The following is a 72,089-nucleotide window of genomic DNA, read 5'->3' as shown; positions in this document are numbered from 1 at the left end:
CCCCACCGTGCCATGGGACAGCTGGAAATGCTGTTCATGGCAAGTTAACATGCAAGCCAGGCCTACAGCAGGTCCCCGGCTCTACTTACTAACTTGGAGATGAAAGAAACAATTCTTCTGGGAAAAGCTGTGTACTTCATCCTGCATTACGCTTACTTCAGCCCCTGTTAGTGTATTTAAAGCACTGCTGGTTGCTTAGCATAATGATTCAACTGAGGCCATTCATTATAAGGCTGTCTTGGAAGACAGAAAGATCTGTTCTCCTATACAGGGTATTTTGGCTCTATAAAGTATATGATGGCTGCAGAGAAAGATATGCCTAAAGTATAGCATACAAGAATAATAACCTTAAATGTTAAAAGCATATTAATATTTCATCAGGGGAACCAGAGGAGGCTGGAAAGCACTAGGAGCCCTATCACATGATAATCATTTGATAGGACACTACATCCAGCCACAGGGATAATTCACAGGGATTACAACTGCTCTATTTTCATTGGCAGGCCTGGCAGGCAGCACTGGACACACTGACAGCAGGAATTCATTTGTATGACCAACTCCTGAGTAATTAATCAGGGTCAGGGCAGGATCTGGTTTCAGAGAAGTCAAGTTTGTTACTGGTACTGCTCTCCAAGCTTTGTACCAGCCCCAGTTGTCCCATTTCTTCTGTTAATGTAAGTGAAAGGATTGCTACCTGCTACAGAACGCAGTGGATTGAAATCATTTATTCTCCATTAGGCTGGGACAGTCAGGTTTCAGTGTCTAGCCCACCTATAGGTGAATTGTCAAATGCTAAAAATGTCCTGAGATGTAGAATCACCTACATGGCCACCAGGTCATTCAGGAGATTGAGTTAAAGCTTCAAGTATGAGACTTGTACAGTAGCTTGGGGGAAAAAAGGGAACAACCCAGTGGTATCTCTACAAGAAAACAGTTCCTCAAAAGAGGCTGGACTATGACCTGTTATCCAGAGATCCATTCATCTCCTGGTAACAATGTTAAACAGTGCCCCAAAAGCCTCAGAAAGTGATGGTAGAACAGACATGATAACAGGGAAGATACCACAAAAGTGTAATAGTGAACAAAATTGTGAAAAAGCCTGAAGTTTCTGTCCTTGTTCCACCTTCTGACCCACAAGCAAAGAGACAGATTATAACGTTAAAAGTGAGGAAATTGAAAACTGAAAAATTCAAACCTGAGAGAGAACAACCTTCTCTGAGCAACTTAGAACTGTAATAAAATCTTATTTTCACAGAATGTTGAAAGGGCCAAGAACGTGGCAAGACTGAAAGTAGGGTTGGACATTTACATGATTAAAGAGAACTTTCTCTGCTACATCTGTAGATACCACTTGCTAACTTACCTTTTGGCAGTGAGAGACAATACAGAATGCTTCAGGGTTAGCCCAATCTGTAAGTATTTAACACCTGGTCTTCAAATCCATTCTAGATGCTTACACCACGCATGCTACACCGTATTTAAATGTTTCAATAACAGTATTTTTCTGAGCTTCTGGAGGCCCACAGCCGAGACTTGGGTTGATCCAAAACTGAAGTTAAGACAGGCTGATCTCATTTTGTTTCAAATCTCTCACCATACTGATCATGGCATTAAACCTGTCCTTTCCCTTTATGTGCAGAGCAGCAAAGCGAAGCTCTGATGCCACTTCACCTTTATGGTTTGTAATCTCTGAAGGAGAAATGACTGTTCACAAGGGTTTTTTGATGGTAGTATTTCCCTACATATTCAACTTTAAAATTAAATAAACTGTCAAACAAGCAATCTGGAGGTTTTTCTTTGTTTCTCACATGTATTCCTTGCACAGATCGAAACACACCTAAAGGCACAGAAGCATATGTGCTCTCTTTTGTTTCCACCGAAACATTACCTTTCCTTGAAATACAGGCTGAGCAGTCTTGTTTGTTCATTTTTTTGTTGGGGTTTTTTGTTATATATATGCAAATAAAAATAAAACTACCTGTGAAGAGCCTTCAGGCATCAAAATGTCTGTGGCCAAGTGTCATCAAACTTGCATCACTAAAGAAGAGCATTTTGCCTCCTCTCTTCCCCACACCACCAAAACACATTCATTAAAATTGTGTTTGTTCCCTTCTCGACCCAGTGTGAGCTCATCCCCTCGTGACACGCTCTGACCTTCAGAAAGTGGGCTTTTCTCTGCCCTCGTAGCCCGCATTATAAAGCCCAGATCTCCATAAAACTGTTTCCTAATTGCTCATCAATGATCACATTTATCTCCCAGGCAAGCCAGCCTGCAGTTAATAGTATAAATGGCATCTAGAGCAACAAGGACAGGGAAGTTCTGTTTATTTCACAGCTACCGAGATGGAACTCTACATTAACACCAGTAACCTGAAGACATTTTTCACACAAGTTTTTAAGCCTGTTAACAGAATTTATTAGAACTTTGGAGTAACAACCCATAGAAACAAAGCAATAAAGAGAATAACCATTGCTGCCAAAGGGAACTTTACATACTGTTAAAGCAACTGATGTGATCAAGTGGGAGAAGGTTAACATAAGGCAAGAGTTGAAAAATAATTAAGGCTTGAAGTTAATTCAATTACAGCAAAATGTATTCTTAAAAAAAAAATAAAACTTCACATTTTCCAGTAATTCTGAATCAGTTAAATTTTTACAGTATATAAATAATTCTAATTATGCTCTCTTAAGGTTAGCCTTCCTGCATGTAGGCATTTAGAAAAACATTAAATTAAATTATCTACATGCACTGGAAACATAGCACAAAGAATGATCTAAAAAGCCAGGAGCAGCAGGCCAACATGAGCAAACCTCTTATGTAATGTCTGACAAAGCCCAGTATGAGTGCAGAAATAGAGCTCACATTTTCCTGGGAACCATTCTTTTGCAAATTAAACATTTAATTATGAATCCAAATCCATAAATAGACTCTTCATGTTGGAAGAGGGAAAGGAGGACTTGATGCAGATGCACCACTGTATTAAGAGAAGATCCTAAAAAAAATCTATCAATGTCACAGGTAATTAATTATAACTCCCCATTTACAGATGGGAATGGCTGTGTTTATCAGACAGGATTCCCAGAATAGCAGGGGGTTGACAAAGAGCCTCTTCTCTGTCTGTTCATCTACCTGTTTGTGACTTATGTTACAAACATGTGGCTTAAAATTATTCCCACTGGGTCAAAGAAAGTAATTTTTGTCAATTATTGTGTTTATTATCATAAAACTCATGGTATCTGCTGTTATTTTGTAAATCTCCAGTTTTGGAGGTCATGTGATTACACTTAAAGTGAAGGAAGACTCATTAACTTCTAATCTTCACTATTTCAGAGAAAAGTATGGGGAAGATTAACCAAAATGTAGATGTAGTGTTTGTAAACATCCACTTAAAGCTTTTTAAATTTGGGGGTTATAATAAGTGTGCAATACCTTTATATTAATCTTACTAAATATACAACAGTGTTTGCAGACCAATGGTAGCTTTACATGTACAAATTTAGAAAAGATACTACTCATACATGCAGGACATCAAATACCAAATTACATGCACAGATCTGGTCCCTAAAAATCTTAGTTAGGAAAATCTACATGCTTTTAAGGTGTATTTAAAAAAAAATACACAACAGGAGAGGACTACATTGTTCTTGATGTGAACAGACTGGTTTTTTTAGCATATAAAACATTGGTGTCTGCTCCTGGGAACCAGGAGGGTAGCATTTGGCATTTTACCTCATGTGATATGGAATTGCTTCCACTCCTCTAAATGCTCAGCTCTGTGCAAAAAAACTTCAGTAAGAAAGAAGTGTCCTGAACTCAACATGGGCACCCACTTGAGTTAAGCAAAAGGACACACTTTGGTAAGGTCAAGGCCCCAGTAACCTGATTGCCACTAGAAAGTCTCAAGAATAACTTGAAATATAATACATCAAGTGGAAGAATAATGACAACTGGAGTGCTACCCTGGTCATTCAAGGCTCAATTTAATTAGCAGATATGGTCATTCACTGACAGTGCTTTATATCTGAAGCTGATTAGAAGAAAAGAAAAAAGAATACTCTGCTTAAGAGCTTCATGTTAGCAGAGTCCTATATCTTTCTAAGAGAGGAAATAACAATACACTTTAATTTCAGGTGCCAGTAACCTCCAAAAATGTTTAGGCATTTAACTAATGCATCAAAAATGCAATCAGCATGAGACAGGTGCCTAAGAGCAAAAGAAGCTCAACTAATTCTAGTGCGTCACAATGATAAGCATTCAAATGGAAAGACTTCAGGAACAAGATTTTGTAACTGTTGAGAAATGAGTAGTATCTTTACACTCAAACACTCCTATTTGTTATGACTTTGGATGTTAGAAGTGATCCAACATCCAAAGAACTCCTATGATCTGATAACTGACGCCCAGCGCTTACTGATAAGCAGTTTGAAGCTCTTCCCCAATTTCAAGCTCACCTGCCCATGCTGCTGATGAAATGGGGTCCCTTGGCAGACTAGAGGAAGGAGGTGATGGGGGCATCCAAGGAGCTTCAAGGAGCTTCAACAAATTTGCAGATCTAAGCCCAGGACACCTGGGACAATTGGCACAGCAGGAACTGCTCCAGAAGGGAAGGACAGAGGCCAGTCTCTCATCTATCAGGTTTACCAGTGGAATAACATCAAACTAGCCCCACCTGAGGAATCAAGTGTCTGCTTGGGATGGCTTGAGTCTGACCTCGAGGCCAGGATAAAAGACACTTCTGCACAGCATTATAAAGACAACTGCTAACACCAAAAGTATACAATATGGAATGAGACACAAAGGAAAATTCAGCACAAGCTATGTAGGATCCTCATTTTTCAGGCACACAAAGAGGCAAGAAGTGTTGCCATAACCTGCTGAACCTCACGTTGACTCTCAGTCACAGATGAGTGTCAGGGAACCATAAATCAGACATGGCTTACCTTCTTCATATTACAGAAATGCAGGATGGCTGGGGCTGATCCATTCTGTTCACCCAAAAAAAGACCACAGAAAACACACAAGGATCTGTCTGTGCCCAATAACTCACTGGATGAATAGCACCTTGACAGCTGAATCCCTCCAAGGTGGTTTTGAAGCTGTGGGGGTGACCCCAGCACCCCGCAGGGCCCCCTGTCTATACTCCGACCACCCTGAACCAATAGGTTCTCAAACACTTCCCCATCAAAACAGGAAACATCAAAGAGCCCAGACTTTAATGTGAATGAACATTGAAGGAGCAAATGTGACAGCAAAAAAGCATTTCCCTACTCACCAGTTTTTTTACATAAATAAGCAAGGGGACACTTGGGAGTGACATCAGAGTCAATTCCTGTGCCCAAAAGAACTGCCAGTATTAGTCTGCCCTGCTTCCTCCTCCATCTCCCTCCTACCTCAAGGTACCACTGGAAATGACCACAAGTGTTGTAACTGTACAAGTACAACCCTGCCTTTAACTAACAAGAGAGTATTAGAGAACTGTATGTCCCTCAGCTTCACTCATTAATTTGGATATTATTGTATAGAGAGGTCAACTTCAGGCAAGTATTAGATTATTTATAACTTCAAATAACTTACTTTGCAAGCTCATTTGCCAGACTTCCATGTGAGGCAGCATTTGATAGAAATATGGAAAATGGCCTGAACTTTAAATGACAAACAGATGAGAAGGTCCAATGAAAATCAAACACTTGAAGGCCATGTGTTTTCATAGGGAATATAAATGGGATTTTTAATTGATGTTGACTTCAGCTCATGGTAACATTTTGGGTGATCTCAATTAGTGGGGTTACAAAAAACAGTAAAGAAAGGAATTTGATTATGGCTGGCCCTGGAAAAAGAGATCTGGCAGAAGTATTCCCTGCATTTCTTAATTCAGGGAGTAATCTCTTCTATAATGTAACTATCCACAGTCAACATATTCTTGCAGCCACCAGGCACAGTAACAGCTTCTTAATGCCGAAGATGCTGAGTACCATCCTATTATCTTTTAATCAGTTTTGGGGTTTGATCTCTAGTGATTTGGACAGGTCTGAGTGCAGAGGTAGCTCAGGGCTCTGAAGAAACAGGTTGAACTGGCAGTTCCCATAATTCAACTTTTCTGAAACTTAACCCCCCCATTGCACAATTGAGAATATATCCTCTCAGAGGGGTGAAGTGAGGACAAATATATTGAAGGACAGAAGGTACTCATGCCATATGTTAGTTGAGGCACCAAGAGTACCTAGAAGTTATTTATTTCCCAACTGGCATCTGCCCATGTTGGAGCAACTAAGGTTCACTACTTCTCATCTAGAGCTTCACTTAGGTCACCAAACTGTTTTTAAGCTGGAGTTTTAAAGCATTTCAACCAACAAAATTTAAATGTGATTTTCTGGCTCAAGATGGATGGGCAACGTTGTTTTATTGCACTGTTACAAAATCCTTTGTGCAGAAACAGTTTCTAAATCAAAAACATCTTACTCAAGCAACAGCTTGCATACAAATGTACCTTGGGTATCAGATTTAACATATTTACCAGATCTGCATTAAGAAGTACTTTTTCTTGGTTCACAATGGACAAGCAAATCGTATCTTATCTGTCAGTTTTTGCATCCCATTTTTCTAAGAAAGCCGTAGTACCCACACTGAGAGAGTCTGATATTCCACAGGTTTATAGAAAAAAACAAGCTCAAGTCTGAGCTGCTTCTATGTGTTGTTCATGAATGTGTGAATATTTATCATCTCCAGGTGGGCCCTGATATAAAGGCGTTGAACTCAATGGAATCTACAACAGAGTAAAACTAGATTAGCTTGTTAAAAACAAATTAAAAAACAACAACAACAAATAGCAAAAAGAAGCATTGGTTTCAGGGAAGGAAAGCTCTTACAGTCAGTTTCAACATGAGTAATTTTTCTCAGTGGTGTTTAACTGCCCCCTTCCCAATAGAGGCATCATTTAATCCTTCATCTTGGGGATGCAGTGAGATGGAGCACCTCCACCCTGACCAGGTGTCTTGTCTTTTCAGCTGATGCCACAGGAAGACTCAGATCACTGCAGTCTTCTAGACCTACTCTCTCTCTTCCCAGGCAACAGCTGTAGCCCTGATAGAACACATTTAACCCTGATGTTTTACTTTTTATGTTCTTCCCTTGATGCTTTTATGGCCATACCTTTACACTTGAGGCCTCTTCCCAGGCTCTTTTGCTCTTTGTTTACTTAAGAAGCCTTTTGCTCATTTGCAGCCATTAGATGGCAGCCACCTATCCTTTGGGCACTCAGGTGGCACAAGTGCAAATGTAAAAGTGCCATCCTCACTTCCAGACAGGCCCTGACAGCCACAGGTTATTTTTTGGTCTGGGGCAAACTCATGTCTGTCATCAGTTTGCACGGCTGTGGAGCCCCAAAGACCCTTCTTTGAGACTGGAGACTTAGGGGTGGGAGCAAATGGCAGTTTTGCAAGTCACACACAGCTTGTTCCCTTCTTCTGCCCAAGTCATTTCCCCATCATAGCTGTATCCGAGTTCTAAAGAATCTGGGGTACATTCACCATTAAGCAAATCCAGCGTTTATTTATGACTCAAAAGCAATTGTTCCTTGCTCTCCCCACTTCACCCAAAGTGATAGCAGTCAAAAAGCTTTTGAGAACCTTGAAAGAAAACAAACCAAAAAAAAAATAAAGCCCCCACACCAGAAAAGCCCCCCTCTTGGAAACAGAGTGGAATATTTACCACCTACAGAAAGTGTCCAAAGAACCGATGAGAAATCCAGAGGCAATGGAAGTACTCTTGTCGAATATAGTCTCACTTAGGAATATAAGATTCAGACTTGCTGTTCACGCAGTTAATGCTTCATCACAGCGGATCCTTTCCTTTTTCTGTTTGATTTTGAAAGCTGGGAGATAGAATATCAGAACACCAAAGAGTGGTGTTCTGAACTTATTTTTCTCATTAGGTTGTGTGCTCCAGGACATAGTTAGATCCCCTAGAGATTTATCGTCTTTTGTACGACAATCAGAGGCCTTGAAAGGTGTATAAGTATTAGTTTTGAAAACACATATGGCTTAGAACAAAGAGAAACAGACTGATCAAACAGCGGGGGCAATGTACGGGAGTTAATAATACAAAATAATTCTGAGCAGCGGCCAGTTTTCACAAAGCAAGCATCTCAATGTGGATGCCATATTGTCAATTAGACCCAGTCATTTTCAGATGTAATGGGAAGTGGAATACAATATCTACATCTGATGTATGAACACAACTGTAAAGAATCAATACCATCTGGCTGCAAAGCATTTGGTCGTTTAGTCAGCAAAACCAGGCCATTCACACAATAAAGAACAGTCCAAACAATACGGGAACCTCAGATTTTTCAGCATATCATTTGCAGGGCAATTTTTAAAAGAGGAGACAAGGTTTCAGCAGTGCTTTACCAATAAATCTGAATGTGGGGAATAACCTCAGTGAGGGCCAGGGGTTGAGGCAGAATCTGCGTTCCTTCAGGAAAGGTTTATGCCTTCACATATGTTACATTACAGTTCAAATTCAGAGCTGTGTACGTGGGTCCAGCGCCAGGTCTGGGTTTGGCCTCGCATTTTCTCATTATGCTTGTCACAAGACATCAGAAGTAATCATACCCCACAGCACCGTGAATGCTAATAAAATAAACCAGTGATTGATGAAGAACTTTATCCTGAAACATCAGCTATCTTTACTTGTGTTTCATGGGTACAGTGGCATTAATCGTTTCCATACTGACTTAACTCTGTTTTGTCAGAAATTAGCACCCTTGCCATTTACTGAAATTGTATTTTTATGTCAATGTTTTTCTTTTCCTTTCTTTTTTTCCTGCTGAAGTCCTAGCCCCATTATTTACCTTCGTTTTGAAAAGCTGGATAAAAGAAAGTCTGCATGTCACACTGCCTTCCCCAAGCCTTCCCACTTGCAAATAAGGCCATGCTCTGTATGCTTTGAGAGCTAACAAGCTCTTGAAAACCTGGGAGCAGGTTCGGGTTTCTTAATGATGTGTAAATCTAGGGGATGAAGGAATTGTGTCATCAAGCAGGAGAATTTTCTATAGTGAGGAAGGAGCAGCCAGAACTCCATTTGTCCAGTTGGGAGTTTAATGCTGCCCTAAGCTCTGACATGCAGCTGACTTCCCAAGAATACACCTAGACCTTGGCTCTCAGACAAAGCAGTCTTTAGTGACAAAGGGCAAAAATAACTGCAATGGGTAAAATGCCAGTTGGCTGAATTTAGGAAAGAATGCCTAAGTAATGCAGGACATGTTAATTTAAAGCCAAGTACTGACTTACAGTTCCTGGCTTAGCTCTAGGAAAGCTTGTTCAAAAAGGCCAATTACATAAGCTGTGGATCTGACCAGTATAATTTTCTAGGCAGGTTTTTTTGTTGTTATATGGAGGAAATAATCTAGAAATTGACTCATTATGTCATATTCCACTCACACAAGGTCTTAAAGCCACTCTGGCTTCTCAGAAAAATACCAAACTTAGTATTTATGTAGTAAATATATTTGTGATATTTACATCGAGAAAGATTGCACAGCCAGCTCTGTAGGATGACCACTTAATGAGTGGAGTTCTGCACAGTGCTGTCCTGTCCCACAGTCAATACCATCCCTGAGGATGTTCACAATGTAGTAAAAAAGAAGAAAACCTCAGATATGCAGCAGTACCTCTGAGATAAAGGATGAACTCAAGTCTCCTGACCTTATCATGGCTTGGGTTTTTTTATTTTGTTTGCTTACAGTTACAAGAGCTGAATGGCCTTTTCTACTCTTGTGGCTGCAGGTGTTTTGCCTTTACTTGCTACTGTGCCAGCATCACAAAATATTGAAGATTACTCCTTGCAACAAAGCTTACATATTTTCGTACCTCCTGATGTAAACCAGTACACACTCAGCTTCTCTTTAACTTTCTAACTTCACATATTATATTGTCATATAGAGAGACTGAGAGTGGGCAGGAGTCAGACCACCTGCCTCCATGGAAAGCCAAGGGGAAAAAAATGGAGTCTGCCTGACTGCCTACCCCAACTTCAAACAGCCTGAATACAAGTTAAACACAGTCCCTTCTACTTGATTTTCATCATACACAGGCTGAGCACTGCCAGGTTTCACAGTGCAGTGGAGCCAATTGATGACTAAAAGAAAATTCAGGGAGAAAAAAACCTCCGAGACAATTTAGTTTTGGAGGTGAGATAAGGAAAGGGTTTTAATTTGTGCCTAGGCATAAAGTTACAAGACCCGAGCTGTGCTCCTCTGTTACAGATGTTACAATTTATAATACTGCCTGTCCAATCTGAGATTCTCCCACACTCTGGCTTTTGCTCTGTTCCACCTTCAGTCACGCCCCTTGGGAACTGGGGCTGGGGTCTCTGAGACCTCTTCTTCATCATTCTTCATCTTCTTCAGGGTACAGGGGGCACATAATCACCCAGTCCTTGACTGTACTCTGTGGTTTAGGCCAAAGTACAAGTGTTCTCTAAACAGAATAGGCCTGCCTTGACAAGAGACTAAATATTTTCTAATGGAATTCAGGGATATTGATATGGGGAATCGGAGTAAGAGGGTTGTAGTTACTATGCTAAGGATAAGGGAATAAGTGCTGCTGCTTCTAAATCTACTTCTGCTATATAATTACTTATAAAACTTACAAAAGTTAGAAAAATCAAAAAACCAGATGGACCTCAAGGCATGGACCTCACAATGGACAGACAAACCCTGGGCTGTTTCCCACCCCATTGACTCCAATAGGCCTCCCCAGTCTGTCCCCTGAAACGTGTCTGGCTGCAATTCCTATTTTTAGTTATGCCTGACAAATCCTGAACTGCTGATATCAGAATTTAAAGAAATACATGAAAAACACTATTTTCCTTTTTAAAAAACTGTTCTCCTGGGTCTCCTAGAGATAATAATTACTGCCCTGCTCAGCTAGTGCTGTCATTATATCGTTCAATAAAATGGATCATTTTTAACTCTCAGGAGCACGGGAAGTGCCGCTGCTTCCTCGTGTGAAAGTAAGAATGTGTCAGTTTTGTTTAGCAAATATAATATTTAATGTCTTTGCTCTTGGCATCCGGGATCAGCGCTGCGCCAACAGCAAGGAGGCAAAGTACATCCTGAACAGTCAGACTTTTAAAAGAAATTAAGCGTGTAAAAATACTCCCCCAGCTAAAAAGCAAACCTAAAAGGAAAGATTTCCCCAGGAACACGGAAAATACAAAAGTTATAGCCAAAACCACTTTATACATTCTGATTGTATGTTATGCTATCAGTAATTGTGCCTCACCACTGAATCAGTGGCTCACATAATTCCTATCACAGTTGCCAGAAGATATTGCTGGATCTGACTGTTTCTATCTTAGTTGTCAGAGTAATAGTCCACACTCCACTGGCAAGTGAGGGCAGTAAAACAGCCTCAGCACCCCCAACTTCCAGTAGTATTCATTATTTACTCCCCAGCTTTAGTGACTATACTGTATTACATGCAAAAAAACTCCCTAATGGCTCAGACTTGAAAAGTATCAATGGTCTCCCAAGACTAGCCATAGCTCTGCAGGTGTGATTCTGTGTCAGGATTATCACAGTCTTTACCTAATGCACAGTAACATTGGAAATACCATCCTGATTCTCATATAGTTTTTTCAATCTAAATCCTTAAGGTCTCCAGTCCTCTCAGGGAATATACTATCCCTTAGCCAAAGAACTCAGCAGACAACTCACCTCTCCAGCTGTCAAAAGAAGTCACAGTGGTTACTCTGTTCAGAGCTGGAGGCCCATTTACCATCATACTATATTACTCACTGACTTTCACCCAGGAGTATGTCTTAGAGTACAGATGAGCCTCAGCCTCCTTGATGCTGGAGGCTGAACTGGCTTTCTATGTTCTAAAAACTCTTTGTGTACAGAATCTTATCTCCTGAATTGATATATTGGCTTGGTTGCTGCTTTAAACTACATAATTTGTAGTGCATGTCCTGGCAGAAAGAATCTGAATGGGGGAAAAAAAAATAATAAATTTTCCTGAACATGAAAAAAAAAAAAAACCTAGAAGGAATGAAATGCAGGACCAAGCCCCCAGTATTACGTTTGTGAATTCCTGCACATTTCTGTACAAAGGAGGAAGGTTTCCTTCTTTCTGAAAAAAAGGCTCATAACTCTCCAGATTCCCTGGATCTTCATTAATCTTCAGTAAGCATAAGCAGAAATCTTGTGTCCCTACAACATTCCTTCTCATATTTTGCTCTCCTTTCAGTCCCCACCAACACATCCTAGGATAGCTCCATCCTCAGTAGAGACCCAGGCCAAGTACTTGGTTTGCCCAGAAGAGGTAAGGTAAGGAGCTTTGAGTCTTGTCACCACAGTCCCACTCCCACTCTGCTAGGGCTACAGAGGGAGTCCTCCTTAGAAAAAAAAGGAATAAAAGTATTGGAAGAAGATAAAAACCCTCTCTTCCTCTTCTCATACTCAGAGCATACAATTTAGCCTCTCAACAAAACAAAAACAAACATAGAAAAAAAAAACAAACACGAAGAAAACACAGGAGAGGGTTGAATACCAGGTGCTTTACAGATCTTTCCCCATGTGCCCCCATATTTATTCAAAACTGGTGTGCAACACCTGAATGCAATTCTTCAGCCTGAGGATGATATAAGCAGTGCATTTTCATGCCATCAGTAACCTGATGCTACCCAGCTGGGCTGGCTCCCTGACAGCAGAAGCATTTCATCTTCCTGCATAACCCTACTACATCTGCAAAGAGAAAGGAGCTGCCATAAAGGGGTTCCCAACCACAGCAGAGAGAGAGCTGGGGCTTGGAGAAGGGGGGAGAAAAAGAGAGAGCATATCTGCTGCACTCACACTTATGAATACACATGCACACACCAAAAAACTCATCAAGAAGATGAAGAGCTTCTCAGATAGGGAAACTTGCTGCTAACATCACACAGCCTGATCTGCTACCTGACTTAATGGGAGCCTGGCAACAGAGCTCAGAGGGACTGAACCCAAGCTGCCAGCAGGAGCACGGATCTGGCTAGCCAGCTCGGGCTCTGTGTCATGAAGCTGCATTTTCAAGATTAGTGGGGCCAAAAATAGGCTTGGAATCACTCTGCAGTTCATGGAAGGGTTTTACCCAACTGCAGAGCAGAAAGGGTCATACAAGCAGGCAATAGTTTTTGAGTCCTAAGAATGAGTGGGAAAAGGGGTTCTGACACTTTTTGTTTATCCATTTTATTGCCAGGAATAAAAAAACTTTTTCACTCTTGTGTCTTTTTTGCAGCATTGAAAGCAAAGGATATCCCATTTATTGTGCCTGGGCACTTACCACAAAACTTGAGGCTTGGTTTTGGCAGTTTGGAAACTTCTGTCTTATTTTCAAAATTGATTTAACACGTGGCAAATAATAATTAGTGATCACTCTTGAGAATTTTGTCATTGCTCAGATTTTTTTTTTTATTTTGTTTAAACAAAATAAAAATAAATGATTACTGTTGTCCCACCTTGCTTATTTTAGACTGAGAGCCCCATTTCCAGAGGTCATCTAGAAGGGTCCTGGGAACCTGCAGGGGTACAAATGAGTGACCTGAGAGATTAGAAAAGGTAACTACCCCAATGTTCAGAAATGAACAGACATTCTCGAGCATCCAAGTCTCCCACTGACTTCAGGAGGGAAAAAGACAGCAGATGAAAGGTTTCATTAGCACTGACTTTCTGAATCTTCATGTACCAGGGTCTCTGGAGTTCACTGAAGTTAATGAGATCACTGGGTGTGCAAAAAAGGCAAGGCACAATCCCCCTGCAGCCGGGGGGGAGGCTGTGGCCCACTCACTGCAGAGTTTCCTGTGTTCATTTGTTTATAGAGTAGACTTGAGGTTAGTTCAGAGGAGAGTTCCTCATTTCCTCCTCCTCCTGCCCCTCTCCCTAACCAGATGTGACAATGTTACAATATTATTATCCTGTCAGCACCACAGGGGGAAATACAAATAAAACTCAGGGTGAAAGGAGAGCCAAAAGAAAAACAGATCCAAGGCAGCACCTTTCAAATTCGCTAGCCCATCTCAGGAAAAAGGAAACCTTTACAGCTGGACTGTGGTTTCATTTAAGATGTTTGTGGGTAAAAGATTAACAACAACTTTTTGAGGTCCTGTTTTGTGCTATGGGTAATTCCTACTGAAAGCCATAGGAGCTACCTGCAGTCAAAAGATAGGTTGTAAACCTCTGGGGCTGACAGGGTAAATCACATCCTAGACTGGAAGGAAGAGCCCAGGTAGGTTTCACTGCGACAGTTCCCTTCAGTTTTTCAATGCCACTAGGGAAAAAAATACCCAAACTGGAGTTGCACTGTACAAATCACTGGCTTACAGGTTTTCCTGGCCAGTCTCCCTACAAAGACAAGCAGGCTGAGCTTTCATCCAGGCATGGAGACCAAGAAAGGATGCACAAAATGGAATTCATCAAGCAAAAGAAACAGAGGAAGGAGACTGTTTAAATGAAACACCACTAAACATTCAAAATATGTAAAAGATTTCTTTTCACTGAAAGGCTTTTGCTTCAGCTTAACATACTGGACAAGGCAGAGAGACAGCAGTTTTAGGGCAAAATTCAGAAGTAGGGCATCCCTCCCTTCCCTGCAGCCTGCAGTGGAGTTATAGCTGCAAAATAAACAACCCCTTTCTCTGCCCACTACATGCTGTGGCCAAAAGAATGGTGTAGACATTATTAATCTCCTTCAATGCTATAAAGGCAGTCTACAGTTTTTCCTCCAACTGGTAAAGTGAAAGATGTGTGGTTATTGAAGGAAAGATTATTATCTATCTGTAGATCATTTTTCTTTGGGATTTTTTTTTTCTCTTCCATTCAAGGACTGGTAATAGGAAACTGTGCCTAAGCAAAGGTTTGACCCCCAAGAGGCTGCTTTCTGAAAAATAGAGAACTCAAAAACATCCATCCTGCTTTACCCTTTGTCCTTTCACCCTGAAAATTCCCCAGGGATTGTTTCTACCCTACTGATTGTTTCTTCCATCAGCCCATGCGGGACTAGGATCTACCCCCAAGTCTTGAGAAAGTATGAGAAGAGCTTTCAAAAATATTGTGTGACATGCTGGTGAGAACTACAGGTTCTTCATGCAGTAAACAACAACCTTTGAAGTTTTCCAGCCAAGCATGCAGGCTTTGGAGGACAGATGTGTGTCTTTCCCCGCGAGGGCAGCGTTATGTTCTCACTCAGCAATGGTCTCTCCTGGCATGCAAATGGACCTCTTCTGGGGCTGAAGAGGAAGTAATTGAATTCTGAGTTCATGTACACTCAGCTCTCTGGGACTGAACTACAGAAACAGTTTCGAGCCCGAAGGTGGTTCACGTGGCACCGCGGTCCTTTCATGTGTCAGCCCTGCTAAGCCGCCGATTGAGGATCTTGACAGACCCATTAATCCTCGGAGTGTCTCACGCAGGAAATCATCCTGTTTCCTCTCTGTAAAATAAACCATTCCCATTCTAGGGGGATGCACCTCTGCAGCTAAACATGATGTAATCAGCAGAATGTATGGACTGACTTTGACAGAGAGTGGTTGGAAACCAGAAAGAGACCCAGGACAGCCAGTGGGGCTACTGGTTAAGAGGAGTGAGACGATGGGGTCAGCTGACCTCCTGAAAACAAGGACTTTGGTTTGGCATTGTAAAAGAGATCTTTCGAGCAGTTCTTACTCAGGCTAAGAACTACACTGGCATCAGTGGTCCTAGACTTGACAACTGGAGTCAAGTTTAGGAAGACTAAAATTGCCAAGATCTAAACCAAAAATGCAGTGTCTACACACCGGTAACAAAATAACTGGAAAACACAGGTCAGGTACTTGCAGAATGCTCAACTGTTTCTCATTGTGTTCAACTGCATTGTAACTGCTTTGAACATAAGCCCCTCAAAATTAGCAGGAGTCTTTCTCAATTGCTCTGAAAAAGCATGAGGACTGATTCCAGGGTAAGAGCAAGCACTTGGAGATTCTCTGCCCAAAAGCAAATTTCTGCCAGATGCAGCATTTCTTCTCTTTCTTTTGCCTCAAGACACAGGCAGTGCAGAGGTACCTCACCCTTTGTAAGGGACACAGGAAAATTGCTGTGCTTTACAGTACTGCCAAGCTGCAATTTGATTGCCTGTCTTTTGTAATTCTCTTTAGCTGATCCTACAATCCATGAAGGAAGCCGGTTGGTGAGGAAGCTGACAGAGGCACAGCTACCAACAGTGCTCACCGTAGTTTTGTGAGTACCTGTCACAAGCCAATGATCTCATGCAGAGTAAAGTTTATGTTAGCAATAGAGGAGGAAGAAAAGTAATTTTATCCAGCATAAATCAGCAAAAATTAATAGAAATTAGTATATTCCCAGAGAATAAAGCATATCGACTTTGTAAGGTGTCTAACACCCTTGTTGGACAAGAGCTGGCCTCTGGAGCATGCCCTGCACAGACTTCCCTGTTGCAGTCAACACTATCATTTTTCTGGTGTTAATACAGTAACATGCTGCTTTGCTGAAAAGTCCCTGGCTGCCTTTCAAGCTCTTGAAAAGACACCAAAGACTTTTGTTTTGATTTCAAACTATTTTTCAGCACCTCAGTGTTGGAGTGCCCTCATAAAAGTGCCCACAGAGTCATTTGACAGGGCTGTGTGACTCAGGCACTTAAAGGAGGGAACTAATGTTAGATGCTGACACTCACGTAGGGACTTCTGGACTTTGAAAAAATTACTTCCCTTTACCCCACTGAATTTTCCTGACACTTCCAACTGACTAAGCTATTGTTTATTTTATAAAAAGGCTGTCCTAACCTCAATTTTGGATTAATAGGTCACTGCGGAATCTAATACTACAGCAATGCAATGCAAATATCACTACACAATATGGAACTAAAAGCCAATAAATTCTTTATAACATGTGTTCATAAAATGGTCAGGCTGGCAAGATTATATTAAACCAGTGCAATGCTACTTTTTATAAAAATAAAAAAAAACCACCAAGTTTTTCTCCAAGGCCCATCCTTTCAAGATGAAACAAATCCTTTCCTTCCACTGCCTTTCTATTTTAGAAGTTCTATTGAAATCAGGTATTGAAATTTTGCAGTCTCACACTAAAGATATGGAACTGATGTCCCATACTGCTGGCTGCTGACAGTAAGTGTAACCATGGCTGGTCTGGCTCTCAGAAAATTTACTCCTTTTGTTTTACCAACAAATCTCAGGCACCTTTACGAGGATGATCCTGTTCCTGTCAATTATCACAAGGTTTTCACAAAATCACTGAGCATCCAGCAAACTGTCCATAGTAAATAACTCAAAATTGAGCTGATAACACAGAAAATATGGCAGGTGATTGAAGTACGCTGGATCATTTGATGTTGCAATAAATCAAAAACACTGTTGGTAAAGGTGAAAACCTTGCACGGCAAAGGACACAGCAGAGCTTTCAATGCTAAATGTGTTGGGAAAGGCAGGAGTTGAAAGCTGAAAAACCTTTAAAAAAGAACCACATGGTGGTGGTTCAAAAGTCTGACCATCTTCCTGTACTCAAACAAGGAAATAACTGTGGGTAACTGTTGATTTTGCTAATGGCATTCACGGAGGGTATTCCGAGGTTTGTCTTGCAGATGAGGAAACTGAGTCAGAGGGATTAAGTAAAGGTCCCAAAGCCACAGGCAAACTTCACTGCCAGGACCAGGTTTATTAAAAGTCCCCTGCAGACACCTGAATTTTAGTCATATCATGAGGCCTCTGCGGTCTGGTAGAACTACAACGATTTCCTCTGCTCATATAAAACAAGGAGGATTAGATCTGTCAGCACTTACAGCTGGGATATTCCTGAGAATTCCTAACAAGAAATACTGATGATGCAAACCATCTTTTCAAAGTATATTTTTGTTTTGAAGCATTCCCATGCTCTCAGTAAGAAAGGCTATGAAACCATCACAGGAAAATGTTTTTCATGCAGTCTAATATAATTTCTCCACTTTGAAATCAGATATCTTAAATTATGCGTGTGTGTCATCTTTCAGCACCCAGACCCCTGCAAAATGGGACAGAGGCAGAGTTTTGGTAGAAGAATCATGTTTCAACTCCCAGTTTAACAATAGCTTAGAAGTTCTGGTACCCTGCAAGGGAGCTCAAAGCCTAGTACAAGCACAGCATCACAGACATCAGGGTCAAGAGAGGTCACCTTATCTATCTTCTGGCTTCTCTCCAGGACCTAGGCCTGATATGCCTTTTCTTCACCACTGCCCCACCAAAATCCTTCTCCAGACTCCTGCCACAACCAGCAAATTATACACCAGCTTCCCTTTCAAAATAGCTGCAATGCAACCTTTGAAGACCTGTACTGCAAGGATCAACTGTAATAGAGAGAAACAGAGCTTACAGGACTCCAAACACTTTGGTAAAATGCAGGGCAAATTCATAGATTTCTGTTTACGTGGGCTCTGAAATCTATTCATTCTCTGTGGTCAGCTGAATAACTTCCTTTTGTGAAAAGGGGATAAAACCCTTTATTGAAATACTGAGGGCCAATACAGTTCAATATATTTCAATGGTACATTTCTGTTCTATGAAGAAAGGGTCTGTCTGGGTTTACAATTTATGATTTTAGCACTTTCCTCTAATGGTATCTGATTTTCTTGAGTTCTCAGGATGCGATGGAAGCCTTCCAAATGCAATATGCCATCTTTTTCCAAATGGAATACAAAGGTGTCAACAGCATCAGTCACAGGATATTAGCATTTAGTTTCTTTGGTGATACAACAAAATTACACAAATTCTGACAGAGGATTCTGGCTGACACCCTACAAAAACAGGGCTGAAGTTTTCAATACACTGTGTGCCATCATCTATTTGTGGAGATTTCAACCCAGACCATGTTCTGCCACTGCCTGTGGTCCCTCCCCAGGTCCAGTTCCAGGCAAGTTTGTACATGTCACCTCTACTCCCTAGGCATTAAAAGGCCAGAACAGGTGGGTGACCTAACAGACCTTCCCATCAGCAAGCTTTGAGGGGTAAACTCATTTGCCAGGAGGCTTCAACAAGGCCCAGCAGTGACCTGTGGGTTTAGCACACCTTTTGCTTCATAAAATTACGAAGTATAATGCTTAAGTTAGTCCATGCTTGTGCCTTGAAATGCAGTAAAAATACATTTAAACCATCCTTGACAGCTTTTTGTCCCAGTAGCTCAGATATTTATCTAACCTGATCCAACACTGTTTCAGTAAAACCAGAGGAGTAATGCAATATGATTAAAACACACCTGTCTCTGAACCTCTAGAAAATATTCAAGGGAAGACTGAGTTACTGTCACAGATACTCAAATATGGACTCATGAGGGGGTTTATACTTGCTATAACTGCAAGTAAAATGCAGTCAACTATCCAGTTACCTTTACTGATCATCAAAAATAACCAGTCAAAAGAAAGATTACCCAGACAGACATGTTAATTTCCACCACATAGAGCACAGTCCAGCACGCTTCCTATTTATGCAAGTACAAGCATTGCCTTTCCTCAACTCCTCCATAATGGTTTGCCTAACCTAGGCCAAAAAGTCTTGTATCTCTTTCTCTGTATTTTGTATTTTCTGTCCATCATTTTCACACAAGGGAAAACCAAGTAGACTCCTTCAAAATCTGTTCTAGTCTGTAGCTGGATTGCCCAGAAGAGACCAAACTGACTGAGTGAAGATCTCTGCATTCTCTGTTTGCTTTTGCAGTGAGATTTGACTCAACAGAAGAGCTGCTCAGAAAAATACTTGGTGATAGCTGTCCACAAACCCTTGTGCCCATGAGAAGGCCCTGATGTCTTTAAAATCCCAAAGCAGGTGCTTACTCTTCTGTTGTGCATACTGTTGCTCTGCATTAGTGAATTCATATACCATACAGGCAAAGGGATACTCATCAGCTGCCTTGTAACCCAGACCAACACAAACTCTGCAAAGCAAAAAGGAAGAGGGATAGGGAAGGAAAAAACCTGAAAGCAACACTTTTCCTTCACTGCTACCCAGTTTACAATCATCTAAACCTAAATCCAGGTAGACCTGCTTAACCAAGAGTCCTCCTACACTTCCAGCAAGTCCAAAGTCTCCAACAGCTGCCCCAGTTCTCCTCAAATCCTTGTTTTCTGCTCATAATGCTCATTTTCTTCACTGGAGGAGGAGTTTCTTTGGTCATTCCTTAGCACAGGAATGATCCCATGAAGTCAGAGCAAACAACCAACTCCCACCACTACCTCCAGTAGTGGCCAACAGAGAAAACCTACTGGAGAATATAGAAATGAGACCAATGCATAACTAGTTCCCTACTGCGTTCTCCCAGCCTTCAGAAATTTTAGCATATGGAGGTCCCAGATCTTTCCTGCTTCCCACAGTTGGACAGAATGGTAGTGATTAATGAAGCCAGCTGGGTAATCTTCTGCCCTGCATTGCAAGAAAATATGCCAGATGAATCTGAGAAGACCCTCTGATGCCACACAGCATGGCTGACAGGAGCCACGTCAGTCATGCACCATGCCAAGCTCTCTCCCAGCTCCTCTCTGCCTTTTTTCCTCTCAGATACATCAAGGAATGTCACTTGGATAGACTGAGACTCAGAAAACTTGCATTCAAACCCCTCTCCTGTAGCTGGTTTCCCGTGCAAACACCTGTGAGGCAATTTGGGATCCTGTTTTTCTGTCAGCGTAAAAAAGAGAGGCTCCTACATGGATTGAGTCAGAGCAGTTTGGCTCCCACAGGGATCTCACTAGAACAGTGTATTTCTCTCCACTGAACTACAGCTGAAATCCACTTTGAGTCCTCAGCTTACAAAAGGGGACAAGGCCCTCTGCTGACTCTCCAGAGCTGCTGAGGAGGAAAGATATTAAAGACTTCAAGAGCTGAAGCACAGTGGTGAAGGGGTCTGTAACTAGGCAGAATTTGTTGCCTTTACAGAAGACAGTGTCATGTGTAGGAGGCAAGGTGAGGGAGTGGGTGGCATCCTTGTCCTGTGGAAAAAAAGATGATTCTTTTCCATGCTCCCTTCTGTGGGTAAATGGGCTCTACCCCTCCACTCTTGGGCCAAGAAACTTGCAGTTGAAGCAGCTCGTGTACCTGATCACAGGTGGGCTGACCGTGCTGACTCTATGCAGCACAAAGCCCTGATTTTGTCACATTTCCACCTCTGTGCTTGCTCTTTCCCTGCTATGCACAAAGCTACAACAGATAAGCCATTTACCATGCTGGGATGGGAGTAGGGAGGGAGGGGGCAGAGGGAACAAGGGAGAAGGCACTTGCTGTAAGCTCATTTCTCCTCGTCCCTAGCCCTGATGGAATTGTATTCTGCACACACACTGAAACATTAGCATCGGCTGATTTGGAAGGAATATTGGAAATGAAGTGATAGCAGAGTAAATGTCAATGCATTCAGTGTGACACAGTGAGCACCAGATCTTAAACAGCTTCATCATTGTGGCATTTACTGTATCCTGAAATAATATTAATCCCACTGTTGTCCTTCTTGATGGAATCATCCATGAATATGGTTTATGGGACTGGCCAAAGTGCTAATAGGTTAAAAGAACAACCTATCCAGTGTTTCACTAAATTAAGGTCGCTTCATGGGATTTAATGAAACAAGTACTGTGTGGGGTTTCAAAGGACGTTCCTGTAATTCATGTCTATTTAGGGCTCCTGCTAACCAGAAACCTAATTTCTTTGAGTAAAATGGGTTTTTGTGAAGCCTGGCCATGTGAAAAAAGCTTTAAAGGGCAATAATCAGAAGACCTCATCTGTAACACTTTGTTATTTCAGATCACTGTTTTGAAAGTTTGGGAGATGGAGTTATTTAAAAAAAAAAAAAAAGGAAAAGGAAAAAAAAAACAGTCTGCAAATTAATGAGAACAAATGTATTACTGCTATTGGTCTCTCAAAAATGCCTGAATGGTTGAAGTGAGACCAGGACACCATTAAATTACAAATTGTGTAGACACTTAATAAGCCAGATACCCTGCCTCACAAACCAAATATGTAAATTGGCTCTCACTTGCCCAGTGAGGAGCTGATGCCCAAAAATTATGGGCAAATGGCATCACCTAAGGCCACTGCCTCAGAAACAGACCTGTATTTCCTTCCCCAATTGTGGATGTAAATGAAGAATGAAATGATGAGTGATCGATGAAATGAAGAATAAACGTGTCAGAGACAGGCGAGATGTGTTTACTGGAACTAGAATTTGGTCAAAACACCAGAAGTGTCACCTGCTCCTCCAAAACTGGACTTGTAATGACCATCACAGACCAATATTTTGATCAAAGACAAAAATTCACAGTTTTCTCAGGAATAAATAAAGGCTTTCTGTATTTTGGAATGCTACAGTCAACCTAGTATTCCCCAGAAATCCAAAACAAGCTAAATATCAATAGCCACACTAAATCTCTGACTCTTAGATTAATCTCTTGTATCTTTTTTTCCTAGATTCTGGAAACAGACTGCCCATATTGGTACTCAAGTACCCGACTAATCCTGACAGGTGTTTGACATTAACATGTGTTGTTAGAAAAAGAGGGGTAGGCACACTGCTTGCGTTTCCTACCTTGGTGACTCCTCTCCAAGACTTGAAAACATCTACTGCTTGTGCAGGCTCTTTGCTAAAGCAAAATCAGCAACTTCAGCTACTTCTGCAAGCTGCAAAATAGCCATAGCTCTGCAGCATTATTTGGATTTCTCATCTTTGGAAGGAACGTTATCTTCACATGGACTCAACTGTAACAACAGTCAGGGTTAAAGGGTTAAGAAATTAAGTTCAGAGGCAGGACATATTGCAAGGAAGTTTGTATCATGAAAGAAGGTTACCAAAAAATGCAATTGCAAATTATACTTTGCCATAGGTTATCTTCTTAGTAGCTCTAGTATCCTCTAGGCAGAATCCTCAAGACACACCTTAACCTTTACAGACACGACCTAGACCTTGGAGTCACATCCTATGAGGCAGAGACTGACTGGAAATGAGACCACCATATATCATGTCTGCATGACAGAATTAAACACACACCCACCACAAGAAGAATAAAACCCTCTCTTGAATGTGTCTGCATTGTAAAAGAGAGAGGGGAAAGATTGATTTATTTAAACAGTACTTAACTAACAATAAACACTATCAAACCAAAGCAAACTAATGCTTAGCCATTAAAAGCATCCATTCAATGGCCCATCTGTCATATTGTTAAGACCTTTAGAAGTTGTTTAACAAAATGTTAAATAAGATGACATTCAGCAGCACAAAATGCTTGACTGGCTAATGCAACAAAAAGGGGTTGGCCTGCTGGTGTTTGATATACTGCTCTGTGCTACAGGCTGAAAGCTCTGGAGCACACGATGGGGGCTCCCGGGCTGTCGCTTTTTATCTCAGTGAGCAGTGCCAGAAAAGCCCAGAATCACCACAGGCCAGTGTCAGCAGTATCACACTGGAAGAAAAGAAGAAAATCCCTGTGCAGACAGGAAAAAATGTACTAAATAAGGAGGAAAAAAGGTAGCAAAAGTAACAAATTGGCTAATTACAGGGAGAAGGAAGAAAGCCCCAAATGATCATATTCTTAGTGACCCTTGTTTTATCCAAATCTAGTTGTTTGTAGGGCTTTTTTCTCATAGTTTCTACACATTTGGCGGTAAGGTTTGATGGATGTGGTATGAAAACGCTTCAGATTGGCTGTGATAGACTATTTAGTAAATATCTAACAACTGTTCAAAGACTCATGTAAGTTTGTTTGTTTCTTATATGAAAATGGATTGTTCTCATTCCCTTTTGAGAATAGTGACCCTCATACAATGTGACTTTTTTAAGAACAGACTGCATCGATGCCAGAGGCTTGTATAACTTCAAATCTATCATCAGGGTTAAGGTATTACAACTAGGCAAGGGAGGCAGCTAGTAGGATTCCTGCAGTAGTTGAAGAATACATACAATTTTGCCCTGAAAAAAAGCCCATTTCCTAAGGAAAAAAGAAATAAATCTTTCTTTCAGATCTGCAGAAGGAAGAACAGGAAAACAGTATTCAAGCTTAGACATGTAACAGTTTTCACAAGACACCACTGGAGAGTTCCATTGTCATAGATGATGCTCCCCAGCCCCAAATGTCTAACTAACAAAAACAGGACTCTGTGAAAAGCAAATAGCAACATGTAAATGACTGTTAAAAATCAGAGTAAAATTTTTTTTCTTTTTCACAATTTAAATCCTTCCCCTGGCATTACAAGACTTTTTTAAGACTCAAGGCTTACAGCACTATGAAAATTAACCCTTTGTCCACCGTTATCCTTCAGTGTATAAGGTTTTTGTATCCCATATTCTCTGCCAGTGTGTTTTCCTTACCAGTGCTGAGAAGGGGGAACCCAGGAAGCCCAGCTGGCAGGTTCAAATTTCCCAGCAGCTCAGGCCTGGCAGTAAGTACAGAGGTCCTTGGAAAATCTGGCCTCAAGTGTCACAGGCAAAGGTACCTGGGACCACAAAGGTCTGAGGTATGTTTCAGCATGGTGACAGCTAATAAAAGTATCATATTAGCAGGCAGAACAGACCTTATATGCTGGTGCTAGACTACTGGCCACACAGACACCTGTGCTAGATGCAGCAGGAGAGAGCACTGTGTTAAATTCTAGCCTAGAGAGTTTACAGATGTTTTCACTGACCTTCAGTAGTAGCCCAATACATGTAAGGATGAACTAAGATTAAAAGTAACCAATGTTCCCAGGTAGCTTATTGATTTAGAAAGTATTCCCTCTGAAAATATGCTTTTAATCAAGTGTTATTTAATACATCAGAGGTGAGATGCAATAGAAAACAGGAATTCAATAAATATTAGCAAGTCTAGTTAAACACTGACTGACAAAAGCGGAGAGCATACCTTGGCTGCTTACAGGTATTAAAATTGCAAGCCTTGTTCCTTCTGTGATTGATAAATGGATTTCTTACCTGCTAAGAATACACAACTAAAAATAAAATTAAAAACAAAACAAAACACTCTTTTCCCAGCCTGAAGTTTATTCTTAGAAAGAGGGGGGGGAAAAGGAAAGAAAAAACCCAATGTGCTATGCCAAGCTGGCTCTAGAACCCAAATCAAGTACCATGGAGGTGCTGCTCTCACATGGTGGTAGTGACACATTAAGTATGAACCAGATGCAAAACACAGCTTCAGCTTAACAGCAAGAGTGATGAGGAAACCACACAACTCCTTTTCCTCTCAAATGTCCTCCCACGGTCTCTTTCTGCCTCAGCAAGATCTGTTCCAGATGAATAAGGGACCTGGGAAAAGCAAGCAAGACCACAACAGCGTTTTGTTGATGACGTGAGTAAAATAACCGTGTATATATATATATTTTCACTCCTCTCTCACTGAAATTGTCTTGGCTGTCAGTAAAGAATACTTACAGGAACATCCCAGAATGATCATTTTCCAAACTAAGAGCTCTAAAGGTCAGTCTTCAGTTATACCAAATTCAACATTACCACGACTGTGTCACCTCTTGGGAAAGGGGGAGGGATTCTTCAGCAAAACATATGGCAAGAGCAGTCAGTTTATTTTATCACAGTGCTGTATTGTCTTGAAGTGAAAAAAGGCTTGTAGGGAGAGACAGTATCTTTTATTAGACTATCTATTATTGTTTCTTCCCCGCCCTTTTAAAAGTAGTTTATTTTATGGGTTAAGGGTGACTAGAGCAGAGAAAAGAGCTCTGCTGTAGTACTTACAGACAAGAGCAAAGAAACAGAGATAAAAAGGAAAAATAAAGAAGAAATAAAGACAGGCTGATCTATTCAAAAGCTGGCACATGAGGTTTTACTGAAGACAAATACTGGCAGAGTGAGGGGAAGGGAAACAAGAAAAAAAGACTCGTCCTATACAACAAGTATCTGACTGTACTGGCTGAGTCTAAAAGTCAATCCAAAGCTCCAGCCAGGTCAACAGAAAGATTCTCACAGACACCAGTACAGCCCCTCCTGTATGCAGTTTTCATCCACTTGAACATGGCTGTGAATATTCAAGTGAGAAAGAGGATGCTATGCCCAATTTTGGACTTTTTAAGCCTCTCAGTGCAAATTAGGTAGAGGAACACCAGCTAGTTGTGTGGCAAATATGCCAGCTTTTGACACAAAGGACAAAAGAATATTGTTTTGGGTTTTCCTCCATTTTGGGGAATATCTGTGCACTGGCCTGACCCCCAAGATAAATATGGCAATTAAAACCTTCTGCCTCCAAGCTCACCTGAATAACACCACACGAGGTAACAGGAGAGAGCCAGCACGTGGAAGGTGTGCTGCTACAGCACCAGGGAGATCCTGGCTCCCACTGCAGATTCACAGCTTGCATGATCATTAGTTAACTTCAAAGAAGCAGCTGACAACCTTCCACAGTTCATGAAGAAAGCTGAAAAGATCAACTACAAGAAATTATTAGTATGCAAACTATACCTGGGTTCTTCAGGCAGCCATCCCTCAACAAGTATATCAGAGACCAAACAAAAGGATAAATAAATAATCCTATCCTCTGTTTTCAGCATAAACAGCAGTCCAAAAGAAACCTTTGAGGATGATAATTCTATTGGAAACACACTGCTCTTTTTGTATCAAGTATATTGCACCAAAACTTAAATGAAGCTTTTAAAACTAGAAATTAAGAAAATCCATCCCACAAAAGGACAGATTTGCTTCCTTGGTGAATTAGTCACCCAGCTAATTGTTCCTCTTTAAAGCAATCTTCCTCTCATCCAAAGTTGTCATAACTGTACCTGTGATTTTGTTCCAGGGACAAGGTAACACATTGTTACAACGTGTGGACTTGTACAGCACTAATATGACGGTTTTGCAGTTCTGGTGAGTATCAGCATTACTGTAAATACTGTTTTCAGTATTTCAGACCTACAACATGAATGTTAAAAATAAAAAAAAACTTCTCTATAATGGCCATTTTCCTGAGCCTCCTTCAACTTGCTCGGTGGTTTATTGACAGGATTGTGCCCCTTATAAAATTGGTAAGTTTTCACCTTTAGAGCTAGTTTCAGAGGCTTAGCTCTTCTCTAAGTACAGCAAGAAATCTGGTTTATAAATGCATCAGGCACAATATTCCTTACTAATATGAACTGGTGCAGCTGCACTGACATCCACAGAGCTGCACCTTCTAATAACAGCAAAGGATCTGGGCTATAATACCATACTATTAAGGGCCAGTAGGTCTCATCAGTCCTCCCCTAAGGAAAAAAAATAGGAGAGAGATTGAAATATAAAAACTGAAAACCATCTACTATATCATCAGGTTCATCTTTCAGGCAACTTCTGTGTGATTGTTTAACCTGAAGTGGCCTTGGATTAGCATGAGAGACTTACAAAACCTGCAAACCACACAAGGGGTCATTCATCCATGAGCCTGTTCGATTCACACCGTTTCAGACCTAGCAGAACACATGCTGACTCGGTGCACTGCCTCACCAGAAAGACTTTAAACCAGATGTGCAGCAGTTGATCAAGAATGCCTTTTCCCAAGCACGTCCTTTCTTCCTGTTGAACTACTTGTTATATAGACAGGTCTGCTGAAAGGTTACTGAACCACACAGCCAAGGAAAATGCAAGGGCAGAGAGAGGAGCTGCGTCTTCGGCTGAGGCAGAATCCCTCGGATCCGTGTTGAGCCACAAAGAAGCTGTGCTGCTGTTAAATGGCTGATTAGTTTACTCTGCCAAACATCTGAGAGCATCATTAGTTACACAAATGGCTTGAATTATGATCAAATGAGCTGAATAACCTGCTGCCATGAAACTCCGTGTGAGTCCTGTTTTCTCAGATCTCAACATGTGTTACTCAGTGCGAAGCCGTTTCTCCTGGCTCTGTCTGATGGCTCATGCAGGCCTGGCTTTAAGAGTGCCCTTCTCATTCTGAGGACCACCCTTCCCGCTGAATTGTTTTACCTGAAGATTGCCTCAATATGAATTTCCACCAGACAAGAAGAATTAACACAACATTTTCAGATATCCTTTGTCACTGCACTTTCACACACTCTTTTTGACAGCAGGTGTTGCTCTCTATTTTTTGAAAGAAAAATTAAAAAATCAGAACCAAACCCACATTTCCCAGTTGTATTGAAGATCAGTGGTGATGAAAAGGAATTAATGAAACCACTTTGTAATTTTGCTAAGACAGGACCAGGATATCTCTCTTAGAACACAGAAAGGGTACCAGCACAATACCTGCCATGAGATTTACCTCCCTCCTTTACATTTTGCTGCAACCCAGCAACCCAACCCTTTATAGCAAAGAGGCTCTGACATAGATCAAAATACATCAGCTCAACCTAATTCCAACAGAAAAAAAAATTAAGTACCAGTATTTCAAAGCATCAGTCCTCCAGTCCTCTCTCACTTTTGAAGGCTGACACCTGCTGTGTTAATTCCCAAGGGTGAGTAAATCCCTCTATTGCAGCACAAGAGAGATTCTTGTATAAGCAAAACCATCAGTTTCAAATTATATTTCCTCTACCAAGTCTCTGAACTCTTTGCTCAGAAAGTTAAGTACCCAACTAGATTCACTCAGAAATGTGGGAATCTCCCACGTATTTCCTTTTGTCCTGCAAGACATTTTACTAAACAGGAGTTTATAGAGAATCAACAGGGTGGAAAAAATTCCTGCTGTTCTCAATGCAGTGACATCGAAGCATTTTATCCTGCAATATAGGAGAGTGTTTCTATGCACAAACTACCCCAAAACTGCATGGGGAGATATCAAGAAATACACAGGCACACTGATGAAATATTTGTAAGGATAGTCACCAATCAGTGTGTTCTTTCTTAGTTTTAAAAGTTCCAAAATTAAGAGTTTCATTCTCACCTCTGGGTATAAATGAGTTTCTAAAATCTGAAGGGGAGAAATGCATCACACAAATCCACCACTGCCACCAGGAACAGTTACACTCATTTAGCCATGACTGATCAATCAAGAAACTCCACAGACATTTCCATGCCAGCCCTGTCAGACAAGAAATAAGCAGCCAGGTTCATTCCAATTAGTGACCTGTCCCATACTTAGTTTCTTCCTTCCTCTTTTGAAGCACTTCCTGCAGAGAGCACCTGAACTAGAGTATAACTCCTAGTAGCTAGAACTACAGCAAGCACCTGGTGAGATGCTACAGATGTTATTTTGGATCATCTGGTAAAATAAGATCACAACAAACACTATTAGCTCTATTAACATTGAGTCCAAGATTTAATCACGTTGCACTCATGTGGGTTGGAATTTTCTAAGTGGAAAAGTCCTTCAAGTGAAACAAGTATTTTCTGAAAAAAAAAATAAAATTTGCATTCAAGAAATTATCATTCCTTTCTTTTAGGACAATCGAAACAAAACTATTCGGTTTCAAGATAGATATAGTTATTTGAGTTCACCCGAACTACTGCAGTGCCTCATGACGTTTCAGTTTTCAACTACTACACCACTGACAGATTACACCTCACGTGTATTGACCTGGAAAATATATAAATTAGTATCCTGATAATAATTAACATGATAGGAAAATATCACTTTACTTCTGCCGGGAATCCTTTTGTTCAGAAACATGTTCACAGATCAGATCATGTTTGATTGCAACAGCCTGACATAATGTATGGGGGGAGGGTGAGAAAGTACACCACAAATAAATAGTGTATTTATGAATTCCAACAACTCTTAGTGTATGAAGACAGGAAAGAGAGAACCTCAGTGGGACTTATATGCCTGACACCTGCAGGCTCCCAGCCCACAGCAGCAAACTTGCACCAGTCACTAAAATAAGTTGACTCATTCTCTGTCATAATACCTTTTCCTATTGTTGATGAGGAGATACTTCCCAAAAATAAAACCATGGATCTTCATATTCCAAATTACCATGAAAAATAAAATGTTTCCTCCCTGAGAAACAGGTAGACTTTGGCAATAGCTCTCTTTTGCACAAACTCACCCTCTCAGATTTCTAAGAACGCTTTCGTTGCCCAGCTCTTATAGTTCACTGCAATTGTGATACAACTGTTTTCATTAATTAGAAGAGAATAGCAATGTCCTGATCTCCTCTCCTGACAGAAGAAAAGACATGATCAACGAAATTATGCTCACTCAAAGGTGGAGTAAAAGAGCAACAATGCCTCACAAATTTGCCACAAATACATTTCTGCAGTTGTTGCATGTTATGTTTATGGAGTTACTATGGGTTCCAAGATGATAGCTGCAAACTCTTGTTTTTATGAAAGGACATCTGGATCAGGCACATATCCAGAATTAGTATTCTTCTTGCAGCAGAACTCCAACATCTGCTCCATATGCTATTGTATCTTGTATACTGATTGACTTCCAACAGAACTGGATTTTGCAGAGTTTACTAGAGGGCTCATCAATATGTTTCTCCACTTAGAATTCAAAAACCTACTCAGCATTATGAAATATAAGCTTTTTCTCCCAGGAAGCCTCTCTCTGTGCAGTTCTGTCACAGCCTTTGCACCGCTCTAGTTACAGAGAGCAGACATCAGTTCTTTGTCTGCGATGGTCTTAAAGAAGGCTTTGTTCCAAAGGTCCTTAATGGAGTCCTAAAATATGGGGGCATTTTACCATCAGTAATCTGCAACTGCTTAAGGGCATTTTTTTCCTGCATAGCATTCTCCTGTGTTTTCTGTTTGATGCTTCTGAATGACCTGGAGTAGAGGGCCAGTCCCAAGCAGACTGATAAATTATCAGTGTCTAGATAGAGAATACAATGCTGGGGAGAGGTCTGCCAACAGATCCTCAGAGCATGTCATTTTTATAATTTCCTTTAAGTTTTTTTCTGGTCTTATAGGAAAAGTCTCATTAGATTTCCCAAACCTCAGATGTTCTTTTCCAACTATCCCCTTTTAATTTGGCAAATAACCAGAGTATTGCCTGCTTTTTATCTTCCACTTGCTGGTTTGCCAGCACAATTTCCTTCACACTAAAATTTTCAAGGAGTACACTTTAAAGCTTTATATCAAGAATACATTTCAATACACAGTAGTTCTACAATAAAAGGCTCTCTGCTGACAGGTAAATATACTCATGCTCTTCTTTGTACCATGTTCTCCTTCAGGTACTCCCTGTCTAGTAAAGCTACTCCTCAGTTTGTTTTCTGCCTTGCATGTAAAAAAAAAAAAGATTTTGACTTTTGAGGACTTCAGGATGTTATCATCCTCTAAGACTTAATGTTGTTTTCCACACAACATTCGTTATTCCACCACATATCTACACTCATCTGACACTCACCAGGCTGTTCTACATGTGGTCTGAAATACTTTCTTCCATGAAGTGTTCATCAACTAAACTTCTCCCCTTGATCTCACACTCTGTTACACAAAACTTACAAGTAAGTACTCGTGGGTGTATTGAGGAATTTGAACTGATCACTATCACACCTACATCTTGTCTCTCCTGCTTGAAGACAAATGTAAGACAAATGTTTCATTTACTCTCCTTTTTCTTTCCTTTTTTTTTTTTTTTTCTCCTAGAAAGGCATGAGACTGAAGGCATTTTTTGAAAGGTATTTTCAGCTCCACTTGGGATTTTGCTGAGCAGTGAATCATAAGTGACATTTACCTTCTCACCCACATAGTGTGTTTGACTTTTTTGGTCACCAGCTTCAAACTGCTCCCAAGAAACTTCTGAACCAGCTTGTCCACTGCTGCATCACTGTCAACCAGAGCTCCCCTCAACCCCTCCAAGCACGCTGTGTTGTGTCCATACACAAGGAAAATGCTGTCCTCCATTTGGGTTTTCAATCAGTTTCTCCCACGTGCCACTTCTATGTATTTTTCTTCTAATCAGATCTTTGTCAAATTTATTTCCATTTGCCTCCCCCAAATGTTTTATGCAGCCTGCCTACTGCATGCTTTATGACTTCCTCCCCTTTTCACTACAGACTTCTTTGCCCTCTTGACAGACAGTCTGTGAGTGGAGCCTATATGTAAACACAACTGCTGATTTTTTGCTAGTTCCTTTTTTCCTCCGTAAAAGACTTGCACTATACATCCCATACATTGATTCCTCTCACATCAAAACATCCTAGTAAGTGTGGGATTATCACTACAACTGCACCTTGGGCTCTACACATAGAGAGCCTCTCTGCAGCCAAAAGAAAATATGGATGCACACACACTATTATAACATCTGTGGAGACCAGTCAAAATTGCCAAACTAGCAATTAACTTCAGATATCTCTAGTGAGACTCCCAACAACCTGTTGCCCTCCAGGGCCCAAAGGAAGGATCCCACTCATCGTCAAGCTTCCACAGTCACGTCACCTCATCCACTGAAGGGCAAAGGCATGTGACAATGATTCCTGCCAGCTGCAGCTGAGTTTCAATCTTACCATCATCAAGGAAAGCTGAGGTTTGTGGCTGCATTTCCTTTAATCTCTCTCTCCAACACCTTGGTCTTTGACTTACTAATCCATTTCCGGGTTATTATGATTATCACCACAGGAGGAGTAACCTGCTTCATTGAAACCTACAGGTCTTTCACTGCCTTCCAATGCACATTCAAAAAGCTGATGTTTAAATACTGTTTGCTTGTCAAGGCACAGAATGGTTTTGTGGAGTTCACCAGGGCTGCTATTATTATTTTGATTATTGTTATTATTATTATTGTTGTTGTTGTTGTTGTTGCTGTTGTTGTTGTTTTGACTCTGCACCTGCTGAGGTAAAAAGGCCTGCAATGGGAGCATTTTCACCTCAATAGGGTGGGTGGATGGATTACGTAAACGACTTCTCTGTCTGCAAAGAGGGGCCTTGACAGGTCCCATGTTGTCAAATGACAATTGTGACTTCTTGCATTTCAAAAGTCACGCTCAGATGGTTTCATCTGAAACCCTCTGGGTAATAGTAGCCTTTTGAGGTTATGATATCTCTGGATGGAATTCAATAAAAGAAATTCACTTTCAATTGAAGCCCTGGAACACTGCCAGACAGCACCAACAATGCCGTATGTCTCCAAAGAAAATTGGACTGATCCCCCCCTCCTTTTTTCTCCTCCCCTTTCCATTTCTCTCTCCATCTTTATTTGTGCTTTCAACCTTGTTTGTGGATTCCTTCTTTTTGATATATTTTCTCTCCCAATAAGCTCAAGTTCCTGAAGGTTTAAAAAAAAAAGAAAATAAACATTTGGGACTGAAAGAGTAGTAGCCAATAATAGAGAGACACACGCTCACAGTAGCAACGACAAGTCACTCTCAATAGCTGACCTTTGCCATATATGTGAAAGGAAACAGAATAGAACCTCTGCTCTAGGTGAAGGGGGGATATTATTACAGCCAACACCTTCCTAGTCCTTGTTAAGAAGGCTGGTTAATGCACTCATTTATTTGTTTAGTTTAAGGCCAGGGGAAAGGAAAAAGCTCACAAAACCTGCCTCAGTGCCAGAGGCAAAAATGTTGGCTTTTTGCTTGGGTTGTCATTCATGATGACTTGGGATTTTTTTTTCCTCCCACCCCCTTTTTCTCTGGGTTTGGGAAGGGCTGCAATTGTCTGTCTTCTCTTGTTTTTGATCATCTAAGCAGATTAACGAGTGTGCTCAGTTGGGAGGCAGAAGATGGAGAAGATGCATCAATCTTGTGAAAGCATTCATTTTCTCCAGTGTTTTCTTCACCAACGACCTACCTCTTGAGTTGTTACTGCTAACATGTGATTTGATTTTGATCAAGTCAAACAGCCATAGGAACTGCGTAACAAAAAAATAACCCCCCCATGCCTTGGAAACAGACTATAGAACTCTTTGGCAGACTTTGTGCTGAAGTTCCTCGTGGTTTGCATTTGAGTCGCCTTGGGCTGTAAATCCCTTCTTTTGCCTCAGTTCTACAATGATTTACTCTTCTTACATTAGGTTAAGATTTCAAAACCAGTAAAGTAACAGCAATGCTAGTGTTAAAAAAATCTGACCTGCTTCCTCTCCCTACAGCGTTATTTGTCCTTTTATCCCTCCAAAGCTCACAAGCTACACAGGTTCAGGTCTGGTCGAGTGTCAGCTGAGCAAACAGGCATGGGGTTGGGGGGAGAAGAGGGTCATTTGTTCTGTACATGGGGCTCTCTTCTGATCAGCCACATCAAAAGAATAGTAGGGGATGCTCAGACACCATCTTTTACAAGAGAGGTCAAACCAAATTCCTGAATCACAGGGATCCTTGGGATCCCCTTGCACTTTCAAGAGAGTTGCCTGATTGTTGGCATTAAGGCCACATCTAGAACACGAGATTCTGAGCTACAAGTTTAAATCCTGTTCTCATTTCAGATTACTACATTTTTAACTGTTTTCCCTAAACTGTTATGTACATAGTATTAAATAGCTGTGATAGGACTCGCTGATCCCATAAGAGCAGTTGCAGCTATTGTTCCTTGCAAAGATTTTGCTTACGCAAATTCAGAGTATCAGCAATAGCATTAAACATACCCAGTCCCAATTTCCAGCAGAAAACTCTTTAGGTACTGCAAATGCAAGCAGATGACAGCTCTGGACAAATTTGTTTGCACAAATATTCAATAGGTATTACATGCCTCTAACACACAAGATTTTCTCCTGAATTTCTCACAAGCACAAGGAAACTAAACAACTACTCTTAGTTCACCAAACAGCTCGGTGACAGAGTGAGGAACAGAAAGCAGGCCTTCTCACTTCCCCTCTCACACCCAGTCCTGACAATACATCACCTCCTTAGAGTGCAGGCTGGGTGTAAGAGACCATCCCAGGGGCCAAGGTATTAACCAGGTACTGAAATATTTAGGTCCATTTACTGCATCTCATCAATCTATATTAGAATAATGATATCTAATCATATCTAATCGGTATTAGAAAATGGTAAAAAATAAAAAAAAAGAGCAGCTGGTTTAAAATCACTGCAGAATTACTTCCCTAGTCTGTTCAGTATTTGAAAGGTTTTAACTTTGTCAAGAAGTAGTAATTCAAAGCTCTCCGGGTAGATTAGTTCATGAATACCTCATCAACATTCTTCCTGTTGTTTACCCCTCTCCACTTGACATTTTTTTTCAAAGAAAAAAAAAAACCAAGTAACAAACATTTGTAACAGACTTAAACATGCAAGAAAAACAGACTTGGGCTTTTGAAGCAATTCAGACATCTGTAGTCTAATAATCTACTTTTCCTGTAGCGATAATAGAAAAATATTCCTTGCAGAGTACAACAGAAGGTATAATCTGCAAAAATTATAGACATTCTTCACTTTATTCTTGGAAAAGAATTTGGTCTACAGAAAGAACCAGAATTATCTGTTGCTTCCTGTTTTTGAAACTGTTGAGCAAAAACCAGAATCCTGGCCTGGCTCACATAGATAAACAGACCAGCTTCACAGATAATAAAATTTAGTTAGTGCTAGTGTATGTATATACACTGGTAATTCTTGTATGTAGGCATAGGATAAATAGTAAAGTTGGCATCAAACAATGAATAGGTGCAGTTCAACTTACCAAAACGAGTATACTCTCTTCTCTTGGTAGCATGGATTTTGTTCAATTTGTTACTAACAGCTCTAACTTCAGTACTGCTGTGTGAAGACCAAGGTCCTTTCCTCCATTTTTAATTTTAGCACAGCTTTTTCCAATTGTCAATACAGGGCATACTATAAAACAAAATAAACACATACTTACTTACATCAAATAGCATCCACATTCCTAACAATTAAAATCAAAATACCCAGTGAGTTTATAAACAAAGACATTGTAACCAAACCAAGAATCTCATTTTCATGTTCTTCTTCCTTCCATAATTCAGGTTATTAACAAACAAGTTGTTTTTATAGCTGGGAAGAATATAAAGCTTTGCTTAGAACGTATAACTTGTACTTTATTCCCATGGATAAATACAAATTCTTTAGGGAAACAGAGCTATGAGTTCTAAGTTGTTCAAAAGCAGAAGGGTCCAGAAGAAAATAATTTTCCTCCAGCAAAGAGTCCATACTGTCCCAGAATCCTGAATAGCAGTGAAATTTAATTATAACATACAATACTAATTCAAAAATTCAAGGATCTGGGAATTTTACAGGGAACAAAACTTAATAAGATACCAAGCTGGGTGTTCTAGCTACGGTCATAAGTCATTTCATGAGAAGAATTCTGATCCATTCCCCCATGTCATGATTTTCTTTCAGGCTATTTTGTTCTAATAGACTGGATTATCACTTGGTGTTCCACTAAGTTCTCTCATTCTTTTAAGATGATCACTGCAGCATAGCACTAAGAAAGTAATTTATTATTTTAAACTAGTGCAGAGAGTGCCTCAGGTGACCAATATTGGCACCAAAATAACAGGTCTGACTCCCATCAGCCTGAGGCGTGGGTGTTCCTGGGACTATTTCCAAGCCAGACCTCCTTCTCACAGTGTGAACATTAGGGCTGACACTGTTCCAAAGTCTAACCTGAAAAGGAGCTTTTAAAGCCCTATAATTATGCTTGTTCAGCCTTGCAAAGCCATTGTGAAAATTAACCAGGATAGGCAGAAAGTCTGCTCATATGACATTCACAGTAAAGAGCAGTGTTAATAAAAGGCCTGATGAGGAAAGGAAGATGCATACTCAAAAAACCCTCAAAACAACATTCAAAATCCCAAACAAAACTGCCCAGGTATCATAGGTATATAAGACTCCTGTGAGAATATTCATTTTCTCTTCAGATTTTGATATGAGCATGATATGCCTTTAATTTTCACTTTTGAGACATGTTTAAATCAGTCTCCTTTTCTGCCCGTGAAAACACTGCTGCCCCAGCAATACTGAATTCAAGGATGAAGTGCATTTGAGTTTTCATTCCCACACTACAAAGCTTATCATATTGCAAGATATTGCAAGACAGCAAATGCCTGCAAAGAAACATTCAAGAAGCAAAACAAAAGACAGTAAAAAAATCATGTTTTTCAGACAAAAAAAATATTCTAAACCCAGGAAATTTTTGTTCTGTTCTTAAAAGACAATCTGCAAAGAAATACTTCAAAATAAAATCTATCCTATTTGATATAGTAATACTACAATGAAGAGTTTTATTTCTACTTCTAGGAGGACACATTGTCATCTCCAAGGTAAAAGCTACCCAGCTATCAGCTCACATGAGTCACTCAGACACTTGTGAAAGTACTCATCACTTCCATCACCATCTTCTGCTTCTGAGAACAAATCTCTCCAAAGCCTGGAGTCCTCTGGGGGCCAGAAGAATCAAATAACAAGTCAGAAATTCTAATAATAAGAAGAAAGAACTTCAGCAACTTTCATTGCTGATGATGCTCCAAAATCCCTTGGTACTTTTTAGCCTCTCTCCCATACAGTGATTCATCTCACCACCCATACAAAACTCCATCTTTATTTTTAAATTCGTTAATCAGCCCTCACACTAAAAGAGAGGAGAAAGTTTCCCATACAAAAAGTCTCTTCTGTAATAAAATTCTCTGCAAAAAAGAGTTTTCCTGTTGTTGAAAAAGGCAAGCATGCAGGCAAAACCAAACAAAAACAACTTACCAGGATTAAATGCCGGTGAATTAGAAAACAAACCCAACAAGCCAACAGTAACATTAGCTTCACATACTACAGCCACTCCACCACTGACCTCTCAGCCCTGATTCTCCAGGATGCCCAGTCTACAAATGACCTTCAAAATATCACCCTGAAAACTAAAACTTCTCAACACGGTGATCGCTAAAGACTGAAAAGATATTCTTATGTCACTAAATTTCCCATTATGCCTCATACAGCCAACCCAGCCAGCCACCTACCAGTCCTTCCCCAACAAGTCTGATGACCTCAACCATTTCTCCTGCTTCACTTCTATCACTACATCAACCATCTTTCTCTGATTCACAAAACCATTACAAAGAGGTAAACAGAAATTCACTGCAAGCAGCTACAAGGACTTGATCCCATTCTTGGGGTGGTCACCTGCTCTGCTCTCAGCATCTGTCCACTGGGTAAAGAGTTCAAAACTAGAGGAGACCAGGGTTGCTGCACTGACAAGCTCCCAATCTCCCCTATGCACAAAGAACAGCTTTTCCTTGTCTTGTTTATTGAGGGTATGTTGGGCCATCGCAACGGAACTGAGCAGGAAAACTGCTTTCCAACACTGCTGGGTTTTGTTGTGTTTTCCTCTTTCTTCCCGTCTCCCGCCCACCCCAAAATCTGAACCACAGGCATGGTGCATCTGGAAGGGTAGCTGTGGTCTGTAGTTCATGTGGATCACTTCAAACCAGGGCTCACACGGGTGTGTGAGGGGAAAGGAGGAGAAAAGCTTGAGGAAAGAAAATTTAAAAAAAAAATAAAATTAAAAGTCCCATGGATTAGAAATGCAAGCTGCAGATGAAAGGTTATCCTTCCCTATTCATTATCATGTTCCTTCAAGGGACCCTGGCTTTCAGCTCTAGTTTTTGGCTGGGAAACTCCCCAAGCTAATTTTAGTGAACTCATAAAACAGGACCCTAGGGATGATACAATACTCTGCTCAACCTCTAAACAGCATGAATGACTAACACAAAATGACAAATGAAAGGAAATTCCACCTAAACTGTCTACTTGTGAACAAATATTCCAACTTAGAGGTTAAGCAATATCCCAAGTGGACCTGAGTTCTGGGCAAACATTGTGACAAAGACATCCTTTTCTTCCTGATTTTACTTTACTTGTTTTTTTAATCAGATTTCTTTATAACAGAAGTTAGGTCAAGAAAGGAATCTGTATTTAATTTCACTGAGGTAGCTTGTTGGTCTCAATTCAGATACAAACTGAAAAGGATTAGTTGGATTCAAACTCATTTATTGTTTGCCTTACAATAAACCAAGTTTGAAAGAGAGCCCTGAAACTCTCCAAGATACTCTTGTAATATCTCTGCTTCAAAAAGAAGTCCTCAAAATAACCTTTAAAGGCATAGCTTTTTTTACAAGCAAACTCAGCCATAAATACTGCACTTGAATCAAGAACCAAAAGCAGAGATATCTTGAGCTTTTGCCACGAATCATTACAGAGCAGAATGCAGGCAGAGTCTGCCACACTTCCCTTGGATATGCTGGGGGAGCTGTGAGAGGAACGAGGTTCAGAGAGTCATTGGATTAGTGCTCTGATTTCTCAGTTCAAACCAAAAGAAGCCAGCAAAAGCTTGCCTTCCTATCCTCTCCTCCACATTATATTAAAACCGATAACAAATTACTCCTGCCCACAAACCTGAGATTGCCTGCACCTTGTCTGGTTTTCCCTCTATCTACAACAGAAGAGAAAAAATCTGAAGTGGTAGCCCACATAGCTGAGGGATCATCGGGAGTTATGTGATACTGGGGTTAGACAACCATAGACATGCTCCTAAATGCTGGGCAAGGAAAGCTGGGTGCAGTTTGGAAAAAAAAAAAAAAACAACATCAAAATGGCACAAATCCACCCAGAGCAGACGCTCTGCTGCAGTGATATCAACATTGCTTCAGAGATCTGGGCAACCTGGAACTGTACTCTGGGAAAAACCAAACAGAAGCAGCAGCTGTGCCCTGAATGGATTTGCTATATCCACTGTCACATGCTGCCCTGTGGAAAGTCATGGGGCCTGCTCCCTGCCAGACCCACAGGGAAATGTGGATATATTAGGACTCTCCCCCCAAGGGCCTGCAGTGCATTCTGCAGAGTTTCCTGTTCTTTCTTCTAGGTGGTTTCCAGGATGACAGCATTTTTTGGAGAATGGCTCCTGTTTAGGTACCTCACCAGAAGGGCAAAACTTCCACAACTTTCAGCATCCAAGCATTTTAGCTGGTAATGTTTTTTTTAACAAGAAAGTCTTTGGCCTTTGCCCGCTTGAAAAATACCACTGCAAATGCCATACAGCAAACATTCAGAGCCAACAATTCCATGGAAACTGCTGCCTGTTGAACACTGATGAAAATCCAGCTGCCCATATCCTGTATGGTACCACCAGCTTCTCTTTTCATCCTGACCAAGCAGTCCTCATCTAGCCAGAGAATGCAAAAGGTGTGAAGGATGCTCTTCTTTCCAAGCCTTTCTGTGTATGCTTGGCCAAACCATAGGCTGATTTATTTAAAAAGAGTAAATGGAAGCTATGCATCATCTGCAGCTCTCCCAGGCTAACAGCCAAATGACTCTGTTTACTGTAATCTCTACACCCAGAGAAGTTTCTTTTGTTCTTAAAATAGCATCGGTCACTGCAGAATGGAGACACCAGGAAATTGAAGACTATACATACACATACATTTTATCACAAATCCTGGGGCTTGTACATACTATTCAATTTAATTATAGTTTTAAATTATTTGCATATCACAGTACTACAGCTTCTGCAGATCAATGAATATATCAATATTAGGTGTTAAATAAGAATATTAAAAGGCTCCTCTAATGCATAATTTACTTCATGGCAAACAATTCCTTCCTCTCAGATCATTACTATTGCAAATTTGGAACCTTATCTGAAGGGGTTTCCCTAATGCATTTCCTAGAAATTAAATTATTCATAAAAGTATGATTTATATTATGATTTTTTAATTCAAGTTGAGTAGCACTGTGGGAATGCGCTATTTTCTTAACTGAAGGGGTATAAAAACTTGAGTGGAACATGGCAAGGTCTGAGTTAGAACGTATTTATTTTGAATGTGTTACTTGTATCTCAGTAACTGCGTCAAATTCCCAGCCCAAGATCTCATGGGCCAGGAACTCTGCAAAGTGATCGTAAGGAAAATGTCCTTGCCATAAAACAGGTTGCAAAACAAACACATGATAGAAAACAGTGAGGCAAGACCCTGAGTATCACTATCCCCACCTTGAAAAGCAGGAGTTGCAGACTTCTGGAAGTTAAGCCAAGGGCTTTTAACTTATGGCAAGAAAATGGAACTGGACTCTATTAAATGTATCATAAGATGTGATCGCTGCTTACAAAGGGAATATTTCTTGTACTGAAGGTCTCATTAATCTAGTGGAAAAGGCATGACAAGGTCTAGTGGCCAGGAGCCAAAGCCACGCAAGTTCAGAGACATGAAGGGTGACTATTTCTAAAAAGGGAAAGTAGGTCATTAGAGTTCCGACACTGGTACGTAGGGACACAGTGACTTCTCCAGCTCCTGGAGGCACTGAAATAGAGCTGAATGTCTGCCCAAAAAGGTATCTAAATGCTGTATCCCAGAAGTCACAGGCCTCATGCAGGAATCACTACTCATATTGCATAGTATGTGGTCTTATTCAATGTCAATCTCTTCCAACTTTAGGTGAGTCAAGAGAAAGCTCTCAAATTCCAACCTTTTATCTCTGCTACTTCCTCTCAGATCACAAAACCATGGAAAACACACCAGAAGCAACACAACAGAAAGGTACCATCAACAGCTCATGGTGTGAAACCACACAGTGGAAGAGGAAGCAGGGAATGGCAAAGAATGCAGGGGTTTATCTGTCAAAAATGTCACACCAATAGAACTTGACATTTCTAACATTGACAGCAGCTGGCAAAAGAAAACATATGTACCTCACACTCCTTTCCTATCAGCTCAGAAGGAAAGATTTGCCTATGCCATTACCTGAATTTAGATTGTAAAGAAGAATGATACCATCACCTTTGAGGACCAGCACAGCACAGGCCTTGGGAATCCATCACTGAAGTACAAACCAGGAATTAGCAGATGCAATCCATACACATGCAATCGATTCCTTATGCAGAAAAGGGGAAACCACTCGACAGGTCCCAAGACAAAGCTGTCTTGCTGAGGCAGTTTAATAAGCAGAACAATCTCTAGGTCTAAAGGAAAAAATCCTGTCTTCAAGAAATTCAGCAGGGGACCTGCCACAGCAGCACAGTTTCCTCTTCAAATTCTACTCCCAGCTGAGCCACCAACCTGCTGCGTGACCTTGAGCAGCCCTTCACTTTCCCAGGACTCTCCATCAGCCTTTGCATGCCTTGGGGGGCCTCGTGTGACTCCTGTTTTACATATGTGCCATGCCTAGAATAGCAGGGCAAGAGGCCCCTGGTATTTCTATGGTACAAATGCTATTACTGGTACCATTCACAGGCCAATCCTACTCCAGCAGTGACTGTGTGGCTGGCTGTCACCTCACTGGGCTGCACGAGTCCTGCTTCTGGGAACAAAAGTCACAGCAGGGCTGCACCAGGAAGGATTGCTCACATGCTGGTGACAGGTGTTGATCTCCTCTTTGCACCAAACATGGAACAACGTTGCATCCCATATGCTGTTCCATAATGCCACTGAAATCACAAGATTTACCTTCATCACAAGAATTACAGGAATTATCTTCACAGAGCTTGGCCTCAAAAGTCACCAGTCTCCTGTCCTATACCTGGCCCTTTTTCGAACTAGATGTGTTGACACTAAGGGAAGGAGAAAAAAAAAATAATATTCTAATAAGCAAAAAATCAGTGCTGGGGATTGATTTGAGATCCAGCTGCACATTCTATTCTATTCTATAAAGCTTAAATATTACCATTGCAATAATCTGATCAGCTCAAAGAAAGTTAAAAAGGACAAGTTTTGGTGTTTAGTGGTGTTTTTTTAGTTGGTTTGGTTTGAGAGTTGTTTGGTTGCTTGCTTGGGGTTTTTTTGGTTGTTTGGTTTTTGTTTTGTGTTTCTTTGTTTTATTTTGTTTTTTGGGGCGATGTTTTTTGTTTTGTTTTGTTGAGTTGGTTTTGTTTGGTTTTTTTTTCAAATGCCTGTCTTGTAACTGATTTTATGGGCAGAGAAAAATTACCTGCAAATGGGTTCACGATCTGCCACTCATGTAGCACACCAAAAAAAAAAAAAATAGTATGTGATTTCTTTCAGTACAAGGTTTTGGACAGAGCTAGTCTTAAAATATTGAGAGCTGACTTTCCACTCCAGTGCCTTGCAGCTCAGTTCTAAATAATGGCCACGAAACAGGAACAGGCAGAGAAGAAACAAGTTTTAATTAGCTGTACAGTGAGGGTCTTTGTCCCACAGATAGATTTGATTATATCACTGATAACCTTCACAGGGCTTGTTATCACATTACACTATGTCATTCTTCTGAGCTGAAGAAATTTTCCACACACCTCAAACAGACAGCAGTGAAAGAATAATGTCAAAAGTCCCTTGCAGACATTTTGGTGGGATTCTTCTGTTTGACTGGGTTCACTAACCTGGGATGGAGCCAGGAGAGCTCAGTGGTGCAACTGCAAAGTAGTGAGTGATACCAACACAGATCTCTGCCAGCTGTGTGTTTACAGGGCTTCTCTATAAACCTGTTTATGCAGTTATATGTGGTACATGGAGTACTTTATGTTAGCTCCTGAGAACAGGATCTGGTAGCTACAAACCAATGTAGTCTGCATTAACTCAGACAAGAAATACCAGCACTGATATTACCTCACATGCTGTGACCTTCAGGCATCGCCCACTATTATTTTACGTACCCCAAGCTGTCTCAAGATTGGGCAAAACAGCTTCAAAAACAGAGCCAGGTGTTTTGTCTGTGACTTCAGTCCTTCCACTGCAGTGCTGTGCACCTGGGAGTAGTACACCTAGTGCTGAGCTTCACTCCCCTTGCTCATGGCCTGCATATAGCACCAGGCAAGGAGAAAATCAGAATCTCTGTTCTACAGCAATATTTGGAGCAGAAAGGGTCGGAATCCAGCAGAAGGCTTTTTGCATGAAGGCAAGTGATCTTTCAAATAAGCACAGGCAACTTAAGTCATTCATTCCCAGTTATTGCACCAGCAAAGAACGAAGCCTTCCTGCTGCACTTAGATAAGCAGGTATAATTTAGTAGGGTTCAGACAGCAGTCATTAACAGCAGGATTCCTTATCCCCTTCCAAAGCAGGGAAACCAGAAACCCCTTCATAAACTATCTTCCTATAGGATACAGGAGATCTGGCCCTCATAGCCCATGCACAGCTTACACTGCAGGTATAACTTCACTAGGGGATTAACTCTAGCTCACAGTGGACATTTGAGAGCAGAATCATGCATTGCCAAACCATTCTTTCACTGCTACTAGGGTAGATGGAGCCTTCAATGTACTTGCAAGGAGTCTGGACCCAGGAGTCATGTCTTACCTGCTATAAAACTGATAGGTGGCAGGCTGCAAAACTGGTATGTTTGGTGAAGGGCAGAGAATGAACTCATATATGATAATTAATCAAACAAAATGACTTGATAATAATATAAACGTATCCTGAAGCAGATCTGAGGCACATTTTGTATATACCTGTGGCTTCATCACTCCGCTGGCCTTGTGACACCCCTGGGGGAAGAAGAAACCAACAGCCAGTAAAAAAGCACAAATTGCCTGCACTGTCAGGTACATATTCTTGAGTGGGACTCAGGGAAAAAAGGTTTTCTGTTCTGTTCTGTTCCCTGTATGTGCAAATGTTGCCATACAAAGCAAGGAATAAAAAATTACACTGTTCTACTTCAGACTTTTTACTTCAAAGTCTGTCCTGAGTTCTGGCTGCTGTTTATCCTCACAGCAACACATCATTGCCCTTCCTCACACACCCTAAACAAGGTCAGGTTATAACTGATTCACATACCTTGCCAGGAAGGCCAGGCAGGATTTTCCTCTCCTTGTCTCACCTCCTTGCTGGGGCCACCCATTTCTGCATGTTTCCCACACGAGATTTTCCAAATGCCTTTTTGTTGGAATTCAGTGGGGCACAAGCTGACACAAGGAGGGCCAAGAGCTTCTGAACCAGTGTGGGTAGCACATGTTCCTCTCATGTAAGAGGCAGCCAGGCCACTTAGTCTGAGGACAAGAACATCGTGCTCCTGTCTGCCAGAGTTACTCTTTCTCAGAGAACACAAGGCCAGAGCATCTCTAATGGATGCATGCTGGGCACACACACACTCCTTTCTGAACCCTGCCATTGTAGTTAGTACAGGGTGGTCTAATCTCAGCAGCTGTGGTGGATGGATTTGGGTTTATAATTTCCCCTCCCGCCTTCCTCACCATGGGTTGCATCCTGCCTCTCCCTCCCCAGCAGTGGCCAGCCTCTCCCTCCCCCACCACAGCAAGAGCTGCCTCAAGGCCTTCCACACACCACCAGAAACAAGGCACTGCCACGGACTGTGACACCATGGAGCCCACAGTGCTGGGTAAAATCCCCTGGACATCTGCCCCTCGGTGGCAACTTATTCCCCATCTGCCCCCAAAACACACCCCCCCTCCTGTCAACAGCAGCAGCTCTTTGGCTTTGTGTTGGGGGACAGGCTCAGCCACTGGAGTGGGCGGTCGTAGCTCAAAACAGCTGTTCCCCATCTCCTCCAACGAAGAGGCTGGTGGGCTGGATGGATCAGAGCAGAAGCCTGGAGCTGGCCTGCAGGCCACCAGTTGGACCACACGGAACACTTGCAGCGGTTGCAGCCGGCAGCTCCCACCTCCAACAGCACCAAGGCAAAGCTAGGCTCACCCCTTCGGCTTGGGGGCTTGCAACACAAGCCTCACATCTGTAACACACATACAACATCTAGTCAGCCTTTATAAATTCAGCTTTTGTTGCAAAGTTCTCTTTAGGAAGCTATTCTAAACTGTGATCCTTTTTTTTTTCCCCCTAATAAGATGTTTTAAGGTTTTGCCTTTTTACGCAGTGAAGAAAGAAATTATTTTCCCCTCTCCCCCTTCTTCCTGCCACTGCCTTTCCATTAACTCTTCTGCACAGCTCTGTCTGTCTGTTTGCATTAATTATTCCCTCAATCTCTCTCTCTTCCTGAAGAATTAAAAAAGTGTTCTGGAGAAAACCATGGATTTGAGCAGAAGTCAACAGCAAAGCAGCAGCCTGGGATCATTCAGCTCCTTAAGCATCAGTTTGAAGCTGTTGGCCTAAGACTTATTTTAACTCCTTAGAGCAGACCTACTGAAGGCAAGACCAAATATTCGTTTTCATCACAGTTTTGTGCATATTTCTTACCTTTTTTTTTTTTTTTAAACCAGAAATTACTGCAATGAAAAAGCAAAGCATAGAGCTGAGATCACAATTACAGCAAATAATTAACCACTCGGGATTTAATATACCTCTCTGCAAATGTTTCTTTCATATCAAGGCCTTTGGCACATTGAGAAGTGTGGCAAATCAAGTAGCACAATTAGTTTGGAAACTGCAAGGTAGGGGAAGAGGATTCAGTTGAGATGTAAATTCCAGCTTCAAACTGAGGAACACTTTCTCTCAGCCTTGTAACATTGCAGAGCACATTTTCATATCTAAAACACCCTAGAAGGCACAATTTTGCAACATCATCTGTTGAGTGGATCTTTTTGTACTAACAAAAACATTATAAGATATCTTCAGGGAGTCTAACTTTGCCAGTAAAAGTCGTTGCATGCTTTAGCCATTTTTGAATATGGTGTTTGTTCACATCCTGAAAAAGCTTTTCACTCCAATACCAGAATTACTACCATTACAAGAAATGTTTTGCTGAAAAAATAGACAGAACCACCAACTTCTATATCACACCTTGAGCTGAAGTGTGAGCCTTCACTTACAGGAAAATTTATCAGGAATTTTCAGACCTTTAGCAAGGTGGTATTCTGAAACTCTTTCCAGCTTTAACCCACTTCCATTCTTGCAAAATAGTTCATCTTCCAATATATTTTTTCTTAAAGTAAGAGAGTGAATGTTTTAAAACTACTCCTTAACTATACAAAGAAGTTTTTAGGACCTCTTCCTCTCCTTTTTTTCTCAGTTCTAGTGGTTTTGCTGTTACTTGCATTGCTGATTGAGCCTTTTTAAGCAGCACTTTGACCACACATTTGGCTCTTTACTTCATCTCTCCCACATCAGAACACACTGCTTTGGCCTTCAAAAACAATTTGCTAGAAGCTAAAATGACTTAAAAATATATATGGTTGTAAAGCATCAGATTAATACTTGAGTACAGGAAATCAGTATGTTGTATTTTAATGAGTTGGCAGGTGGTTCATGATCATGATAAATTTCATACTCTAGTTGACACATTTTCAAATGTTAATGTCCTCTAGAGGAATGAACAGTGTTGTAATGACTGGAATAATGGCTTCTAAGGTGAGCATTTGGCTTATTATGGTTTCAAGCCCTGGCACTCAATGTACATAGGTGTTAGGCTATGCACTCTACAAAAAGGAAATAATTATGATCATATAATGAAAAAAGAAGAGGTTTACAGAAAAGGGGATGTGAAGAGGAGCTGAATCATGGACAGAACAACCTCCTTCATCAGTGTGAGACAATAGTTAATCAAGTACTGTGCATAACATAGCAGACAAGCACTCATAGGCATCCCAAGAGCCACAATGTTCTGGATAATCACAGCAAGTTTCTTGGTGGTTTTAAGGTTTCAGCAGAAGTAAAACTACAGTATCCTGCTTCCTCTTCTCCCACCCTTTCCCTCCCACACTCACTGTGAGCTGGTTTGCTCAGGGAAAGGAACGGAGGCAGATTACACAAAAGGAACAACAAGTAAGAGGAAAGTTGCCCTGTACATTCAGTCCCATGACAGCCAGTAACCAGTGCAAGAAAGGTACCCACTGAGAAGCAGCAGGGACAGTTTTAAGGGTTGCCATTTTACACCTTTAACAAAGGTATTAATTCTTTTTTTTTTCTTGTGAATCGCAGGTTTCTTACAGGCAAGTGCTGTAACTCCATACTTTCCTCCTCCTCTCATGCTCCCATGTTCTCTGCCCACAAACACACACACACACACAAATACCAAAGCCTAAGCCAGCCTAAATATTTGCACAACTTGAACAACATCACAGCTCCTGCAGAACCAACATCCTTTCCTAGACTTCTTTTCTGTGGGTGTATATAGAATTCCCCTCCAAGTACTTTCTCACCTGTTCCCATGCAGTAGCATCCTCCTCTAACATGCTACTTGTCATCCCAAGTGGAATTAACCCAGTTTGCATCTACTGATGATCCAGTGCTCATGGATATATCCTGCTGCCTTTTAACAATGACTTGTGTTTCAATGTCAAGGATACCATAACAATTTATGGCTTCCCAAGACGGGTAGAATCATCTGTTGAACACCAGTCATGGCCTTATTTGCTCAGCTATTGCATAATCCTACCTTTGCCCCCATAACATTGCTTTAAAAGTGTCCTCTGCCAAGAGCCACTCTGCAATCAACATTGCTGCCCATGTGTTATTAATTAAGTAATTTCACAAAATTAGAAATACAAATCACATTGTTTTCAACCAAAATAACGATCTACCAATTATTCTGCCAACGAAAATGACTTGTAGCTTTTGGCAAGTCTTTTCCTTTTGGCCATTGTTTTCTTAGTTATTAACAAGGTTACAGTTGGTTCTTTTGATTAAAAAGCTTTTTGGCCAGAATCACTGCTATGGGAAAACAAAACCTGAAATTCAATATGCTTCTAGAATTCTTTTGAAATTTGATCTCAGCACCAATGATGGAGGAAGGTGAGGGGGCACAGAGGACATATTTTGTGACTTTTTCATTTTTATTGCAGCCTGAGATTCTTAAAGAATGGGCAAATAGGACTAGAAAGCCAAAAAAAAAAAAAAAAAAGAGGGTTTTTTTCACTTGTCTCCCTGTAAGGTAAAGGTAGACCCATGCTCTAGCTTGTTCCTTCAAAGAGGTTATTAAAGCAAGATTTGTGAGAGTCAACATCATACAGAGGGACATAAATGTGCAGTAGCAGAAATAAGCAAAAGCATAAGAGCATTTCCAGGTTTCTCTATGAACTGGCCTGTTCCAGGTACCTCAGATTGGATGTTTAAGCAAGTGTGTTAGGCACTTCAGGCTTGGAAGATTTTAAGGCTTGGGCATAATTGACTAGACAATTCAGAACATGGTGCACAAGGGTATTCAGCCCTACCATTCTCCATTGTTCTGCTTCATTGCTCCATCAGAGAGATCAAGTACAGATAACAAATCCAAACGGTAACCACGTGAAAACATAATTTTCAAGAAATAACAACCTAAATCTTTAACAAGACAAACTGAAGGGGGATGGATATTTTTTTCCCCTTTTGCATCTCTCCAATATTTACAGTCAGTGATTTACCCCAGCTAAACATCTGGCACTGAAAAAGAACACGCCACTATTTGCTGTAATTAGGGCTCTGGCAAACGGCACATTGCTGGATGCAAGTTACTTCAGCAGCTTTTTTATCTCAACCTTTGCAGTATCCCAGTAATAGTCCTGATACAGCTACTCTTGGCCATCTGGGAATTTTTCCTATCCCCAGCTAGAAGAAATGCCATCTCTTCTGCTCTGACATGGCGCAGAGGCCTGGGAGTGAACCAAAACATTTCTTGCTCAGGAAACACTCTTGTACAGCCGGTTCATTCCATCCTTGGGAGTGGGGGGAGGGAAAAATATAAAAATATAAAATATAATTAAAAATATAAAATTAAATTTATTTAATAATAAAATATAGAATTAAATATAAAAAATAAAATAAAAAAATCAAACACTCCAAAATTAACCCTTCAAAGGGGGACACTGAAAAGCCAATGTTGAATGTTACCATTTTGACTGCAGAGGCAGCAGGGCTAAATTAAGTTGTGGAATAGTTTTGCTTGACCTTAGAAGAGAAGGATCATGCATTTCAAGCCTTAGTAAGATTTATGCAATGCTGCACCAGTGACACTCACAGAATGTGCATTATGCTTGGCAACAGGCCCGCAATCCAGCCACTTACTCCATCATAGAAACAGTCACACCTGCAAAGCCTATGACAAATGACATTTCATTAACTTTGAAGATTGCTGGATCATTTTCCCAGGTTACATGTGAGCCAGGCCATAATAGTCCTTTCAACAGTCTATCATGAAAAGAAAGTCACTATAATGTCCCAAATATTTCAGGGAGTAAATACTTCTCAATTTGTTAATGATAAAGTTCTATGTCAATTAGATGTAATGGGATAAAAGCCTATCATTAGAGATCCTGGGCCACACAAATTTAGAATGGTATTTCCCATTGCTCGTTGTGTCATTTCCCCACCACTTTTTCTCTCTTGTATTTATTTAATTTTTTACTGTTTCAAGTGACTAGCAGAGTGGTCCAGCACATTTCACACAATCTGCTTTCATGTCAAACAATCTTTCCAGGTATTTTATTTCAGTCCCTTGATGATTTCATGGGATCAACAAATCAAACTGTGAGGTTTTGCAAACAGGAAAATGTCAACAGAAGAACGTAGGATATAACACCTCAGGTGCTTTCTTTCCAAATAGGATTCTTTTCTCCCCAATCTGCCTTAGCTTAGTTACAACCAAACCCCATTTGAATCATGTGTATTACAGACATTTGAGGACACCAGTTTGTGGTGCTGGTAGAGAAGGGCTCACAAAACATCTCTTTGTGGAACACACATCAGTGTTTTGCTCACTGTGACTTCTGCTGCCCTGAGTAGTAGCACTTCTCACTGCTCTTGTGGAAGGAGAGGTGGGGATTACTCATCTGTATAAAACTAAGCACATTTTTAACTGCTCTGTTACATCAGGGCTCAAAACTTTGAGCAAGACTTGTGAAACTTAATACAGCTTGTTCCGAGGCCTGCAATTGGATCCCACAAGTGTGCAAGGTTCTTCAGGCAGCAGATCCTTGGTGAAATTCAGCTCCTGAGGGCATTAACTGCACACCAGTGACCTCCCAAAAAGTCTAGGGAGCAAGAGAGCATTCGCCCCAGTTTTACACTTACTTCTCCAGGCTGTTTTGGAGGACCTGAGGATCACATGGTGAAAGTTGTAAGGTATTCCTGGCTGGGGAGAGAAACACTTGTAATAAACAGGCAGGGCCTTCTTTTGCCTGGTCAGAGACAGAGCCTGCCTAGAACAAGAGCAGAGAGTCTGGCTCTTAAATTGGACACACTAGTCTATCAATCTCCACTCAAGCTCATCCTGAAGAAGTTATCAGGCACACCACAGCCCTTCACAGTTAAACTGTCCCCTCTGAACAATATTAGGATGCACACCATATCACAGCTCGTACAGGACACTGTCAGAAAACACCTGTAGATTCTCCCTCAGAGTGAGGGCTGGCCCTCTATGCCGTCTCATTACACGTTTAGATATCAGAGCCTTTCTCTTGCTCTTGGCCTTGCACAGCCACAGAGGAATTCAATCAGGATTAAGCTGCGTGAACTGCAAAGTCCTAGAGCTGCCAGGCCTCTGTCGGTGTTTGTTGGCTTCTCAAGGAATCACGCTGGCAACACTCATAAGTGTGATGAAAAGCTATTTGCATCTCGAACACGAGAAGCAACCAAAATTTTAATATTCCCTAACTACAACCTCTGCGGCCAACCAAGGACACATTTGTCTTGCGAGCACTTTAATTGTGAAGGTGCAAATGAATTTAACAAAATGTAAACCACCCATGTAGAGGGACAAAGAAATGCAGGTGATAATGTGGCAACATCATGTTGCTATTCCCCAAGGAAAGCAAACTCCATGGGTAAAAGCACAGCTTTGCTATTGTAAACACGCCCACACTTAAGACTCCTACTGCCTACACTGCTGTGGGAGCTGGAAGTTACATCTCATAGCATTTGGAAAAAATATCTGAAAGCAGCCTGTCATGTACAGATGGCCCATAAAAATTAGTCCTAAGTATTGTGCTGATTTACTTAAAACAGGCAGTACTATTTTGGATTGGCTCAGAGGGTTTGGAATCAAACACCACCACAATGATCTAAACTAGGTATTGATTGATTTATGTCAACATCCTTTTACCTTAAAACATACTATGGCAGCCTTCATCCATTAATTTTGCTCTGTTTAGGAGTTTAAGATTGTGTGTCTGTATTACTATTGTATTTCAGCTACATACCCTATAGTAAATAATCTTAATGATCAAATGACAGGCTTCATATCTCTCTGAGCAGAGTTCATCTGATTTATTAAAGTGACACCAGACATTTACTCAAGGAGTAAACAGAGCTGACATTATAGGATGATCTCCGAGGGGAACGCTCCAGGGTAAATACTGAGGAAAAGGAGGGGTTATGCATTCCATTCCTTTGTATTTCTTGAGTTTTTTACTTTATTATTTTTAATGTTCTTGTTAACATTACATCTTTTGCGATCTTTAAGCAATAATCTGGGAAAGGAAGCCCTGTAAAATGGTCAGTCTTTACAGAAAAAGAGCAATTGGCTGAATCTGGAGAATCATCTGGAGAAGTCCAACAACTCTTTGTCTGAAATTAGTGAAACAGTGAAACTGTGACTACTTGCTCTGCAGTGGGGTCCTGCCTTTACAAGGGAGTCATTGAGGAGCTCTGGATAAACCTCCTCACATCATCTCTACTGACCACTTTAGAACAGGATTGTTGCCCTTCATCCCCAAAAAACATCAACCAGATTTTCTTGTTAGGATCATGGGCTTATGTTTCTTAATAAGAACAAAGGGAAACAAAAGAAAAAAGGGGAACAGTATAAATTAATAATGATAAATCTTGCATCTAACCACATGTGCTGAGTTTTCTCTCGCGACATGTGGACAAAATGACACGTGGATAGAAATTACTTGATCTAGCAATCCTACCCCTTCTGTGAATGACAGTAAAGAGCTGTCACTTTTGGTAGCCAATTAAATTAAAACTTAAGATAACTATTCTGTTATTTGCATAGAAAATAAGCTTTACCCTCCTTCAAATCTAGGACAACACAATACTCTGTTTCAAGACCCTGCTCTGGTGACCAACTATCCTCACCCTCAGGAGCCCAAAAATGCCACTCATAGGAGCAAAATGATTTTCCATACTCACCAACCAAAGCCAACAGAAAAAGAAATGGGTTCCTGCCGATTTTTAAATCACAAGCAAGAGCCCAACACAGTAGGATGCATCTGAAGAGTGGAAACAAAATGTCAGAACCAGGAGGGCCACAAAGGACTTCTTTATAGCTTTCAGTTTTCAGAGGAGTACACTGACAGTTTGGTGACTGCTGGTGAGAGGACATACCCTCAGACAATGAAACAATATCCATAGGCAGTACAGAAGGACAGGTTAGGGATGAAGCACAGCACAGGAGAAGCAAGAGCAGTCAGAAGGCAAGTCTAGGTGGTCTAGCAGCATACAAACATTACCTTCTCTCACCTTGTTTCTGACACGTTTTGACAGTCCTTGAACAAAGCTGGAGCAAGGACAAACAGCTCTCATTCTCTCCAAAAGAAAGTGCTTCACACTTGTACACAGGGAAGTGTAGAAGTCTCTAACACACACTGACTACACAGACATTAAGAAACACAATGCAAATGAGATGTGTCACGAGTAAAAGCCGTGCCTTTGCTACACTTACATGAACAATACTAAGGCCTGGATTACATTGATCAACATCTATCACTACAGCCAAAGTTTAATATAGTTCCCCTAAAATCACAGCATCAGTAAAGCCACCACAGCAAAACACCACCTCTGACATGAACAATCATTTCCCTCCCCTCGCACGGGAGATCATCTAAATCATTTCCTCTCACCCTTCAAACAACTGTGTGGGTCCCATTACATAGTAGAACAGATTTATGCAGGGAGATGTTCCATCCTTTAGGCCAAAAGTTTCAGGCTTCTTAAGGCACTGTTTTTAACTTGATGGTGCTTTATCTTTTCAGCTAAAACTTGGCTAAAATGTTGCTGAAAAACAACTTTGCCATTCAAGATTGTTCCATCTGCAACATGGCCCCACACATAAAGGTCCACATCTGTAGCTGGCATAATTTAATATAATGCTCCTTCAGCCAGCAGCGATATGAGCAGCACTTACAGCTCAAAACTGAAAGGCCTCACTGCCATAAACACTGAAGACAGCTGCAAAATTATATTTTCACTACAACCAGCAAGTTAACCTGATGCTGTCATGAAAAATGTCTGTTTCCTTGACTCATCCATCGTCAAGGCATAATAAACTTATAATCAAAATTATATCAATTCAACTGTTGCTGCCAATCTTTCCTTAATGGATTTAATTTAATAAAATTTAAAAAATTTTCCGTGTCTGTCTATGGTAGACAACAATAGTAACAATGGCCTCATAGGGACTGTGGAAAACAAAAAACAACCCGTGCTCTGTGTACAGGCTGCTGCTGGGGCACCATGGGGCTGGAGGGACTTACCCTCACAAGGCAGAACTGAGCCTACCTACCCTTTCAGGGAAATGGAGTGAAAAGAGTTAATATTTTCTTTTCCCAGTTCTATTTTCTCTGTCACTGGCTGGAATCCAAGGCCAGGAGGGTTTTTTTGCTGTTTTTCCAGGAGGGCTTGGGCGTTTGGGAGGGTTAGGTCTCTGCACCTGTAGATAAAACACTGCAAAGTGTCACTTTGTAACATTCATGAGAAGGCAAACAGCTATTCCCCTTTGGCAATTTGCCTCATTCAAGAAAAATTTTGTTCTTTAATTTTGCTCTTTCTTCCAATCACTCATGAAGATGGGCCCAATCCAGTGTTCACTCAAGTTTCCTTCTTCTTACTCAGCCTTTCTGCTGAGATTGAAAAGTCCAATGACTTCTTTCACTAACTGAAAATAGCACTCACTACAAAACAGAAAGGTAAGTTCTCCATTCAAGGCAGAGATTCACCTCCAGATCCAGGAGACAGAAGGATTTTGAAACTTATGATGGCAAAACCCAAGCCAAAGTCACTGGGAATTTTGCTCAGGACTTAAGATGTGCTAGTATGGTATTTTCAGCACCTACAGAGCAGTTTCTACCAGTTGTAGTCCTAATCTCTCCATCACAAAACAAACCCAGGATTAACAGACATTGCGATGGATCAAAATGAGGAAAAATTTGATTCAGTTGGAGCAAAACTGGGGTTTCTGTTTAAACTAAAACAGTACTTCAACACATGAACAAAAGGCTTTTAAGTTGCTCAGGAGCACATTTTGACTTGAAATAAGAAAGATATATATCAAGATACTATTATTCCAGCTTAAATACAGGAATACAACTCTGGAACAATATTTTTGGGTCCAACAAACCTTACTAGTCAAGGATGTTGACAGGATTTTTTAACAGGACTACACAACTCTAATGAATTCTGGACAACATGGTTGTCTAGTGGAGGACATCATGTCCCTATCCTGAAATCCATCTTAATTGTTACACTGATGCCCTTTACAGTATTACTCAGGAGCGTTATAGGAAGCAGGACAGGTCTAAACAAATTGTTTATGAAGAAAAGGGAAGAGGAGAAAGGGTAAAAATCCTTTTCTTTCCTCAATGGATATGCATAAGAATCTGTTTTCCCTCTAATAAAAATAAGGAAAAGAGAAAAGCAAAATAAAACAACAACAACAAACCAAACTACAACAAAAAACAAATAAAAGTAATAATAAAAAAAAGAGCTAAAGGGTTTGGCAACCAGATTCATTCTTTACAGGGTTTCTTCTGGGAGCTGACTATTTTGTAGTCACACTCCAAGACAGAAACAGGGAATTTGTCTTGGGACTTGGCCAGTGTAATGTTATACCAATAGGTTGATTCAGGAGCAAAAGCTTCAAAGAGATTCATTCTGTTGAAATTCTAGAGAGAAAAAAAGAATGACCAATATGTGAGTAACTATGTGGATCAATGGGCTGTGACTGAAGTGAAAGGCCTTGACTTTGCATTACTCCTAAATTCAGTAGAGAAACTGGGGCAGGAGGGGTGAATCACCAGAAGTTTTGCTCAAGGAATGTAAAACAGAACACAAGGTCTGTTGCCCCTATCGGGACTTCACAACCACATAATACTGATGATTTCATTACAGTCAACCCTGATTTATAAAAAAACAGAATCAAACTTCAGGTCTAAGGAAGCCCCTAAAATAAGTCTTTGCTAATGCCTTATTATTTTTCTATGGTGTAAATCCACAGGAATCAGTCAGGCTATCCAAGAGTTACAGTGGTATAAGTGAAAGTAATATTGAAGACTTAACGCACAAATATCTTGGACATATGATGCACTTGCTCGCTAGTTTAAGCACAGACATGAAAGTCATCAGTGACCAGATGCTAAGCAGACAATAAATACCATGAAAATTAGACCTTGCCTCAAAAAAACTTCCCAGATAAAGTCATTTAAAAAAGGAGGTATTTGGGGCTACCACCCTTTACCGGTGAAAACCAACATCATTCCATTAACAGAAGAACACCTACTTTTTCTGGGCAAAGCGGTAGCCCTTGATCATGTTTTCCCTCCCACTGGGAAGGACTCAATTCTGATCTGGATAGGACATTGCACAGATGTGTTCACCTCAAAAAACATGCCCAGCGTGACACATCGGGCTGGGGAAGACAAGTCAACATCTGCTTAGCCCTACTGGTAAATGTGCATCAGCTAATTCCTAAATAAATCCAAAGACTTCAGAGTCCACAGAGCACAGCTCCTTGCACAAGCCGAGGTCCTGTCCTCCAGTGTGCACTTGAGAAACGCTGCCCTTTTCCACTCAGTATTTGCCATCTCTCAGGATCCTGAGGGGAAGATGAAGGACCTAATCCGCTTCTTGCTTCCACCACTGTAAATCAGTAGCAAACCTGTCCACATTAGCAGCCTTCCACGAGTATAAAACAGGTGTAAGTGAGAGTAGAAACAGGTCTATAAACTCAGCTGAATTTAGAAGTCAATGTATTACTTTCCAATCTTGCAGGGATTACATTACATTATGTGTATATGTAGACACACATACATACACACACACCATTTTTAAAACCTCTCCAGGAAATCAGACAGAAAGTAAGCAGAGCATATGGAAATTTAACTGGTTGCTCATAAAAAAGCTGCTAAAATCTGCCAAAATCAAAAGGCATTCTACTACACAGGCTTGTTTAAAAGAAGTAAGGTAAGAAAAGCAGCATTTTTCACCTGATGGGTGTTGCTGCAGATTCACTTGTCTCAGAAATTCAATATTTCTGCATTTTTAAAGATTCTGAGAGCTTGGGCTCTTTTTTCGTGCGGGGTCTTTTTTTTTTTTTTTTTTTTTTTTCCCCCACAGAACCTCAGGAGCAGATTTCTAAGACTTTAAAATAAAAGCTCTTCTCGCCGCTGCCTCTTTGATGCTCCTTTGCTGCCACCACGTGGAAAAGAAACAGGACGGCTCAAATGTGCCGAAAGCACCCGGAGCTGATGCCATGAGCCAAAGGCTTCGTCTCAATATGCTTTCTCGTTTTCCTCTCCCAGTTTTCCCCTCAGCCCCTGCCTGCAGGGACAGGGAGGTGACAGCCGCCACCACAGGGTGGTCCCCAGCAAAGCCACCCTGAGCAGCCTGGACAGCACTCCCATCCATGGCATAAACTGGGGAAACAACAAAAAAAAACGGGAAGCAGGGGAAATAACAAATATGCAATACCACAACACAGCACATCTAAATAGACACTGTGAGGAAGGGGCTCCTCAAGCATTAAATCCATTTCCTGAGTAACGTGGCCTCCCTCTGCCTCCACGCTGAGCTGCTGCTCCTCCACTCAGTGGCACAGGTGTGCTTAATATAGATATAAGTGCCAGGAAAAGTAAATTTTTTTTTCATTGCAGTTTTTCCTGTAGAGGAACTTAAAGACAGGTCAATATATGCTTGGAGGCAAACACAGCACCTGACAGGCCTGCTCAGGTGAGGTGAGGTGAGGTGCCCCCTCAGGCAGCACCACCAAACACTTCTTGCTGAGTTTAAGTGGTTTCAGGAGCAAACATCTGTGTTGTTGTGGACGGATGGTTTTGGGGCAGGAATGCTGCCCAGTCTGGAGGGGAGCAGAGGACTCTGTGCAGAGTGCTGAGGAAGACTATTGAGTGCAGATAACCCAAAGGAGCCCAGAAATTCATGTTGGTTTCAAGGGGTATATATGCTGTTCACCTTTGCTTTTAATTTAAACTAATTTAACCTACTATAAGATGTTTTCCATTTTAATACATCTTGTTTTTGTAGCAATTACTGTCATTTAGGTAATATCACACAGATGTGCCCGAGAAGCACAAAGCTGTGAGAAGCCCTGAAGAATTTCTGGCAGTATTTCTTTCGTTCAACCCAATTTCAGAGGCAGAAGTAGAGCCAACTGCTTGAATTATGTTGAAGGAGAATATAGGAAAAGCAGCTCAAAGACTGAAAAAGAGATGAAATGGCCTTTAAGCACAAAGGTGATTAAACATGGGGATTTACACGCCTTCTCTGTTGTGCTGTAATCAAACTGCAAAAAAAAGCTTAAGACTTATACAAGTAAGCTAAAATAAAGAAATAAAAAATAAATAAAATAAATGAAGTATCAGATACACTAGAGAAGGAAAAATGGCAAACTTCTAAGCTCATGGTTGGTTGTTTCATTTTCCAGATGCTTTTCAAAACCTAAGCTCTGTGTTCTGCAGTTACGTCAAAGAAATATTCAGATATTTTAGCAACATGGGGACCACAGATGTGTTAACACACACTGCCAGCAAAGTCACTTTAGTTAACACCAGCTGAGAATCAGCTTTCAGAGTTTTTGTTGGTTTTGGTTTTTTTTTTTCCCTGCTGTTGGTGGGACTGGAGTTCAGATGCTTGAATAGAGTAAATTGTTACTAATCTTTGCCAGCTGAGGTAATGACCACTGAGGTTCCTGAGGCCACAGGCTACGCAAGGCAGGCTTCGCCTTAAATGACTCAGAACCTTAAATTCTTTTCGGACCAGATGAGCTTACCACTATGCATTAACTGAAGGCTTGGCTCAATTATATCTTGGCTTTTTGCTATGGGAATCTAAGTGCCATGGCATCAGGAAACCCTCTGCAAGTCAGAAGTCACTGTAGCTAATGTCAGAATCCAGCCACTTGGCCATCTGCAAACCTGTGCAAGAAAATCCAAGGGCAAAATCTGTCCCTTAATTGTTCTGGTAGCACAACTTCACCTAAGTGGGAGAAGACCAAAAAAAAAAAAAAAATCCAAGATTATGTTGTTCCTGTTAAATTTTTTAAGTGGGCCAAGTCTCAATCTGGGCAGTTTGTCCCAGCTTTGGGAAAAAATACAGGTACATCTAGAAATATTAGCCTGTGCCCAGAAATTACTCATCTACCAAAATTCTTCTGTATAATTTTGTATATAAGGAATGAGGTCGAACACTTAGTCTTTAATAATCTGAGCATCTTCCAGAAAATAGGATAATTCATTCTACAAATCCCAAGAATATCTATTAAAAAGAAAATGTTAAATTGGCCAGACTTCACTTTACCAGCTCAAACATGGAAGAGCTCCACAACTTAAAAAAAACTCCAAACCACATCTCCCTTTACAAAAAACAAATAAAGAAACTCAGTATGACAACTGTAACCCTTCTTTATGATTTGAGTTGCGACAAAAATTAAATACATTCCCCATACTTAAACATTGAAAAGAGGTACACTCACTCTGGAGTTACCTCTTAGGAAGGTGCCATAGTGAATTAATTGTATGATTATAATGTAAATGAATCAGATACACATAGAAGCATCCTTTGTCTACATTAACCATTTAAAAATCTGATATCCATATAAAGCCACAGTAAAACGATGCTGTTAAAAATTTCAAAGTTGTACTAGATCTGCAATTCTGCAAAGATAAAATGTTACAGAGCCCTGTCATCATCTGAGATAAATTGGACTTTAACTGCAGAGCCCATATTCCTCCCCAAGCAATTTGTGGCTTCAAAACTTTGCTTGGAGCTCAGTAATGCTGATGACCATGCATGGGAAAACTGGAACACAAGCCCATTAAGGGTCAGTATCTACCATGCAGTTTCTGAGGTTTCTCCAGAGCCCTAATCTGGATAGATTTTCACTGGGATAACTTCTCTTTTTAACCTCCTTACAATGCATTTCATATATTTACCTCAATGAAGGAGAGTTACAATCTTTTGAGAAACATGGTCAGAGGTTTTAGCTAACATTTCAGTGTGGCCTATACTTTGCAAGCCATGTTCTCCAACAACTGTAAGAACTGCTCAGCCTTTCCAGGGGGTGGGGAATTCAGCCATGGCAGAGACCAAACATGAAAAAGTCCAATACAAGTAGTTAAAAGCTGGCAAAATTACAAACATCTGGGAACAGGACATTACCATAAGAAGTTGAGGCACTGCGTGGAAGTATCAGTGGTAAGCCCTGTATATAATAAAAGGTAAACAAAGCTTAACAAACACTGTCAAAGCAGGGAGGAAGTGGACTTCAACTAACAGACAAGTAGATTTCACTAGAAGTAAATATTTTAGTGCTGGTTTTGTTACATAAAGACATTCATACCTACAAAAAGCCAAATTCTCAGTTCTCTCGCGCTGGTTTTTGCTACTGTGGCCTTAATGAACCCAAGAGTTAAACTGACTTAAAGCAAAGACAATTAATCTTGTGATGTTACACAGAGTGTCCAACAATAGCATTTCAGCCACATGCACTTTGTGTTCTGTTACACGCTGAGAGAAGAACTTCCTGACAACCAGACCTGTAACACACGGGTGGATGTGTAATGTGCACATCCACAGCCAGCACCTCGTGCCATTAACTGCCTTCAGGAAACGCTCTCTCCATGGAAACTTCGCAGGAGAAAACATGTTTTGTCTTGTGTGTGACTTGGGAAGTAGGTTTGTCAGCCCAGGGCAACAAATTAAAAAGATTGTTTATGCTATGCAACCTGCCAGTGTTTGTTAGTAGGCATTTCTCCTTCTCACCTTTTAATAATGGGGACAGGAACTTTGTGACTTTAAACAATGACTAATTTGTTCCCATGAGAGCAAAAACACACTCAAGTGACAATGAAAATATAAGCATTCCAGAAAACAAATGCTACAACATATTCATGAAAATGAGCATTCATATCAAATGAGAGAATATCAAAGACTATTGCTCTTTCAAAGAACTTTTTCCCTTGCAGAACTCAGCAGCTGCTCATTTACTTTAACAGACTCTCTAACAGCAGCTAAGAATTTGCCCCTAGAATTACTACTATAAAAGAGTAAATTTGCAAGTGCAGCTGAGTTTCACTTCTTTTCTGCCTATTCTGGAGCATTGTTATGCAATATATATCACCATGAATTGGAGGTGATGCTTAGCTTGGAAATTATTTTGTTGTTCATATACTCTGGATATGCTGCCTAGGTACCTTTGATACCAAGACTGTCTCAATGTATAGAGCTGAATTAGATCCATTTTCTATCACTTAATATAGACTTTAAATTTGCCCATGGAATGTGTCCACACTAGACTGAGAAGAAGCCTCTTGGCAATACTGAATTATCATACTGAATTGCTTCCATCCATTTGCTGGGGCTGCCAAATTGAAATGATGCATGTCAAGGCAACCCCACACTGAAAAGTAAAAGATAGCCTCTTAAATGTTCCATTTATAAAGCTTTTTATTCACAGTCAGATTTAGTATCCCCTCTGAAATATATCACTTTACAAATTGATACCTTGCCATTACAAGATTTCCACACCATATTCACTCAGCTTAGTAGTAAAAACAAGCTTTTGCTCTTTTCCTTTTGGTACAGCTGATGAAAACTGAGCAGTTCAAGGTCTGCTTCTCAGACCACCAGCACTCCATAGATCCAGTATTCCATAGATCCACAATCTTCTCCTGCAGGGAAGGTTAAAAGTCAGCAAAAAGGTAAACTGTTAGTTCTATCAGCGAGACATTACAAGTGCATCATACTGGAAAGCAGAAACTGAAGAAAAAAAAAACAACCAACCACTAATGTTAAGGATGCTAAGAGTGCTCTGCCAAACAAAAGCATCCTTGTGGACTTCTTTAAACTTTCTGCAATAAATATCACTCAAAGCAAATTAAGACCAAAAAATTATACTGTCACACTGCAGAACTTAAATGCATTTTTTTTCCTAATATGTGTCATGTGGGATTCTAAAATGACAGATTGTATTTACTTTCTGTATTATTTCCCCATAACTGCTGTAGCCTAACACCTCTTTTTTTTAATCACTGGCAAGCGAATGTCTAACTAAGAAACATAAATAATAACATAAACTAATAATGCCCTGTTTTAGCATCTTTACATGTCAGTTTATGACAAAGGAATAACCTGCCCTGTCCACATTTGGGATGCAACCAGTTTCTTTGGTTTAAAGTTTGTCAGACTTTCCCTTTTGGAGAAGTAGAACATTTCTGTGAAGCTTCATGATAATTCCTCCAGTTGCATTCTGATTTGCATGCCACTGTGTAGCTGAAGTTCTTTCCAACTTCTGAATTGCATCAAAAAGTTTGCTGTAGTTCCCTTACACTTCAACTCCCTAAAGCAGCTCTACATTACTAGCCAGCCACGTCTGATGAAAGAAGAAATTACATTCTGACCAAGCTCTTTCGTTTTTTATGGAAAGCTTGGCACATATGCCAGCCAGCTTATAGCAGTGCTAAACAGGGGAATTTTTTTTTCCTAGGTATAAGGGTTTGGGGTTTTTTATGTTGCTTGCAATAGAGGAGAATCTGCATGAATGGAGTCAAAAGTTCAGTGAGACCTTGCCAGAAGGAACCCTATGCCACAAATGCCACTTACACCAATATAACTCCACCTGTGCTTCCAGCTACAGACTGGATTTTGCTGTTCATGACCTCCAAAAGCCTTCCTGTGGCCAACATCCAGTAGAAGCCTTGATCTAGGTCTCTTCTAGGGCTGCAGAACCAGGTCTTCATCAATTGCTGAGTATGTCATTTACTATGAAAAACATCCTTGTAAAGGATTTTCCTTTACAATTGTCATGGTCTCAGCCCTGCAGTTAAAAAACGAATTTCAGTCTTAAGCACAAGAAAATTCTGAATTCTGAGAGAATTTTGTTTGTTCAGCTTTTATCATTCCAGATAAATAAGTTTGAGGAGATTTTCAATAAAACTGCAACACTAATAGTTTTTTGACAAAGCTTCATGCTAGCATTGATTTTCAAGGCCAGGAAAAAACAGGATGACTTAATAAAACATCCACTCCTAGTGATGCAGTTCTCCAGTAATAAAAATACTGAAGGAGTAAAAATGAGCACCATTGATATGTTGACTTCCTAAGTCACAGTTAGTATTTATAAGGGTGGGAATTTAAGTCCTAGTAAAATTCTTCCTTTGTTTACAGCCACAGTAAACTCTCTGTCAGAGAGATGTTTTCTAGGAGTAGATCTACAGAAGCTTTACACAGCTGGGAGAACACCTAGTTTCTCACATCAAGGATACACATTTTGTTACAGTAAAAAATCTCTTTATATGGCTAGGACAGTTAATGCCAAATTGCTATTTTTATGCAGTTATTTGCCACTAATACTAGTGGGATTTAAAGTCTTGAGTTGCATTTTCATTTCTCTTCTGAAGTGTTTTTTCTTGTAAGCTTGGAAAGTTCCCCATCCAACCTCATATCAGATTCTAGTCACAGCTGATAACTTCACACGCTCTTGACAACCTCATCAGTTCCTTGGTACAAAGACTAGAGAGCAAGAAAAGTTCCAAGAACAGGTTACCCATTAAATGCCTGTATCAAAACAAAATCTTTAACCAAATAATCACTTTGGTGATGTAAATAACACTTAGAATTCATGATCTTGTATTTCAAGCCTCTTTCTAATAGGGCTGTTAGTGAATAACAAGCACATGGTGACAATTCTTAGTTTGTGGGTGTTTAGGTTGTTTTGTGTCAGAAAAGCAAAGCCACAAATCCAGGCACACTGAATGATGAGTCTTAAAAAAAAACAAAAAAGTGTACAAAATTGCTTTTGTTATATCTACTTAAACTGCCCTATTACAAATGTCAAATACCTGTATATAATTAATTATTCCAGATGGACTTCCACCTCAGTAAGTCTTAGCTAATAGCTTTGCATTATTCTTGTTTAAACATTTACCAGTGAAACCTGTGTACTTTACCGGACAATGAATTATGATCCTTTTCAGAAATTATCCTTTTAAAACAAAAGCTGTAATTGAAGCTTAAGAGGAAAATCATGTAATGGAAATGCCCTTCAATCCCCTTTTAATTAGCAGCTCTGTGCGTAAACACTGAGCCACTCATTTCCTCAAGACAATGCCTCTCGAAGCAGGGGATGTTATCTCCCAGAAAATTTCTATATTAAAGTGCTCTGGGGTTTGTGCCACTTTAGGCCACTTCTATCCTACTGTCTTCCCCTTTAGTCCAAAGAACACTTGGCTTTCCTTCTATTTTTTTTTTAAAATCGATGGGTTTGAGATTAGCGTTTTGAACCTCATGCTTTGCAGACCTCTACTTTTACAGCAAGCCCAGAAGTCTATTTATAATAGAAGATTATAAAGATAATAAATAAAAAAATAGATATTTATAATAGAAGTCTATTTATAATAGTAGAAGGTTGCCACTTGCAGTTTGAAAGGGGTACAAGACAGGACTAACAGACTTCCAAATAAACTCTGTCCCAACCTACTGACCACACCAAGAGAAGAATTGTTTTACCCAAGTGTGCCATCTTTGGTCAAGAACACACTTTGGGCCTTTTGCATTTTTAACCTTAATTGCACAAAAAAAAAAAAAAAAAAAAAAAGACTCCCAAGTAGAGCAGCTTTTTTGTTTGGCATATCCATGACATTAACCTGGAGAAATAATGCATTCTCATTTTAACTTTCCACTGGTAAATGTTTATGGGTTTTGACATATACTCACTTAAGAAGTCCTGTGGATTTGAGGGAGCAAGGTTATGAACCTACATCAAAATATATACAATTCAGTTCTCTTGTTAGCTGTATTGAAGGAATTGCTATTTATTCAGAGTTTATCATAAACAGGAACATGTAAATTCTAGAGACATGCTATGTGTTTAATAAATTTGCCAATGAACTTTTACTTTCAAATATACATTTTTAGACAATCAGGGAGAGAAGAACCTTCATTTTAGTACCCAATTCAACTTAGTCCATACTCTGCACTGCACAGCTGCAGTACAATGCTGTGAGGACAGTAACCATCCACTGCACATCATCCAGCTTGCAGCTATACTGGATTCTTTGTTCTTATCATTTAGTCTTTAGCATTTCCAAACCACTTTTGTGGACTGCCACCCAAACTGCATTTTTTTGAACTAAACTGTTTTATTTTTCCATCATAAGGGTACTGCTAATTGTCAAGCAGCTTTTAGGCAGATAATTGAGCTTTGCATTGCAGCGTATTGAGAACTACACCCACCTATCACACCTCCTTTCCTAAAGGGCTAAGCTTCACACTTTGAGGAAAAATACAGTGTTTGCAAGAAAGAGCAGTGGTTTTTACTGCACCAGAGGACACTTTCCTTGATAAAGATTTGAGAAACAGCAATGGATGACCACACTCCTACCACCTCAGAGCACATTTCTCAGAGCATCAGCAGTAAGGGATGAGCACTGTGGCCAAAATTCCAACCAAGTTCCTGCATGTGCTGTTTCCCAATAGCTGTCCCCAGCCTGCTCCTTTTTTTGGACCCTACAAAACTGCCCTTAGGGGATATCTAATTTTTCCATTGACCAGACATGGGGGCTTGGAGAGGAATCCAGGCTGTTTGCTTGTGGCCCCTGAAGCTCTGTTTTCTCAGAGGGAACAGAAGTAAGGGAATATGGCACAAGTTCAAGTTCAGAAGCTGAAAAGGAAACAGTTTAACACAGTGAATAAACCTTACAAAACTCTACAAACACAGTATTTCACACAATGCTCTTTCATAAACACCACAGACAGGATAGCATTGTTTGAAACATTTTAATATTCAGGAGATTAAGGACATATAAAAAAGTGTCAATAAATCATTCAGTAGTAAAAAAAAAATGTAAATCACAGGTATTATAAGCAAAACATCACTAGTATTTATTACCAGCAAGTGTATGTCAGGTCTTTATCATTTGGATAATGAGATGTCACTCAAACATGCATCCAATGGCACTTTTAGATACACATTCAATGCAATTGCCTCAGTGACAAGTGTTCTGGACAAAATACAGTCCTGTAAAATTCTTAAGTATAACTTAATCTGTTATACAGCACCTCCATGAGGTGCATGCAGTATGCAAAGCAATTAAAAATAAGTACTAGGTGTCTCTAATTTATATAAAACCAAGATTTAGTCCTTCTTTCTCTTTTTTCCTTTAGCAGGAGTTTTGGAACTATGTTCATTTTCTGCATTTGGTTCCCAAAGTGCATTTTTTACAAATCTAGAAGCAGCTCCTTTATCGAGTCTGGATGCCTTCTTCTTGTCTGTTATTTCTTTGACCTTGTTCATGTATGTTCTTATCCTCTCCTAGGGAGAAAAAAAAAAAGAAAAAGGAAAAGTATATTTCAAACCATTCTTCCAAGACTGCAGCTAAAATGAATTAATGAGTAAAAGTTCTCCACACTGTACACTTCAATAATACCTAGAAGAATAGTATCATTTAAATAAATATACCAGGCTCTTTGCAAATTTGAGACATCCCCTTTAGCAAACTGTCCATCACAGGTACCTACCATACCATCTGCATGACATCCACTGTAACAGGAACACAGTGTCCTACAGAGATGAAGACTCTGCATCTAATCTACACTGAAATGAGAACTGTTCTTGCAAGCAAAGTTAGAAAATAAATTACTGAACTCAGTTTGGACTACATAAAGATGGCAAAATAATATTTAGATATGACAGATTTATAGATGAAATATACTGCTTACTGTCTACAAAAAAAAAAAAATACATTCACCATGTCCAAGCAAAGGCAGAAAGATGTTACAGGCATTACACACACAACTACACAGAAGTCTATGGCTTAAGATCCTGAAATGGTCAAGGGGACTTACCAATGAACTTATTTAAGGCAGCCTGAAGAATTTCCAGCTGTACCAGAAGCTTCTTTTATGACCATAAATAACAGAAACAGCCTGTTTCCACTGCCATTCCATAAATCAAGGGGATGCTTTCTTGCCATCTTTGCCCACCATAGTCATTTGGTGTCTATGTGGAGTTTTTTGAACAACACATGGCTTGGACTCAGCCCCACCCAAGTATACCCTCCCAGTTTAACAATCTCATTTCTGTGCCTACTCATCCTCATCTACCTCTGAAATAAATAAAGAAAGAAAATTAGAGAAAATTAACCCCTCTAAGATGGAAATCCCCCTCTGTTAAGTGCCTGCTTCTCTTCACTGACTAGAGAGAGGACACTTACAGTAACTCAGTAAAATATTTAACAGTTTGGTTGACTTTTGATTTCATGTCCACATATTTAGCCTAATATAGCCTTCAAGTATAGGGCCTTTAGGTGTTAATGTAATACAAACAACAGTAACATATATCTACACAGATATGTAGCCCTTTACCTGATACCCAATTTATAAATGTGGATTAACAGAACATTTATGGCTACTGCTAAAATAAATGTTGATCTGTAACCCACACATTTCTCACACAGCCACCTTTGGATCTGGAACAAAAGCTACAAGACCTACACTACAGAATCTGATTTTCAAGTGTTCAGTGACCATTATAAGCAACTGTCAAAAACTTGGCCTCCCTGTCTGTAGCAAAAACACAGCTTTAATGAGGAGAGCTTTACAAGGTCTGAAATCATGATCGACTGTAATATTTCTTTGGTGGCTGAGATGGCTAATGAGAACAGATGGCAAACCTGCATGTATCAACATGGGAAAAAGGAGCTGAAAAAATGTCAGTGTGACAAAAGAAATGAATTCTGATAGCCTGAATGTGAGTTTTATTAATACAGTTTGAATTCCTGTATGTACACAAGGAGAGCAATTCTAAAAACAAAAGAATCCTGACAGAACACTCTTTTTTAATTCCCTTTCCACATGAATAAGAACATCACAATGCTCTTGGAAGGAAGGAATGTGCATTCATTCACCTTGAGGCTTGCAAAAGGAAAAGAGAGCTGGATAAGAATCTAGGCTGTGATAATTCACTCATTCTTTGGAGTTAAAACGACTGGCAGTTGTGAAGTAAAATACCAGCATAAAATATCCACAGCAGAAGAGATAAAATTTTTTAGTATCATTAAATTAACAAAATATTCAGACACTATATAACATAGGAGGAACAAGAAACTGACTGAAAGCTCATGAAATATTAACTGATGTTATTTTTTTTAAGATGATACAGTCTAGACTACTGAAAACCTCACAAAATTAAAAATAGAAATATTCTTGTTATTCAGGCTGGCTTTCCACATTTTGCAGCCCTATCTCCCATTCCACTGGTTATGTAAGGATTACATTTAAGGTGAGTATTTCACGATGGCCTGGATTTAATATTTCCATTTACACAGGAATTAAAATGGGTAGCGAGGAGTTTTGATTTCTATTTTTTCTTCAGGCTACAATGATTTGATATTTTAAGTCAGCAGAATTTTCGAGATAGCCGGCCTCCTATACCGTAGTCATGCATCTAAATGGAACATAAAGACAAACCTAAAAGATTTATTACACGTTGTAAATATGTCACTAATGCAGAGTTACTGGACAATACACATACAACTGGTGCCAAAAAAGCTTTTAGCTTTGTTGCTGAACTGGATTCTTTACTGCTGAGAAAATGAATTAATGGAGGACTTGGAAAGGGGGGGGGGGCTCTTTCCCGTCTTCGCCAGTAAATCAACCACACTCTACTTTTAGAGTCATACAAAAGTAAGAACAGGCAGCCTCAGAGATTAACATGATTCCAAGTATTTATAAGAAAAAAATGCCATACTGGAAGTTATAAATTATTATCAGACATGTAACATTTTTCCATTTAACAGATACAAGTGAAAAGCTGCTCTGTTCAGAACCCAATTCTTAAACAAAGGTGGAAAAAAAGACAAGATAAGATGATATCATTCATCATCTTGTTTTTTTCTCATTTCAGCAGACCCTACAACTTTACTTTAAACAGTTCTGTTTGGAACTAAAAATATTACTTTCTTAATTTAGAGGGCCCAGCAGGGCACATAAATAGTTATATAACACCATGTAGCATATGTATGCTATTATAGCAACATATCAATATTAAATGTAGATATAAACATTTCTTAACTTCTATATGGGCTAAATGTCCTGAGTAAGATGCATGCAGTGTAAAGAACTTACCAGTTCTTGTTTCACTGGATGTTCCTTTGGATTGATTCCTTGAGTAGCCAAGTATACTACAAGAAAAAAACATGATTTTTTTGAAACTGAAGTCTGTCATGACTGAGGGCCCAGTCAAGCAGTCACATAGGAAAACTGCAGTTTCCACATAAAATCATTACTAAGAATTGAAGTTAACTATGTTGTTAAGTATCTGGCAAACTATTATCATCAAATGTTGCAGCTAAAAACCCCCTGAACAACTAACATGATTAAACTTTTTGCCCTTAAAAGGACAGAAAAGGTTGCCACTAAAAACCAGAAACATCTTCATGCATGTACAAAGTCAGCTTTTCTAAATATAGATTTTTGATTTGGAGTTTCAACATCATTCACCTTACGGATGGCAATAATGTGAGTCCACAGGGTAACCACAAGTTTTTAATTATTTGGCTAAAACATGATTATTTAATGTTTGCAGCTGTCTAAGTGTTCAGATAGCAATCATAAATACTAGTCTTTCCTCCTACCACATACTTACCCCAGAACATGGAATTCAACGTGTACACCGAAACCAAATCCAGCTTTGCTTGCTCAAGAGGATCTAACTAGAATGAAAAAAAAAAAAAGACCACCACATTTGCACATTTTTAAGTAAGGTATGCACAGATTTTTATAATTGTGAATGTATTAGTCAAAAAATACACACGGAAGGAGCACATTTTTGCACAAGTTCCCTGACACCATGTTTACGCCTATTTCCATGTCACCACAGAACCATCCTCTCCTCTCCAAGTATTCTGTAATTTTCCCAGTCTGATTTTAAATGTCACAATCCCACACAACCAAAAGAAAAAAAACCTCTTGGCATGTAGCTCTTGGACTACTATTCCCATAGTCAGAAATAAGTCCCTGTTTTTCCACTATAATTTAATTAAAAATAGCTGTTGCTATCAGTGGAAGGGAAAAAAAAAAAGTCTTAAGATTGCTGAAAAATTCAAATGTGAATATACAATGAATGAATGTTAGCACTATATTGTGTGTTCAGTGCATGCTGGAATATTTAGGGATGTAAAGCAAAGGAAGAATAAAGGTAATGAGGGTTTTTTTTTTCCCCTTGACTGTCAAAGTCAATTTATTATTTCAGTCCTACAGGATTTCCAGAAACTCTGATAACATCATTGTACAGCTCACTAGTTCTAACATGGATACTGTCAAAAGATCTGTGTTCTCCAGACTGTTTTCTTCATAATTTATTTGTGTAAGAAATCCTCTTAGGATAAAGAAGCTCCCTCATGGGCTGGCTTTTTCTTGCCCTACAGAAAGAAATTACATGTTAGGCTTTAAATGTTAAAAGATAAGAGAGGCTTGTATGAAGTTCTCAGGCAGTACCTTTATGCCCTGATAAAAAGCCACATTTTAGAGACTTATGCTTATAACATACCTAGAGGAGACAGTTCAGGCTCTGCAAGTCTAGACTTCCAGAATCAGATCAATCCTCCCTGCTGTCAGGTCACCTTTATATCCCCCCGGGTACACAAAGTTCCATTAAGTTTGTTGCAAGGAAGTCTGAGACAAAAACGTGAGTGCCCTCTCCATTATCAAAGAGCACTCACATGCACTTCAAGGAAGGTCAGGAATAAGCCAGAATGTCCTCTACCTAAATGACTCACTGGTAAGATCATCACTTACTAGCATGTGTTTCAGTGTTTAATTTGTAAGACTATTTGGATATCTTAGAAACCTAAGAGTTTCAAATAGTAGGTATCAAGGGTAGGAAGTGTCATATTTGTTACTGAAAACCTAACAGACCATTTTATTTCAGTTCAGGTTCCCAAGTGTTCCTGTATTAACAAGGAAAAGGTTTTCAAAAGGAAGATTATTTACCTTTTGCAGAAGCTCACTCCTGGAAACGGACATCATTGTCTTCAGCATCTCATCTACAGAACCAAGAGATTTTTCAAATGCTGCGAGATAATCATGAATTTCAGTGGGGTATTCTTCTGAACTATTATCATCCTCTGACATTTCCATCTGAAAAGAGGAAACAAAGCTAATAATCCTTTTCATTAGGCACCTACAGAGTCAAAAGACTGTATTTTACAATACAAAGCATTAGCATTTACTCATTAAACATTATAAGAAATGCCTGCTTGTGAAGAGTTCTAGCAAGTTATGTCAGCAGTGACACAGTTAAAAGGTCCTGTAATTTCAGGGATATCTCCTGACTGCTCTGCAAAATGGCATGAAGGAGCACTACAAATGACATGACTGTAGTACCTATTCTTGCAATGGTCCCAAAACAGTATGTAGCTTTTATGGCCTGTGATAGAAAGGAATTAGTTGCTTGTTTAAAAGAAGTGCTCTATAAATCACACTACATAAAGAGCTACACCAAGCAACAGGCAGGACACCAGAAAAAAAAAAAAAAAAAACCAAAACCAATAACCAAACAGGGATATGGCTTCAGCCTATCTTAGGAACAGACATTACTTCAGCTTTACAGTGGTTATTCAGCACCAGTTATGTCAGGGTCAGTTACATCTTCCAATGCTAAATTAAGCAGTCGGTCAAAAAAAATTCTTCTTGTGAACCCTGTATCCAGTTTTCTGAATTCTCTATGGGGTATTATAATCTGCAATATAACTCTACCCGTAACAGAGCTGAGCTGATTCTGGGATTTCAGAATACTCTGGATATCTTGTAGACACATCAGTGCACAGCAAGTGGGAAATAAGATGTGAAAAATCTCAAAGCAGCCCTTTTTTGATCCCAGCAGGTATAGTACCATGGCACTGGTTACTGCCAAGCCACCTGCTGGCTTATAATCAATATCTTTAATTCCTCTCAAATCATAAATCACGTATTATCTTTGGGATTTAATGTTACTTAGGGCTATGTTATTTTCTACAACTTCTGTGATTGAGCAACAACTTTTGGAATGTTCTAAGGAAAGAAGAGAAGAAAAATGCAATTTTCCTGCCCCTTTGGTGAGCTGCATCTAGTGGGAGCACCTGGATCACTGCAGTCTTTCCTCCTTAGGATGAGTGTGATAATCCCACTCCCCAGCTGCTGAGTACAGAGGGCAGGAACAGGAACTGGAGAGGTTGCACTTTATCTATGAACACAAAAGCCCTGTGGTCAGTGCAAACAGCTGTCAAATCACTGGAGTTTGTCTTAGATAA

At 40.2% G+C, this 72,089-nt stretch overlaps 1 protein-coding gene and 1 long non-coding RNA gene across 4 annotated transcripts in view; both read right to left on the bottom strand.

Moving 5' to 3' along the window:
• Positions 1-25,013: 25,013 nt before the first annotated feature.
• Positions 25,014-41,960, bottom strand: LOC108641635. 2 transcript variants are annotated; one of them, XR_001922172.1, is made up of 4 exons: positions 41,851-41,960; positions 35,469-35,620; positions 26,242-26,403; positions 25,014-25,283 (listed from the first exon to the last, which is right to left on the bottom strand). It is a non-coding gene; the product is annotated as an uncharacterized LOC108641635 (long non-coding RNA). The 2 variants fall into 2 exon arrangements; XR_001922171.1 differs by lacking the exon at positions 41,851-41,960 and adding an exon at positions 41,536-41,842.
• A 23,698-nt stretch (positions 41,961-65,658) lies between these two features.
• Positions 65,659-72,089, bottom strand: part of C1D (C1D nuclear receptor corepressor) — a 29,202-nt gene continuing 22,771 nt past the window's right edge. The window contains exons 1-5 of one of the 2 annotated variants that reach the window (XM_008929031.2): positions 71,919-72,039; positions 70,792-70,938; positions 69,446-69,512; positions 68,926-68,981; positions 65,659-66,112 (exon numbers count right to left, since the gene is read on the bottom strand). In XM_008929031.2, coding sequence (XP_008927279.1) covers positions 65,936-66,112; positions 68,926-68,981; positions 69,446-69,512; positions 70,792-70,938 — 447 coding nt within the window. In that variant the 5' untranslated portion in view covers positions 71,919-72,039 and the 3' untranslated portion in view covers positions 65,659-65,935. Of the gene's footprint in view, positions 66,113-68,925; positions 68,982-69,445; positions 69,513-70,791; positions 70,939-71,918; positions 72,040-72,089 lie in introns of those variants that run through there. The other variant, XM_018084449.1, reaches the window with a different exon arrangement.

This window comes from Manacus vitellinus, unplaced genomic scaffold (genome assembly GCF_001715985.3).
Source record: "Manacus vitellinus isolate BGI_N305 unplaced genomic scaffold, ASM171598v3 scaffold_70_pilon, whole genome shotgun sequence".
Lineage (NCBI taxonomy): Eukaryota > Metazoa > Chordata > Aves > Passeriformes > Pipridae > Manacus > Manacus vitellinus.
The sequence above is the reverse complement of the archived record's forward strand: the minus strand, read 5'-3'. Positions and strand labels throughout refer to the sequence as shown.